This window comes from Ursus arctos, unplaced genomic scaffold (assembly GCF_023065955.2).
Source record: "Ursus arctos isolate Adak ecotype North America unplaced genomic scaffold, UrsArc2.0 scaffold_25, whole genome shotgun sequence".
Taxonomy (NCBI): domain Eukaryota; kingdom Metazoa; phylum Chordata; class Mammalia; order Carnivora; family Ursidae; genus Ursus; species Ursus arctos.
In genome coordinates this window covers 8,830,633-8,901,407 of record NW_026622930.1, presented here as the reverse complement: position 1 = coordinate 8,901,407, position 70,775 = coordinate 8,830,633, and the positions used below count along the sequence as shown (strand labels likewise).

Genomic DNA, 70,775 nt, shown 5'->3' with positions numbered 1-70,775 from the left:
TTCTATAGCCTTCTTGAAATAACGTTATAGAAATGGCAACTAAACAGCTTGTTGGGGGTTAGGAAGGTGGTGGCAGGGGGAAGGTGGCTCTGGCTCTAAGCAGGTGGCACTGGGTATCCCGCAGATGAGCTGTTCTGTACCTGCATTGTCCCCACAATGGGTCACACCAATGGGTACATGTACAAAACCGCATCCAGTGAAATGAACACACAGACAGATGAATGGTGTAAAAATGATGGACTGTGTGGTGGCCTTTCCAGGTTGTGATATTACACTTTTGTTCCACCAGATGTGACCACTGGGCGGAGCGGAGGGGATAAGAGATCTCTCTGTATTATGTCTTCCAACTCCATGCACATCTACAAATATTTCAAAATAAGAAGTTAAAAAAAATGGGGGCGGAACTTTAGTCCAGGAGTTGATATAAATAATGTGTTCTTTTGACCCATTTCAGAACATTCAGAGGAAAATCCAAACCAGCGCAACTGGTTCAAGGACGGCCCATAAAAGATGGATGGATAGTTTTGGAAGCATGGCCTCTTGAATAAAATGCTACTTTCCACCTTTGAGGGGCTGATCACACCCCGTAATCCTCAGGCTTCATGCAGGGGACCAGTGTGTTCAGAGAACAGAAAGCTAGGGAGTGTTAGTGGGGACAGCTCTTCATTCTCCTGGTAGGACCCTCCTGCCTCTCTCCATCTCTTCCTCCCTTTCCCCAGTGGGAGGAGTCTCTTCCTGATCCATGAATATAGAAAGAGACTGGACACATACGGCACAGCCCCTTCCTCTGTGCTGGGCAGAGGTCACACGGTGCAGGGTTGAGGTCACACGGTGCCGGGCAGAGAGCAGGTGCAGGGCTGAGAGCAGGGGCAGGAGCGGCCCTCCCAGGCGATTCCTCCCACGGGGCTGGCTCAAGGGGGCTGCAGTCACTTCCCAGCCTGGCAGAGCACATGTAGTGCTGTCACTCCGAGGACTGAATTCCAAATGACTGCAATAGACCCCTGAGACATGTTCTGCAAGCGCAAAGTCAGAAAGCCAAGACACCAGGAGGCTCTGAAGAATTCTTCTTCCCTGCGGATTCTCGGGGAAACAAGATGGGTAGACAAGATGGCTGGACTGTACGTGGCACTGATGGCATCACACAGACTGGGCTTGGGTCTTTGCTTCAGCTTCTTCAAGCTGGGAAACTTTGGGTTCTAACTCAATCTCCCTGCACCTTCGTTTCTTTTCTGTGTAATGAAGATAATAAGGGCATTATTGACTCCGAAGAGTCGCTTAAGATGATTTGTTTCCTTTCCTCTTTTCTCTTTTGCATGAGTGAATGGTTAATAACAAAGGCCTCTTCCCGGATTATAAATGGGATCACATCACTCTCCCAACTATTTAACGCTCCCCAGTACCATTTGGAAACATCGCAAATTCCCTAGTCGGACATAATGTGCTCCTTTCCTTGTTAAGCCCAGCAGGAACACCGACGGTCCAGCTACATATGGTTCATTCCCCTCCTGCCACCCCAGCGCTGCCCTGATTCGCTTCTTCCCTGACCATTTTTTCTGCTCTCCTTGGCCAGGTTGAGTCTTGCTCGCACTGCAAGACTTTACATAAATATTCTTAAACATGGTGCCCCTCCTTTGTGTTTCAGCAGTCCCCACACCTACCATCCATCTGTCACCTGCTCTGGAATGAGTGTTCATGGGTCTCACCCTGACAAGGTCATGAGCTCCATGGGTAAAGGAGCATTTCTCCCTCCGTGTCTCCAGCGTCTAGCAGCAGGGCACGGAAGCACTCAGCAAAGGGCTCCCGGACGTATGAATGAATAAGTGAAAAAACCTACGGAATGACATTTCTCAAGGAATCTAAGCTCCACTCCTGAGCTTCATAATCCACCAGATAACGCCTGATCTAACTGGATTCCACAACTGGGGTCCATGTTGAATGAAGAAAACCCATCAACCTTGCTATACCTTCTTGAGTTCCCAGGCGTGATTCCTCGCTGGGTTGGCTGGAGAAATTCCTCAAACAGTTCCTCATGTAGCATTAGGTAGGTGGTGTGGCTTCTCAGCCCAAGTGACCCTGAAAATGATGACAGCTCTCACGTACCAACGTCAGCCTGTCCAGGACACAGTCTCTACCACGGGAGCTCCGATCTTCAGCGTAAGCATTCCTTCTGCCCCTGCAGCTTAAACTTCCCTGCATGTCTCTCTAAAATGGTCATCTTTCTTCTCCTCTCACTCAACCTGTTCTCATCTCAGCCGGTTCTCTGCCTGTGATTCCATCGAGATCGCCAGTTTCGCGAGGTTTCCTCTCCGCTCCCGCAGACGAGGATTAGAGGTCCTTCCTTCTCGGAGATTTTTTGGTTGATGTTCCCTCTTCACCTTTCCTGCAGCACTTTTATTAGGACCATTACAATGAAAAGAAACAAATTCTCTGTATTCCATCTCAGGTGGGGCACGTTCTGTCTGGACCACTCATGGATTGCCTCTGCAATGATCCGGATGGGTGTCAGCCCAGGTTTAGAAGCCTTTGCCCTGAGTGATTCTGGTCTACCCCTCGGATGACCAGGGACATCTTCTCCTTCCTCTGTCCCCTGTTTCTCCATTGCTTCGTGCAGAGGGAGCATGTGAGCAGCACCAGTGTCCGCCAGCGTTGCTCGCGTTTCTGGCCTGGGGACGACCCATCACAGATGCGGACTGCTGTGCCCGCCACATCCTGCCCCTTCCTCCCAGCTGTCTTCTGGGGTTGCTGAGTCTGAATGGTGGTAGAATCGTGTCAGGGAGCAGAGGACAGGGAGAAGAGTGTTCCTGATCTCCTGGGAAGGCCATGCTCAGGCAGGAGAGAAGAGGGGGCAGATTTTCTAGCTGGGGCCGACTCTGAGGCGGGGGCGATGCCCATCTTCTCTCCTTTCTCCAGGCAATTCCTGGGTCATGAAGCAGAGCCTGGTCAGAGCATTCTGGACTCAGCCCCTTATGTCTCCAAATTCCTGGAGTTACCCATCCGCTGGCATGAGATCATCTGTCAGCTGTAGTTTGGGATGGGTGGTATTTTGAATTTCCAGTGTTTTCTGTGCTCCAGAGACGCTAGAGGAGGAAGTTAGGAAAGAATGCCCCGGAGCTGTCAGCCAGCTGCCATTTGAAATCTGGACGCTCTGGTTCTTTAAAAATAATTTTAAATATTAAATGTCATTAAATAAAAATGGGAAACTTAAAAATTATAAGGAAGAAAAAGCCATAGTTCTACTACCCAGCGAAAATTGCTGTTGGCGTTTTGCCATATTTCTTTCACTGTATTTTTCCTATTCCTGTTTATACACAGTTATGATCACGTGGCTTTATGTCCTGCTTTTTAAAGCCTAATACATCATCTGCTTTATGCATATTACTAAAATCTTTTTTGTAAAGGGCACATAATATTTCATGGATTGGCTTTCCCATAATTTCCTTAAGCATCCCATAAAGTTTTTTTATTTCAGCTTTTTCTAATTTTTCACTATTATAAATAATGCTGTTGCAATGTCTTTTTACATAAATCTCGGCACTTAGGTCATTTCCCTAGGACGGATTCCCAGAAGCGGAGTTTCAGGATCAAAAAATATAAACATTTTAAGGCCCATAATATATAGTACAAATTGCTTTCCAAGGGATGCATTCTAGGGTTCTCCCCCACTTCACCAGCAGAAGCACCGCTGATTTTTAAACCTGTCTGGAACACTGTTCTGAACAAGACGGCCTCGCAACAGACCAGTCAAAGGACACCCAGAGATACTCTTGCTATCTGCCAACGCCTAGACACAATCCGTGTGAAGACTGGCCTTCCTGTTGCAATCGGTAAGCGGTCTCCTTGGCTGGAGGCCTTCCTCTCCGAGTGCAGGAGGGAAGCGTCCAACATGGAGCGTGTCCATGGCAGTCAAGCCGGGTGGAAACCATCACCTTGCCCTTCTTGGAGAACCCACAGTAAGGAAATTCTCAATTACAGCGAGCAGAAAAATCTTTTTTAGTTGAGACTGTGCAACTTACTATCCAGGGTAGGATCCTCCTGGAATATCAGTCTCTAGAATGCTTAGTTCTACTATGTTCTACAGAAATACCAAGTAATGCCTGTAGCATCGATGCCGTGTGGACCCGGCTATGAGCCACCCTTCTGAACCACAGGTCCTGAGTCACGATGGGTCAGCCCACGAGGGACTCCAGAGCTGAAAGCTCGGGCAGAGGAAAGAGAGGATGCTAACGGGATTCCGCCTGGGGGCTACCAGCTGGGCATCAGAAACAGGTACTATTCGAGCAGGTGCACCACAGATGGCGCCTGGAGACATCGTTCAATCATTTCATTTCAGTCATTTGGGAGGTATTCGCCAGCTGCCAGATGTCTCACTCTGGGCTGGTTTCTGATGGTGCCTAAATGAAAGGCCTTGTCTCTGTCCCCAGGACACTCACAGTCCACTGGGGAGACATACGGAAAATCCTTCCCACTCAGTGCTCTTGTGCGACGCGCACCTGCCTTCACCCATCCACTTCCACCTTCACCACTGGCTTTTCCCCCTGATTCTTACCAGCGTCAGAGTCTCCTCCATGCACGTGAAAGCAAGCATCCTGTCCTGCTGGTTAGGCTCCCTCTCCCGTGAACCCAAGGCTTCTTGTTTTCACTGTGAGTCTGCGTAGAGTGGTGTTCTGTAGGGAGCCCAGCGGACACAGCAACCAGACTGCAAAAACGGCTGAGGAATGGATTTTGCCTACCTCCTCTTGCTTCAGGGCATGGGGGTCAGCTTCTTAAAGGGCCCAAGAGAAAAGCCCAGGAGAGCAGAAGCCAAGAAAGGGGCCCAGGGACTCAGGAACCTGCACTTTATTCAAGATGCAGGTCTCAGCAGGGAGTTCAAGTGACCTGCCCTTGCCTTTTTTTTTTTTTAAGATTTTATTTATTTATTTGAGAGAGAGCACAAGCAGGGGGAGAGGGGCAGAGAGAGAGGGGAGAAGGACAAGCAGACTCAGTGCTGAGCGGGGAGCCTGACACAGGGCTCCATCCCATGACCTTGAGATCATGACCTGAGCCGAAATCAAGAGCCGGACGCTCAACCGACTGAGCCACTCAGGCTCCCCTGGCCTGTCGTAGACTTTAAGAGGCCAGTTCGACAGCAGTCATGTTTAAAATGGACCAGAGCATGGACATATGTGTGGGAGAAGATTCTGGAAGCTCTTGAGACAATCCAGGTGAAAGTCAGTGACTGGGGGACACCTGGGTGGCTCAGTCGGTGGGTGGAACGTCTGCCTCTGGCTCGGGTCATGATCTCAGCGTCCTGGGATCGAGTCCTGCATTGGGCTCCCTGCTCAGCGGGGAGCCTGCTTCTCCTTCTCTTTCTCCCTCTGTGCTTGCTCGCTCTCTCTCTCTCTCTCTCAGATAAAGAAATAAAATCTTTAAAAAAAAGAAAAAGAAAAGAAAAAAGAGGAAACTGGTTTCTTTGGGGTTTTTTCAAAGCAATTTGTAGTTTCATCGGGGTTGTTGACCTACACCGTACTTCCCCCCGCTGAGTTGGGCAGGGCCTGGCTGGGTCTCCCTCCTCCCCTCCCCTCCCCCAGGCTCTGGCGCCTGAGTTTCAGGGTCAGCAAAGCTCTCAGGACAACAGCAGCCGCTGGGCTCCGTTCCGACCCCTGTGGTGGTTTATCGTACCTGTCAGCCCCCCACAGGGTGCCCAGGGTATTTGGTCAAGCAAGTTACTTGCGCCTGTCTTCTCTCTGGAACTCAGTCAAGTCAGGTGTCGGACTGGCTTGATCTTCTCATTCCCTCTTCCCTCTGACTTTCCATCTGTTTGGCTTCCATTCTATCTTCCTCACCTGCCAGTAAGAGGAATTTTTCATTCCGGTTGTCCTATTTTTTTCCCCCTTTGATCTGAGAGTTCGTCCTTGTCCCCTGATTTGCAGCCTCCTGGCTTTTGCTGGGGGGGGGGGGTCTCCCACTTTCTTGTCGTTCTGACGTTATTCATTCTAAGTTTTGAAAATTATTTTTTCTTCCTTGTTTTAATTTTCTCCAGGTTCATCCGTCCTCCTTCCCTCCCTCTCTTCACTCCTTCCTCCCTTCCTTTTTTCCTTCCTTCCTTCCTTCCTTCCTTCCACTTTCTTCAATTAATTTGGCTTTTCTCTTTCCTCTAGCAGGTTTTCCTCAATCTCTCCTCTCCTGGGTTGGCTGTTACTTTTAGGAGCAAACACTCTGTGTGTGGGTAGGGGTGTCACCTCGGAGCTTCAGTGGAAGGACATTGGATGATAAGCGGAACTTCTTGCTGGGGGATCCCCCAGATGTCAGTGGGCTCCCAGCTCCTCCCTGGCAGTCAGCTGCTCCGGAGACGAATGTTCTCCGCTCTCTTCTGGGCAGGGGCTTGTGCACCTGCCTGTAGGGGAAGGGGGCAGAGGTTTCCACACTTCACGGTATAAGTTTCCTTTAATACCTCCCATCCCCCACCACTCCATTTTCCGCTGGGTTCCTCTGGAGTTTGGAGCAAACGCGGAGCGCCTGGGAGTGGTGCTAGGGTTGTTTACCCAGCTGGGGAGAATCCACAGGCAGGGGAGGGCCTCCCGTCCCGCCTGGCAGCGGGTGCTAGAAATCACTGCCGTACCGTTTTCCGGCTTCTCCGAACAGCTCCCGTGGGTGCTCACACGTGTGCGTGCACATATACACACACGTGCACGCACACATATGCACACGTATCCACGTGCGCGTGTATGCATGCCCACACACATACACGCTGCAACCTGGGCCTTTCCTTCAGAGCCGCCCCTGACCGAGACCTCCTTGCCGTGTTCAAACGAGCGTCTCCTTTAGAGTATAGTGTAATAGAACGTGGCATTTCGAGATAAAAATAGAACAGGTCTCCCGATGCCCAGGCACCTGGTGGGCAGGCGCACAGCCTTGTTCTTTTTCAGCTTTCCATGTTATTAATTTTTAGTGCCAAAGACAGTTCCACTGCTCCGGGCCTCCAGCCGCAGCTCTGCTAGATTGGACGGCCTTTCTCGGCCGGATCCCCCGGCCCCACAGTCAGGGGATGGCCCGTCCTCCCCACCCCTTGGCTCTTCCTCACTCTGAGCCTGCCGTGGGTGACGCATCTACTCCTTGCCCATCAGACGAGGCCCACGCCCCTGGTCCAACTGTCCTGGCACCCACATCAGCTGGTCAGCCCAGGATGGACACAGCCGTCCCCAGTGTCCCCAGGCACTGCCCTATCTTCCTGGGGTCCCAGGCTTCTTCACACCAAAACTACATGGAGAAGGAGTGGTTCTTTTGGAGGGAAGTGTCACCCGGGGCCCTGGCATGAAGGGTCCCAGCTCAGGTACAGAGACAGGGAGGAGGTTGGCCGCACCCAGGAGGTCCCAGGAAGCAGCGTGGTACTGGAAAGAAGCACAAGGAACAAGAAATAACCCTTGCTAAAGCAAGCCTGTTGCTTGCCTACGTATGTGTCTTCAAGTCATCCAGAGACCCGAGGGAATGGGAAGGGGGGCCTCGTATTTCCTCCTGCCCTCTGCGAAAGGAGGCCGTTACGGCAGGTGTAAGCTAGCGGGTCCGAGAGCTGCATGGCAGGTAACTGTCCGCCATCCGCCTCCATCCTCTGTGCCCGGGTGTGACCCGAAGGTCCCCCTGCACACCTGGGTGGGGGGGGCTTTGATTTACCCAGGAGCTGCTTATCTGCTCACATTTCAAAATGGCCCCACAAAAGCTTGCTCGTTTGGTAGCTGCTGTGACACGTCTCAGAATCTTCCTGCGCGAGACCCCGGAAAGCAGTGGGGGGCCCCCCCACCCAGAGACAGCCATTCACATTCCGCAACGTGCTGTTTTCTCCCCTTGAAGCTCGACTCCTCCAGGGCTTCTTCAACACAGGAGAGACCCTGCTGTACGTGCTTTGGAAAAGTCTTCTCCTGATTGGATGTCACATCCTGAACATTCCCCTGCATCTTTAAAATGCTTTGTGACGTCCTGTTTAATGCACACACAGGATCCCCTGAGCTGACGTATGACAAGTCACTTAACCGTTCCACGCCTAAAAGCTCACCTTTTGCCAAACGCTTCCCCTGAATTTCCTGAACACAGATAAGCGGGAGGAAGGCAGCTTCTGGATCGGGCCTGCTCACCACCACCGGGGAGGATCCGAACCCTGACCAGCCCGGCCAGTTTCCTACAGCTGCTCTAACTGGTCAGACTGGTGCCTGCAAACGACGCTTGTCCATTTTCTGACCGGTCTGACGTCTGACGTGTGAACGGGGTTTCAACAGGCCTAAACCAGGACGGATCTAATCACACCTGTGACTCATTTTGCCACCTAGGCTGAGGCTCACAGGTCCGAGGGACAAGATCCTGGGTCTCCTTCGGGCAGCATTCGGCTGCCCAGCTGCTGGCAAGCGAGACCCCTGCCGGCTCTCAACCCCTCTCCACTCTGTCCCCTGTATTTGCTTGCCGGGGTGGCTGTGCCTATGCCAGAATGCCCCCGAGACTGCAAGCGGCTCGAGGACAAGGCCGGTGAACTGACCTAGTCCCCCTTCACCTCCGGACCCTGGACCAGGCTAGCTCCTTGGGAGTGGACACTAGATGTTTGGTAAAGAAGTCAACGAATTGATGTTTGGTAAGAGCAATCAATGTACTTACAGTTCCAGAATTTTAAGCCCGAAAGCCAGCTGGACACCAGCCAGTGGCTGAGGGCTGTGTGGGGAAGGACTGACGGATTAGGGGAGCCACGGACAAGCTGCCCCACGCGCACGCCAGGAGCCAGCAAAGCAGCCACTAGTTGGAGCCTCCTTGGCTCCTCCAGCCCCGCGCCGGCCTTCCGAGCGTGAGAGTGGGGCTCTGCTCCAGCTTGCAGATTTCACGCTCGGGGTCTCTTGGGGCCACGCTGACCTGGGATTATGCAGGAAAGGACTTCTGGAGCATGCTTCCAGCTTGGCTAAGTTGCCACAGCACAAACCCACACAAGTCAGCGGTCCCGGGTTTCAGGCTGGGGAAAGGAGCAGTGTCAGGGCTCGGAAACGAGAAGTCCCAGGGGCCACAGCACCTGAACTTGAGAGCTGTTTGCTGCCTCTCTGGGGCTTTACTGCGGTTGAAACAAATCACTATTCTACATTTGTTTAAAGGCCCTTGATTCTTATTTGTAAAATGAATACTTGGAAGAAGTTGCCGTTACCCGCGTTCCTAATTTTACCAGCATCCAGAGGCTCCCTTTTTACAGGGTAAGTTGACGAGAGCTGGAGAGGGGAGGTCGTGGTGAGTTCATGATCGCCAAGAACGTTGAGTGGGATCAGCCACCTTTGACAAATGTGGTTTTCCACTTAAAGGACCTGGTTTCCCTACCACAAACCTCTGACAAATGCAGTTTCTACAACAAACACTCTAATCTCAGGTTATAAGTCAATAGTCCGTGGGGCTATCCCAACAGACCCGGCTACTGGAAAGTGTTTGCCCCTCGTAGCAAGTAGCCTGGGAGATCACTCTGTGATGGCAACACACAGAGGAAGTGTGCATAACTCACATGTTAGGCTCCCGGCGTGCCGGCTCTCTCTGCTGTCTGACAGGAACACAAGGGCTAGCGCTCGGAGGTCAGCCCGGACACCTGCGCCCGTCATCTCCAGCCCTCTCCGAGTTTTTAATGATGCTCCCAACCGAGGTCTGTACAGCTTCCAGCCAAGAGTGAGTTATGGCATATGGGGCACCTAATTTCCTGTTGCCATTCTAGTCGCTATTCTCACGAGCTCGTGGGCTCCACCCGCCCCTCCTCCAGGCAAAAGCCCATCTGCCTTCCATTATAGCCATATAACGAGAGATTGCAACAATAACACTAATAGCACAGAGGAACGTTCGCCATCCGTGGAGCATCTGGTCTGGGCATCTAGCTCCTGGGCACGATCGGTAATGAGCAAAGTAGCATCATTATTCCCCATTTACAAATGATGCATCGGAGATCAGATTGATTGATTGATTTCTCCAAAATTAACTTAACATTGAGGCACCGGAGTTGGAATGATAACTCAGGTCTGCCTGTCTTCCAAAATCCCCAGTACAACCCCCTGACACGTTTGGAGCTGCAGAGGGAGGCTGAACTTGAGAAAGACCCTCACTAGACTCAGGGGAGCAGAGTGGGGAGGGGCTCAGTAAGAAGCCCCTTCACAGAGGAGAAGACTGAAGCCCGGGTGGAGGATTGCCTTGTCCAAGAGAGTGAGAGAGTGAGAGAGCACAAGCAGAGGGAGTGGCAGAGGGAGAGGGAGAAGCAGACCCCCTGCAGAGCAGGGAGCCCGATGCGGGACTCGATCCCAGGATCCCAGGATCATGACTTGAGCCGAAGGCAGACGCTTCACCGACTGAGCCACCCAGGCGCCCCAGGACTTTTTAAGAGTCTTAAGTGGGGAGCGATTTGGAGCTGTACCAGTCCTTACTAGGTTGTGCTATTCTGGGGAGGTGACGTGGGGTAATTGAGAAGACAGAGCAGGCCAAGAACTTTTTATAAAAAAAACCAGTTGAGAAAAAATCAAATGTAATCAGAATGTCTGTTCCACATCTGGGCTGAGCACCAAGAAAGCATTTTACCAAAATCAAAGTGCACCAGCCAGGCCCAGACCTCTGGCGTGGAGACTGGATGTGAGCCTCGTTGTGTCGGGCCCGGCCTCGCAGACACTGGAGAGCTGTGGGGCCCACGTGGCCACCATGCGTCAGCCAGGAGCACTTTCCGCTGCGGGTAGGAGAAAGCCTGGCCGATGTGTCTGAAATAAGGACTTCATAGAAGCTCTGGCATTGGGGTGTTGAGCCAGGGCACCGAGCTGATGTGCTGTGATCCACTTTTCCTTCCCTTCACGTCTGTAAGTTGGCTGTCACAGTTCGGGGTGGCAAATATCTGTGCCATGTGCAAGCCCAGAAAGGGGGCAGGTCGGAAAACGGGGTCTCCACCAGTCCTCTGGTTCCTCCTCCCCCTGTATGTGCTGTGTCCTCAGGCTGGCTTCTCTCGTGGTAACAAAGTGACCCCCACAGCTCCCGGTTCCTGAGCTGTTGGTTCTCCTAATGCTTCTTCTCAATCTGCACTAAAAGTTCCTCCCAAGCGGGGCTCCTCTGTTTCCCAAATACACCAGTCCACCACTGATGGGTGGTATCAGTTAGCTACTGCTGTGTAACAAGCCACTCCACAATGCAGTGGCCTCAGATAGCCACCATTTATTGTTACTTGCACATCTTCGGGTCAGGTGTGTGGTCTGCCAATCTGGGCCCGGCTTGGCAGACGTTCCTGGCCTTGCTTATGTGTCCAGGGTCAGCCGGCAGGTCGCCTGGGGGCTAGCTGGTCTAGGGCAGGCTGGATGGGGTGATTTGGTTCTCCTTTCCATTGCCTCTCACATATCCAGTGGGTTGGCGGGAGCATGTTTCTACGGTGACAGCGGGGATCCAAGAGGGAGCCAGCCCAGTCATGGAAGAGAGCCAAAGGAGCCGTGTACTTGCTTTCAAGCCTCTGCTTCAACACATCACTTTCGCCAAAGCCCGGAATGGGATTGGAAGGGGTCTGCGAGTTAGAGAGAAAGAGTGGATGCAGGGCGGTCATTAATTGAGGTCATGACTGCAGTCTAACATATTGGTGGAGTGACTTTGGACGGGTTGACTTAGCCTCTCTGTGCTTTGGTTCCCTCTTTGGTCAAATGGGAATAAGACAGCACCACCTCACAGGACTGGGAGCAGCAGTGAGTCCCTACCCTGTAGTGTCTCCTCTCTTTCTTCTCTTCTGTCTAGGCGGGAACTGACTCATCCCTCAGGTCTTGGGTGTTGGGTTGATGGATGGAGGATGGTGGGTGATGGAGACGGTCACTGGACCAGGAGTTCAGAACCCTGGCTCTGGAGGCCTCTCTGTCCCCCTCAATACCGGGGCTCTTAATTCCCTAATCTGTACAACAGAATTGCTCCTGTCTCCTCACCTCATTTCTGATCGTCCCTGTTCACTTGATCATTCGTTAGGGCTCCCTGTTGTCCATCTAACACCAGCATGAGCCACGAGCAGAGGGGCAATGGGTGCTCATCAGTCCTTGCAGCCCCCTGGGCCACACCTCAGCCGGCAGCATCCCATCTCTGGATTAATACAAATTGCATTAGTTCCAGCCGTTGCTATAACGAGCTAACGCACCCTTCCCGGTGTAAAACCACAGATGTATTCTCTTACAGTTCTGGAAGTCAGAAGCCTGAAATGAGTCTTACCAGGCTAAAATTAAGGTGTTGGCAGGACTGGATCCCTCTGGAGGCTTCAGGCGAGAACCTTTCTGCTTGCCTTCTCCAGATTCACGAGGCATCCACATTCCTTGGCTTGTGGCTCCTTCCTTCCTTCACTCCAAACTCCTATGTCTGTGGTCACGTCTTCTCTGACTCTGAGTGCACCAGCCAGGTGCACCCTATCTTTCTTCTAGAAGGATCCTTATGGTTACACTGGCCCCCTCCACCTAATGCAGGGTAATTTCTCATCTCAAGATCCTTCACTTAATTATACCTATAAAGTCTCTTTTAATACATGAAATAACATATTCAGGGGTTCCAGGGATTTGGGTACAGATATCTTGGGGGCCATATGCAGACTTCTGTACTAATTAACCCACCCTTCAGGGTGGACTCAGGGGAGAGCGCCTCCCAGCTGGTGTGACCTACTAAACTTAGTTCTAGATGGAAAACAGAAAAGGTAAAAAATGACACCTTACGCATAATAGCATATTTGCCCACTAAGGCACCAGTGTCCATTTCTATCCTCACAAAAATGATGCCAGGGAAGCGGCATCACCCCATTGCACAGAGGAGGAGACTGAGGCCCACAGAGGTCAGGGAATTCGCCCCAGGTCCTGTGGTTTCTAAGTGGCAGAGCCAGGATTAGAAGTCAGGTCCCGTCTGACTCCAAATCCACGGAGAGGGTGGGGCTCAGAGCGACACACAGGAGGAGGCTGGGGCCACGGGGTCCTGGATGGATGCACGGGGAGGGTGAGGTCTGGAGAGGTGAAGTGCCAGAGGTCACAGGGTCTTCTGACCCCTGGTGGGTCTTTTCTCCACTACAACCCCTCCCCTGCAGACACAGGCCGTGACCTCCCCAGATTCAGAGCTCCCTCCACGTGGCTTGACTTGAATCTGGAGGGAAAGAGAACAGATTCTGCCCCAAGCGGCACGCCACTCACCACTGGCTATCTGCTTCATGTGGGCAAAGCACAGTCTTTTCCCTTTGGGTTTTACCCCACCTGCATGGGGGTTCATGTTACAATTGCGCATGGGCTGTTAGCCGGGGCTGATCGATTTCATTCACAGCTTCTTCCTTGGGCCTTGCTTCCCGTGCCCGGGCCCAGCAGAAGGCAGGGAGACAGGCTCAACCCCAGCCTGCCCCTCCCTCACACCATCGTTCATCACACACCAGCGGGCGCCTGGCACCGCGCTCTGGCACTCTGCCTGCACCGTCTCCTTTACCCTCGGAGCAAACCTGTTACGCAGACCAGAAACCTGAGTCGGACTGAGGCTCAGAGAGGTTGAGTGACTCACCCAAGGTCACAAAGCTAGAGCACGGCAGGCCTGGGCTCCAAGTCCTGATCGGCCTTGCACGAGTGCCACGCTCTGCCTCTCCCCCAAATTCCCACTCCTTAAATTTGATCGCCACTCTGAGAATGTGCCGAAGACTTTTATCATCTGTCCTCTCTCGAGCGCCCATGCCCAGACGGGGAGTGACGTGACCGAGGTCCCACCGCGAGGTAGGGGGCAGGCCTTCTGACTTGCGCTGGAACGCTCTGTCAGGCTGCCCACCCTCCACCAGCCATCCCTGACCAGCCAGAAGTACCCGCAGCGTGCCCAGCCCTGTGTGCAAAGGGAGTGGCCACCGGCGCTAATCCCAACCACTTACCGAGAACTTTCCAGACACAGAGTCCCTGAGAGCTGCTGGAAGGCCCCGCTTTGCTGTGTGAGGCCGAATCTACTTGGGCAGATGCTTGCCCTCCTGACACTTGCCCTCCTCCGGCGCTAAGTGGGGCAATACTACCTCCCCTTGGGCTGGGACGATGTAACAAGATCCTGGGTATAAACATGCAGTTCAGGACCTGGTAGAGAGGAAGCCCCTGATAATCCGTGTGGACTTCCTCCTTCATACCATGGATCACCTTGCGTGGCAATTTTTCTGTTTACTTCTCAGTTCTGCCCCCTTCACCCACCCCTGCTCACACCTAACTAGAATCTGCCCAGGGCCTGGCACGCTGTGCATGCGCACTAAATGCTTGCCGAAAGCACTAACGGATAGAGGAAGCGTGGAGCCCTAGCTTGGAACCCCGGGCCTCGGCTCCCAGCCCTGGGCCCCGCCCCCTGCCCGGGCATCTGCAGCGTCACCCCTCCCCGGAGCCCCTGTGTCGCCTCAGTAACTAGGCCGGTGCCGGTGCCGTGTCTGACCTCCCCCGACTTTGAAATAACTCTTCCCCTGCAGTGCTCAGATGCTCTTTCCTGGAAACTCGCTCGCCCTTCTTTGCCTCCCTCCTCCCCCTGATTGGAACTCCGGGGCCCTGCCAAGAACTGGAGGCTCATTATTAAACCGGGCGCTGCCTTATATTAGATAGGCACAGATAGAAAAGATTAGCTTCTATCTCAGCTGAGGGCTGACATAGTGAAGGCTCCTTGAGCTGTTAGCTGTCAAGGAGAGGAATGAAAGGTTTTCATCTGCATGAGTAATTGTTTCCTGTGTTAGCCACGGAGACAAGGGATTTACAGCCCAGGCACATTCACGCTGGGACCGGAGCAGCTGCCACTTCGGAATCCAGTCCTGAGCTTTCCCCCCTGCTGTCCTTCTTGGGGTTGGTCAGAAGAGCAGGTGGGGCGGTGAGGGTGGGGGGCAGAGGGGCAGGGGTTTCTGGAATGTCCAGGCTGGGAGGGTGGAACCACGAAGGGGCCGGAGCAGGCAGGCAGGCCCGGGCCCACCGCTTGGCAGGAGGCCAGGAAGGCTGGCAGAGCGGTTGTTTGGGCAGCTGTCCCTCCTCCCTTCCCCTCACACCCACCTTGGTCTGTCAGCTGGTCCTCTAACCTTGACCTCCAGAACACATCCCCAAGCCAGCCCATCCTCCCTTCCCGTCCAGGCCACCGTGTCTCTCGCGGGGGCTTCTGCACCAGCCTTCGTGCTGTCTCTGGGCTCTCTGGCTTCAGCCCTCAAGTCTTACAGCTCCTTCTCCACACAGCAGGTGGACGGAGCCAGCTCTCCTCCGTCTCTCGCTGCCTGGAATGAAGCCTGGCCTCCGGGGCCCTACACACCTGGGGCCCACCGACCTCCTAATCTCAACTGAGCTCACTCCCCTCTCTTCGCACCGGCCCTTCTGGTCCTCAAACAGCCCCAGCCAGTCCTGCTCCTGGTACCTTCACACCGTCCTTCCGTCCCCTGGGAGCATGCATCCCCAGATCACACAGCCGGCTCCTTCTCCACACGGGCCACTGGCTCAGACGCCCTTCTCCCCATGTCTGCCTTGACCACGTGGTCTGACCTAGTGCCTGCCTAGCCCATTACCATGCTTAATGTCCCCACTGTCCAGAAGTACATCAGCTGTCTCTATGCACCAGAATGGCCACAGATAAGAGCAGGGAGAGACCCATCTGTCTCGTTCTCTACTGGACCCACAGCACCCAGGACCATGCCTTGCACAAAGCAGGGGCCGGATAAACCTTGATTGAAGGAATTAATGAAAGCCAGGCGACAGAAGGCCAAGGGAGGCAGAGCCACCAAGAGGTACATTTGGCACCTAAGCCGGTGCATCTGTATGTGGGGATTTAACAGCAATAATTACAACTGCTCCTCTCGTGTGTTGGGTTGTGTTTGAGGTTCTGAAATTATCCATAGAGGCTGGTGACCCATCCATATGACAGGCAGAATGAGCAGAGGAAGCTGTCCCCCACCCCCCAGACACCTGTAAGCAGAGGGAGTTCCTCCTGCGGCAGGAGAACACAGGACCCACAGCAAGAGGGACAAGAGGAAAGGGATTTAAGAACAATACAAGGCAAAAACAAACCCTGAATGCTCACGTCTTAGTTTAACATACAGACTTGCGGTCCTCCCGCGCACTGGCTGTGCTTACAGGCCAGCTACTATAATGTAAAGCGTGTCTCATGAACCTTGAAGTCTACACAGAACACAGGGTACCGATTTCTATTTTAAAAAGAGATAAAGACAGGGGCGCCTGGGTGGCTCAGTAGTTGGGCGTCTGCCTTCGGCTCAGGGCGTGATCCCGGCTTTCCGGGATCGAGCCCCACATCAGGCTCCTCCACTGGGAGCCTGCTTCTTCCTCTCCCACTCCCCCTGCTTGTGTTCCATCTCTCGCTGGCTGTCTCTCTCTGTGTCAAATAAATAAATAAATAAATAAATAAATAAATAAATCTTTAAAAAAATAAAAAATAAAATAAAAAAATAAAAAGAGATAAAGGCAGACCTGTTTGCAGTCAAGAAATCCTGGCATTCCTGGACCGAGAGTCAGGAAGCTCAGGGAGCAGAAACACCCAGAAGAAAGATGCGAGTGTAGGAAAGGTCTGAATGGAGGCCTTGGAGTTTACTGCCGCATAGTTCAGCTCACAAGCTTTGTAATCCAAAAGGTCCCACCAATATCTCAGAGCAGAGACAACTTTTTTGCACTGGACAGAGGTCCAAGTGATTGCTTCTTAGTTTCTTTTAACCCTAGCTGCTGCTTCTCCTAAAGGAAAATGTCTATTTCTGGCTTATTTCCCTTCTCGAAGCACTTGCGGGTTGGGGAGGTTGCGATATTAGGTTTCACGGCACCATCCATCAAGAATGACCCCGGCCAGGCATTGTTACAGCTCGCATTTCCATATGTCATCTCCAGTTCTTACAAACTGGAGGAAAGAGGTTGAGCGGCGTGCTGTCCGTCCCAAAGCTGGTAAGTTTCAGAGCACGAACTCCAGCCTGGGTGTCTTAGTCCCAAGGTCGTGCTCTTTATGACTTCTTTTGCAGCAGGCAGGAGGCTGTCAGCAGCAAGAGCGTAGTTCTGGGTTTATCCCGCACCTGATATGTGCCAGGCCTGCTGCAAACACCATGCAGGGAGATTGTTATCAGGAAGCGGGGTTCTAGGCGAAGGCCTGGATCAGAGGCGGGCCTCCAGTTTCTGCCAACAATGAGCACGTGTGTGTGCGTGCATGTCGGGGGGTTAGGATTGGGGTTGGAAGGTGCCCCTGCGCTATCAACATTAAGGCAGATCTCCTGGGATGCAGGGACTGCGTGTGGGGCAGGGGTTCAGACCCTCGTCTCTGACCCAGTGTGGCCAGCAGACAAGCCTGGAGATGCTGAACCCTCACAGGCGCGGGGCTAGGCCTCCTCCATATACTCCCTTCTCTAAATCAGGGTGCACCGGGGCTCAGAGCTGCTCCAAGCCTGGGCTGCGCTTGCGGGGCGTGAATGGCTCTCAATACTGAGAAAGGAGGCGTGACAACGGATCTGGACCCAGTGGGTCGTGGCACAGTGGGCTTGGCTGTACACTGCGCATCTGTTCCTCACTGCTTTGCCCCTGTGCCTGCCCATCTCCTGGAGCAGGTCCCTGTGGCGTGATAATGACGGGAACCCTGCGGGGAATCACACTTCTCCTGGTCCCTCGGGAATCCAGTGGGGGGGGGGGGGGGATAAGCCGCTGTTGAGGGCTGACATCTTTTGCCCTGGGTTCAGTGAAGCCTCCATTAGCCAGATACCCCATCGTCAATCAAAACACTCAGATTTCTTCGATGAAACAGGTGAACGGTTAAGGGGCAAATACGCGCTGCTGTCAGAGTTTCGGAGGAACTTCTGGGGGAGGAATGACGGCAGGTTGCATCTCCAGCTAACACTTTAAACCTCCCTATGTCAAAAGGTGAGAATCGCCAGTGTCACGATGTGGAAACCAAAGGGAAAACCAGAGTGTTACAAGGCAGGAGGGGCGGCGGTGTGACACGGGCCAGAGATGCAGGGCAGTGTCTGCCGAATGAAGCCATCGCCCCTGACCTTAGGAGGGTGGCCCCTATGGACCCTCCAGAGAGCATTTTCAATAGAGGACGGGGTGGGGGGCACGGTGGGAGAGGGGGTGGCAGTAACAAGATGACCAGGTGCTCTGTGCGAGGTGCTAACAGAGGTACGGAACGTCCCGCCTTTTCTGAGAAGTCTGCTGCATAAGAGAAGGTGGGGGGCTAGCACAGAGATAGTCAGCAGCCCCTGAAGATCTTCCTGGGGGCCAGGCACTAAGTCCCGAGTACTCAGCCTACACGAACTCATTTAATCCATAACAATAGGAAGTAGGCAGCATTCTCATCACACCTATTGGTCAAAGTGCTTGCTAAAGGTCACATGCCTAGTACGTCCCAGGGCTGGGATTTGAACTCAGGCAACCTGGCTCCAGAGAGTGTTTATGACCCCTTACTCTGCTCTTTTCCAACACAGAGACATGGGGGGAGGTCCTCATGATATCAATATGAACAACAGGGAGGGAGAGCTAGCTTCATCCTCTCCCCTCCTGAAAGCCACGTTATCAGCCAGCATCCCAGGGACCTGAAATCTCCAAGCCACTGTAACCATGACCACAGCCTTGCATATCAGGTGTTCTAGCCATGACATTCGTGCAATGTGCTTTCCACGTCATCCCCAGAACGTCTCCTAGGCAAGCTGGAGCCAACAGGGCCCGAGTTTCAATAAGATGATGCCTTTCATTATGACGGTGTAACTTGATGCTAGGCCCCAGGTGCCCTGCCAGGATTACAGATGTGATTAGCATTTGGCGATGTAATCAGAGAGGTTTGCTGGGTTCTTGGGGTCTGGGGGCCCAGCTTGTCAATTGCTGGTTTCCATCCACTGATGGATCGAGTTTGCAGAGTGTCCCCCACATCCTTTGGACTTCTGAATCGGGCACGCTGGGGTTCAGGTTCTAGCTCCTCCCCTAACCAGCTCTGGGATCTTGGCCAAGCAATGGTCACTTCCCCTGCCTCGGGTCCTCATCTCCAAAACGAGGAGAAGAGCCCACGCAGCACAATTCCCATGGGAGCTCCCTGCCCTCATCTCAGCCTTTGGTGAGATGCTTGCTCTTTGCAAAGACCCGATTTCTTCATCATCAGAAGGCTGCCACCGGGCTTCAGGGGATGACCCACTTACAGCCAATTGCTTCCTTCTGGGTCGTTCTGATGGATTAAATGAAGAACCATTTAAAAGCACAGGCCAAAGAGCCAGAGGGAGAGGCTGCGGAGGGGCGATGCGGGTGGAGCCGCACGCATGCGCGAGGAAGCTTTGTCCTGCAGTCAGGAGGAGCTCTGGGTGCGCTAGGGCGGCCCAACCGCCAATCAGATGGCACGACCTACCTCCAAACTGTGCTCGCCTAACTAGGTCAGTCACAAAGCGAGCCCTCAGTAAGCCGTGGCAATTACAGCGACCCGGGGGCCATGTGTGCCCCGTGCTGCTCTGTGTACCCTGACCCCTCCAACCTTTCCTATTTCACTGCAAACTCCCAATACCCAGGGCCTCTGCTGTGCTGAGAATACTTTTATTTCTGAGTGCACTTGTGACGAGGCATTTGCAGGAAGAGAGTCTCTGAGTCATGTTTCCAACACACCTTTGGGTTCCTGTTGGACTTGGCTGCGGCTGGGTTTTTTGTTTGCTTGTTTTTAAGATTTTATTTATTTGGCAGAGAGAGAGAGAGAGAGCACAAGCAGGGGCAGCGGCAGAGGGAGAGGGAGAAGCAGTTTCCCCCACTGAGCAGGGAGCCCGATGTAGGACTCGATCCAAGACCCTGAGATCATGACCTGAGCGGAAGGCAGACCCTTCACCGACTGAGCCACCCAGGTGCCCCCTGGGGCTGTTCTGAAACAGGCAACGATCTGACCAAAGGACATTTCAGTCCAACAAATGTTTGCTGTGGCCTTCCGATGTCTGGCACTGGCTTCCATGCTGCCACACAGAGATGAATAAGAAATGGGATCTTACCCTCGGTTGGTAAATTACCATTGACTGAAGCCATATCAGGTGCCCGACAGAGGCCTTAAGAATGTTGTGATTCTTCCCCACAACACCCGAAGAAGGTAGCTACCACCTTCGAGTTACAGGTGGGGAGTAGAAGGCTCACAAAGGTTGTCATCGGCTCAAGGTCACACAAGTAGGAAGGGCTGGAACGGAGCTTTGGATTCAGGGATGTATGACAGCAAACCCCACATGCTGTCAAGTATTCTGAGCTACCTTTCTGTCAGAGAGCCGCGGTCGAGTGGAGACAGAGATATAAAGCCGTAAATACTATCCTGACGGTATAAACCCACATGCTGTGAGTCCAGGCCAAGGAAGCCGGATGCCATCACAGAAGTCCGACCAAGAAGGTGTGGGCCATTTGTCCCGACCGAAGAGGAGGCAGGAAGGAGTCCCTGCCCCAGGCTGCACACTGTGTGCCCCTGGTTTTCTGACTCCCTGGCAGATGGAAAATACTGCTGTGGCTGGAGGGATCAGCACCCATGCCTCCCTTTCTCTCCATTTTTATGGGGAGGGACACGGAAGGGTGGGCTCAACAAATTCCAGTCTTGGCCCTCCTCCAACAAAGCCCTGTTAAGAAAGCTGAAAGCCGCTCTCCATCCCATTCTCCTTCCCTTGGAGCAGGGAAGAAATCCAAAGCCCCTCGGACAATAACAGAGACCAAAGTTTGCAAGGGCAAGACAGGCCCCCGGCTAATGAAGAAGATGTTTCTTCGACTTGGCTTCAGACTGTCCTATCCTCCGGGAAACTTGGCTGTCCTTGGGAGAAATGCCAACTTTATAGATTTATTAATGAAATGGCTGGCAGTTCACAGTTCTTGGTGAGAAGGAAGCTTGAATCAGAGAGGCCAGGCCAACCCAGGTCCACAGGCTGGAGTCCATCAGACTAACTGCTCCTCCCCTCCCCCAGGCTTGTAAGACGGGGCAGAGCTCACCTGAGAACACCCACCTGGCGGAAGCCTGCACACCGCTCTAGAGCAAGGACCAGACCAGGTGGACAGTCTGCAGGGGAGGAGGGCCATGGGAAAGGAGGGCTCACCTGTGGGTAGGGGTAGAGTCCATCCAGGGGGAGACTTGAGAAGTGGATGCCTATAAGATGAGAAGCTATCCCATGGGGGTGGGTGGGGGGCGGCAGGAGAAGGGGCTGGAGGGACAGGGCACCGGGGAACCTCTCCTTGGGAAGACCTAAGTTCCTGGCTAATTTTGTGGAAACTGATAGGGGGTTCCATCTCGCCCCTCCTCATGGAGAAAGGGCCCAGCCAAGGAGGCAGACTATGCCACTTGGCAATGCTCTATATTATCGCGTGCGTTTGTGTGTGTGCCGATATGATGCATATTTAAAATGCATAATTAGGGGCACCTGGGTGGCTCAGTCGTTAAGCGTCTGCCTTCGGCTCAGGGCGTGATCCTGGAGTTCTGGGATCAAGCCCCACGTCAGGTTCTCCTGCTGGGAGCCTGCTTCTTCCTCTCCCACTCCCCCTGCTTGTGTTCCCTCTCTCGCTGGCTGTCTCTCTCTGTTAAATAAATAAATAAAATCTTTAAAAAAAATAAAATAAAAATAAAATGCATAATTATACAGGTTTGCATTTTCTCAGTTGTGAGGCTGAGTGTGTTCTCACACGGTGGTTGGCCGTTGGCATTTCCTTTTCTGTGGATTTATTTGCGCCTTTCCCTATTTTTCCAAAGGGCTATTCTTTTCATTTATTCTTTTATTCTTATTGATTTGCAAGAATTCTTTACATAGTCCAGAAACTAACACTTTTCTATATGTTGGTAGTATTTTCGCTCACTTTGGTCAAGGTATGCCACAGAAAGGATATTTTGGGGCACCTCAAAAATAATTTTTGTAGGTGGAGGAGGGGCAGAGGGAGAGGGAACGAGAATCTCAAGCAGACTCCCCGCTCAGCACAGAGCCCGATGTGGGGCTTGATCCCACGACCCTGAGCCCATGACCTGAGCTGAAATCAAGAGTCAGATGCTTAACCGACTGAGCCCCCCAGGGGCCCGTGGCACCTCAAACTTCACAGGTGTTTTCATTGCTTTGCGGATTATCTCTAAGAAGGCTGTCCCTACTCCAATCATAAACAGGTTTTCTGTGATTATTGCTTAATAATTTCATGTATTTCTTTTCCAAAGTTAGGTCTCTCTAAGCTACTTGTGATTTTATCTCATAAAAGGTGGAGGAGGGGAATTTCCTCTTGCCCCTGCTAATCCAAATGTTTACATACGTCTAGCCCCCTTGCCCCTGTTCCCCCCATTGCAATGGAGAGAGAGCCTTCTCCGCTTGTAGGACAAGCCTTCCGCTGGGACTCCCACCTCTGAGCGTTCCTCCTGCAAGACATCCTTTGGTGACTACTTCGCTCGTCATCAGTTTTTCCTTGCTTCCTGGATCATTTCCGTCAGCACAAAGACATGGTTGCATTCCCCCCACCTTCAAAGAGCCCTCCCTCCCTCGGGGTAAGATGGACTAGCTTGCAACAGGCCAATGCTACTGCCAAGCTATAGGAAATCTGCATAATAGTAAAAATCGTATTTTCCAAAGCATCAGGGAGCGATGGAAGCACCAAGCACCAGAGGAACTAAACTTCTGGAGAACGGCCAGCTGCCCAGAGGTGAGTATCTGCAGCTGCTCTTCCCTTTGGGCCATCTCTGGTTCTGGGCACAGGCTAGAGGCTGAAATCGGGGCTGGGTCCATTCAGAGGGCTCTGCGGAGGCTCAAGGGGCCCAAACACCCAGCCAGATTCCACCTCGAGATATGTTTCGAAGTATAAAGCAGCATGGTACGCGAGGCTGAGGACCTCTGAAACGCTGAGTGGAATTTTCTGGTGCTTCTTGAGAAGAAAAACATGCGCAGGAGTTGGGGATTCTGAGCTGATGTGAGAAGAGCTGAAGGCACTGGAGGGAGCAGTGACCTGACACCAGCATCGACCACCAGCCATTGGTCACCTGCAGCCACTCGTTTCCTGGAGCACCTGCTGATTCTGTATGCAGCTGGACAAACGTGGAGGCTTGAGAGACCTCAAACACTAGCTGCTACCCTGTCCCTAAAGGCCTTTAACAAATGGATGTGGCTTGGGAGAGGGTGCTAAAGACCAGAGACACACCCCCTTCCCCAAGACAAGACTGAATCTTCTGAGTCTCTCTGTGCTGAGACAAAGGCCCGCCAGGCCGTTGATTGAATATGTATATATATACATATGTATATATACAAATATACATTTCTATGTAGAATAGAAAGAGATTTATTATAATGAATTAGTTCACATGATTATGGGAGTGGCAAGTCCAAAATCTGGCTCAAGTGTGAAAGTGTGAACCAGCAGGTTTGGGACCCAAGAGAGCCCACAGTGCAGCTCCAGTAGGAAGACTGGCAGGCTGGAGACTCAGGAGAGTTGAAGAAGCAGATGAGGTCCAAAAACAGTCTGTTGGAGAATTCCCTCTCTGGAGGGAATCCGTGTTTGTGTTCTATTCAGGCCTTCAACTGATTAGATGAGGCCCCCCCATATTATGGAGAGCAATCTGCTTCACTCAAAGTTTGCCAACTTAAATATGAATCTCATCTCCAAATACCTTTAAGTTGACACATAAAATTAACCATCACAATAGCCAAGGCACTCTAGAGGAAGAACAAGGCTAAATGACTTATGCTCTAAGATATCAATATCTATTTTAAAGCTATGGGAATTAACAATGTGCTAATGACACAAGGATGAAAAAGCAGAATAATGGACGAGCAAAGGGAGTCCAGAAACAGACCCATGCATATTTGGTCCTGATTTTATGTCAGAAGCGACAATACCATACAGGAGAGGAAGAACAGTCTTTTAGTAGATGATACTAAGTTAGTCGGATATCAGTATGGAAAAAATTAATCTAGATCCCTCCTTACATCATACACAAAAATCGATCTTATCTAACTATGGAAAGTAAAAGACTATAACCTTGGAAGAAAACAGAGTACTTCTTCGATGACTGGGAATTAGCAAAGCTGTCCTAATCGTTCTTCACTTCCATGATTGGATTGAGTTTCTTTTATCGTCCTTCAAATTTATTTTCTGCACCGATTGAGATAAGCAGAGCTGGAATTTAGATGTTCTTGTTTGTGTTGTTAACTATACCATCCCCATCCAGGCCTCTTCTAGAAGTCGCTGATTACCGTGTCGCTAGTTTGTTTTACCATTAGTTCAGACATTTATCAAGTGCGTACGATGCCATTCCCTTTGTCCAGCACCAGCACCGCTCCTGACCAACTTGGTCAAAACCAGTTGGTCGGGCTGGCACTTTAGATCATGGCCAGCCTCCTCTCACTTACACCGCCCCATTTCTTATCCTTCATCTCACGAGCCTGCATCCTCAGCTCTAGCTAATCCTCGTTGTTTCCCGGTCTCCAAATACACCCTGAATTTCCTCTCTTCCAAGTCTGTTCCTGCTGCCTCCCCAGTGGGACAAGCCCTTCTGTGCCATGCTGTTTCCAGGCCATCTGCCTCTGGTGTCCTGCCTATCTTGGCCAGTTTGGGCTCAGCATGTGGGAGAAGCCAAGCAGAGTGTGTGGAGATCTCAGTGACTCTTACAGCTTCTGAGCCCTGCTCTGTGCCCCTTTATTCGGGGTCTGGAATCATCCCCCTAGGTTGGGTGGTCCTAGTGCTGGGACACCAGGGCTTGGGGGACTTGTGAAGGGCTTCTGAGGAGGACAGCAAAGGGTCCAGACAAGGCTACACAGTCATTACCAGGCTCTGCAAGGGAGCAATCCTGGAGAGGTCCGTGTCTCAAAGTCTTAAGACTTTGGTGACACCCACTCTGTATGGTGAATACTTCAAGTTGTGGGTACCAAAGATGGACAACCTGGCAGGAGACATTGCTGTATCTCAGACATGATGTGCGCGAAGGCCAGCTGCACGACAAGGGTCCAAACTTTTGCTCTCATTGCCAGCCCTGGTCTTTCTTCAGGGCAGGTCCAGATGATGAGGGGACACGGCAGGAGAAGGGCGGTCAGTGAACTAGTCTGTTCGTTTGTGGCCCCTACGCTCTCTGCTGATTTGTTCTTGTTGCTCACGGAAGCCTCTACTTACATCTTGTCTCCCGACTGATGGGCAGATGTTCTTCATCTGTACCTCAGGTGGGCGGGTGGGGGGAATCTCTCTACTCCTGGTCCCACCTCTCCCACAGTGAGCCGGACTGGATGCAGGCAGGTGACACAGGACGCGAGCCTTAGAGCCAGGAGCAGGCAGGTTCACACTCTTCCCCTACCGCCCACCGTGCTCAGGCTACGAAACTGCTCAAGCCTCGGTATGAAATGCGGATGACGATCTCAAGCTCACAGAGCTGTTGGGAGGACATAAATGAGATGACATAGGTCAAATGTCTCACTTGGCATGGGTGCTCTGCCCCCAGCCCATCCACAGCCACACACCTGCTCATCAGGGGTAAGGTTGAGAATTGTTACAAGGGCAGGGCTGATGGATTGTCCTTGGGGCAGGGACGAGTGTGTGAACGTAACTCTCGGACATCAGTTTTTGAGGCCCCATCGTGTACCAGGCACTGCTCCTTACACACACTCATCTGATCCGCATAGCAACCTGGTGGGGTGGGGGGCAGGGCTGGTACTTGCAGCAGACAGGCTCTGGGGGGTCCCCATGATTCCTGGCTCCTGGTATCCACACCCTTGTGTGATGGGTCCCCTCTGTTTGGATGTGGGTGGGACCTGCTCCAACCAAAGGAATGCGGTAACAGAGGCATCCCGCATGTGCGGTCACTTTATCGAGACTGCAGTGCCCTGTCTCAGGACCATCCTGATCCCAGGCCAGATGGAAAGACACCGGGGAAGGAGGTGGAATTGCTGTGAAAAAGGTTCCGGCCTCTACAAAAGGTGCTCGCCCTCCCTGTCATTTATACCAGATCGGGAACCCGGCCAGAAATCCTTTTCCAGTCTTCCCGGAGGAATGACATCATCTCCATCATCATGGTAATGTGAACTAGAAGACTCATACTGTGGTTTTCAAAAAGAAAAGGATCATTTCGTGGCGCATTCAGACAAACCCGGGGTGCTTACCAAATGGCCTGCCTCTCGTTTCTGTGGCCTCATGGCAAAGCAGAGCTAGTAAGATGGCCAGGCCAGGGGGACACTCTGGACCCCGTGGCCAAGGATAGGTGGGCAAGAGTGCCACATGCCCTCTCTCCCCGAGGCCTGGTTTCTGTCACCCCATGATTCTGATCTCAAATGTCCCTGGGGCACTGGCTCATTCTCTGATGGGAGGGCTGGATTTGTCCTCTCACCTTGGCCAGACATCCCCAGGGGAAAGAGCCCACTGAGCTTGAGGGGTGCCTCTTAAGCTCAGAGAGGGGTCCTTACAGGGAGTCCTATGGAAGGAATGGTCCCAGGGGTGGAGGAAATTGAGCAGTCCCTGCTAGCTCAGGATCTGGGGCCAGGTTTGCCTGAGGTCTGGGCACAAGCCCCAAGGCAGGGGCGGGGAGGGGTGATCAGTGACATAGCCTGCGGGGAAAACTGGGGAGGGGGTGCTCAGGGAGGGGGCTTCAGAAGGATCATGGGAGGGAAGTGGAGCAGAAGGATCATGGGAGAGAAGTGGAGCGTCGGGTCTTAATGAGACACCCCTGCCCTGGGCCCAGGGCCGAGGGGTGGCCCCGTACCCAGGGAGGGGCCTTCCCACACCCTGCGGTTCAAGGCCCTGTCCCAGCAGTCCAGAACTGGCCCAATTCCTCCTGCCCCTGCCCTTTGGCCCCACTTCTGCCTGCCCCCTGCGGTGGGCTGCCTCCCCCACCGCTGGGTGGGCCTACCCCTTGCTGCCCCCCTGCGGCCCAGGACTGGCTCCCCCCTGTGGCCGCACCCACTGGCCCCGCCCAGCGTGGGTACCGCCCCACTTAAGGCTGCCCCGCACCTGGGAGGCCGCACTTGTGCCTCTAGGCCCGCGGGGGATGCGGTCTTGCCATGGCCTCGGGGGCTTCTCTGTGCCTTGGGGTGCCCCTGCACCGTCTGTGGGCCGTGAGGCCTGGCATCTACGAGGACGAGAAGGGGAGGACCTGGGTGACCGTGGTCGTGCGTCTCAGTCCCTCCCAGAGAGCTCGGGGCAGGGGCTCCCCCCCGGCTGCACAGTGAGTTGTCAGGCATGGGGTGGGGGGGAGTGGGAGGTGGGAGGACTGTGCAAGGACCTCAGCTCCATCTGGACCTGGCACATTCAGCAATAGGGCCCGGGATAGAGATGAGAGGAGGCCGTTCTCACTTGCCCTTGTCCTGAAAAACGCAGCCCGTGCAGGGTCCAAGCACAGTGATGTCTATGCCTGATGCAGACCCCAGGAACCCCTGCCTGGAGGGGCCTGTGGCATGAGCTTATCTGCAGGAGAAGATGCAACCCTTATTGGGAGGTGGAGGGGCTAGGTAGGTCAGGGCCCAGTCCTGCCCCCAGGGCATGCTGGGAAGGTTTCCCAGATGGGGCGGCTCTTCCCTTGGGTCCTGCAGGATGAGTAGGAGTTTTCCAGGGCCCAGGCAGAAGGCATTGCAATCTAAAGACAGCAGGTGAGCCGACAGTGTAAAAGGAACGTTGGCTTCGGATTCCTTATCTGCAAAACAGTAACAACATACCTCTGCGGCAGGCGAGTCAGATGCCACAGCAGAAGAGGCTTGGGGGCGTCTGACAGGTAGCACCTTCCGGAATCCCACCTGGGAAGCTAGGGCGGCGTCTAAGACCCTTTACTCCCAGGTGTTCGATAATCACTCAGGTTGGCAACAGTTGCCCCGGGTGAGGGGCTTAGCTCCGCCTTAGAGGATAAATACTCCGTGTAATACGGGAAATCTTGTCAGGGTATTGAAAATGCCATTTATGCCATTATAAATGATTCGCGGACATTTTAAACAATACAAAACACTTCCACCGCTCTTCAAAGAGGTCATCCAGCACATTTTTGGTGGAGAACACCAGAAGTCTTTTCCACACCTGCACCAAATAAAGCATGCAAAAAATTCTGGACAAAATATTTTGGTCGGTTTTTTAAAAGCATAAAAATGTATTCGGTGGGAAAAGGGGATTCAAATCATGGAGCTGTGGGTACAGTGGGGTACCCGGAGAATGAGCATTTCCGCCTATTTAAAATAATTACTTAGTAGTTGACCTGTATTTTCACATATAATTTCACATATAATCTTAGGACGGGAAGCAGCTTTCTGAGCCTGACCTAAGCCAAGGCCCAGCAAACTTTCTGTAAAGGGTCTGATAGTAAATATTTTCAGCTTTGCAGGCCCGAAGGGCCCTGTGGTGACTACTGGACTCTGCCCTTTGTGCAAAACCAGCCAAAGACAGCAGTAAAGGAAGGAACATCCGTTTCTCCACAATAAAGCTCTATTTACAAAAAGAGCGAGCAGGCCAGACTGGGTCCACACTTCGCTGACACCCTGCCAAAGCCAGAAGCCAAAGGGAAAGAGATTTTGCCATGTAATTAAAAGCCTTTTCTCTGCAAAAAGAGCCCATAACAAAGGGAAGACAACAAACTGAGAAAAATTATTTGCCATATGCAGGATTGATAAAAGCCTAGTATCCTCATCACAAAGACAAATCCTCAGATAAAACCGTTGGAAGGAGCCTTCCATTCTGTTGCATAGCAACGGAGCTTTGGTTATAGTTGGTGGTGGTTTTCCCCACTCACTTTTATACCTTTCTGTATTGGCCAAATTTCACTGTATTTTTTATGTTTATAGTAAGTGTGTGAAGGTCGGGACCAAAACTACAATATATTTTTTGGGGAAACCCATCACTCCCAGGTCCTAAGGTGTACGGATACCTTCCTTTTAAAAAGAAGGTTAAAAAAAAACCTCTAGAAATGGCTGAGATGGAGGCCCACGGCATCATAAGTGCAGACCTGAAGTTGCTGATGGGTGGGAAGAGTGACTAACTTTTCAGGGGTACAATGGGGTAAGGTGGGGTGCAGGTCAGTGGAAGGACCATACCTGGGGGAGCCAGGAGAGACTCTGTCATCCCAGGTCTAGACCAGATCCCTGAGAGATGGTGCCTTGGCTTTAGGTCTGGGATTCTGAAACATTCGCATGTGAAGGGGCAGCTCCCCAGGGGGGCCAGGCATTCAGGACTGAGTGTGTCTGCGCACAGCCCAGCTGTTGGGGAGCCCTGTCCCTGAGTGCTGCCTCCTCTCTGTCCCTTCAGCATGAACCCAGCAACACAGTCCACATGTGGCAGATGCCAGTGCACCCGCGGGAGCCCATGTCCCCCAGCCAGCTGCCCCTCTCCCAGCTGCCCCTCGTGTGGCAGCTCTACCCTGGAAGAAGGTACAGAGCGATGGATTCCAGGCTCTGGAAGTGGTGGACCATGGCCAGGCAAGTGCGTGGTGGCCCCCGGGGAGGGTGAAGAGGGGCAGGTGCTGACTGCCTGCGTGCAAAGCAGGACCAGGGATGGAGGGACCCGGGTTGGAGGGGCCAGGCTGCTGAAATCCACAAAGCTGGGTTCCCATCTGCTTCAAGTGGCCGGACAAGCGTTTCCGGGGGGCTCTGACCGCTCCCCCCTCTCCTGCAGATCGCCTCCACAGAGCAGCTGATCCTGCCGCAACTGTGGCCCGGGGAGTGACTGACGGAGGAGAGGCGCTCACGGGCTGGTACGGCAGGGTCTGTGTCCTGCAGCGTGGAGAGCAGACAACAGCAAGGAGGCCTCTCCTCTTTACAGGAAGACAGTGCTGGTTTCCTTCCCCTCCTGCTGTTCCCTGAGCTATGCTCACACAGCCACCTCACCACCCCCTGGTCTTCGATTTTCACTGCGTGCGGGCCCCCCACCTTCACAAAGTTGAGATCTCACCAAATCAGTCATCATCTCATCTTGGCAAGAATTCTGTCAGGTGCATGTTAACGTCCCACTTTACAGACGAGAAAGCTGAGGCTCTGTGGGTTGGAAGGATTGCCCCATGACCTGGAGCCCGGAAAGAGCAGCGATCAAGCTCACATCCATTGAGCACGGCTCTCTACCTAGGTCTGACCATGGCACTGGGGTACCACAAGTCTAACCACTAGCAGTGGCCTTCAAGGACCTGCCTCTATCCGCAGACGCCTTCTCCCGGAGACTGACCGGAGCAGGACTCCGTGCACTGGAGAGACTGGAGCTGGGGCCTTGCCCTCCCAGCCTTTGGTCCTGCTTGAATTGGGGGCACCGTTCCTCCATGATGCTGTGTCTCCTTTTGTCTTCTCCCAGGTCTTGCTGGCCCTGTGGCTCTTTTGTGAGGATCTCTGCATACCTGCTCTTCTGTTTGCACACCTAGCATGGCCTCCCTGGGAGAAGGAGGCAGTGGGGCCCTTGCCAACTCTGCTTTTCTTGTTTTGCTCAGCAGCCCCGCTCTGCTCAGCTCTGCACTCAGCGTGACGGGACTTGGACGGGCTCCGTCTGAGTGCTGAGCCCAGCTCTCCCGCTGGCTTCGAGCCATGGTTTCTCGTTCCCTTTTGTGCACCAATGCTGATCTTCCAGGTGCCCCTCCGCAGACCCCCTCCAAGGCCCCCAGGCCCGGCTCCAGCCAGACCCCTGGCCTCCAGTGCCGCCCGTGATTAGAACTTGCCCTCAACCCGCTCCCATCGGGCGGGAAGTGGCTCAGTTTAAGACGCGGCCTCCGAGGGAGCCAGGTCTGGACTTGGGACTCAGGTGGGCATCCGTTCTGCTGACTGGCTGGCCCGGAGGAGATGGAGTCCCAGGTGGCCCACCTGCACCAGGGCGTGCGCGGAGGGATGGCCTGGGCCCGCGGTTCTCCTCCTTCAGTCCTCCAGCTTGTGGAACTGCCGCTGGTCCATGAGGGCCCCTCCCAGTACTGGTTAATTAAACTTCAGGGCCTGCGGTCCGCTTCTGTGCTGAATCACAGCTTATCTTCAACTGGTTTCTAGGGCAGAAAAGCTGCGACACTGGAGGTTGAGGTGAATTTTAATTACTGGTTGAGTGTTTTCCACCCTGGGAGGAAGCTGTGATCGGCCCATGTCAGGAGCAGGATGCCGGGGGGCGGGGGGGCGGGCGGGGGGGGGGGGTGAAGGAGGGAGGTGGACCTCCCCTGGGGGTTCTGTGTGAAGCTCAGAGAAGGCAGACGAGACTGTGGCAGAAGCCGGGGGGGAGAATCAGTCCCTACCTTCCTGGGGCTCAGTCTGACCACAGAGCCAGGGACCGAGCTTCAGGGATGAATGCAACTGAGGCCAAAGCTCGGCCAGAGAAGGAGGGGGTGGCTGTCCTGCAGCGGGGTGATCCAGGCAGGCTTCCCGGAGGAAGACTCAGGGTAGCAGAATCCTCACCTTTACCTGACACTCTGCCATCTTCGCAGCAATTTACCTCACAGATTGTAAATGAAATACACGATGTGATGTAAAACTTGACCCTGACCGCAAGCCGTGGAGAAAGGCAGGTCGGGGACTGCTGTCCCTGTCACTCTGGGTAAGGAAGCTGGGCCCCGGCGCTGCCACTTCTGACTACAGACCAGTGCACGTGGCCGGGGCCCAGCTGGTCTGTAGTCAGAAGTGGCAGCACCGGGGCCGGAGCCCGTGTCCCCCCGGGGTCCCCATCCATTCTCCCCTCCTCTGCGTGGCCAGGCGGAGGCTGTGGGGGTGGGAGAAATGAACAGACGCGAGAGTGGCTGAGGAGAGAGAACAGACAGAACTTGGTGAGCAGACGTCGGCAGCAGGGAGAGGGGGAGTGAAGGACGCCTCTCAGGGTCTTGGTGGGGCCAACCGATCCTGAGCTGGGAGCATGCAGGGAGGCAGACAGCTAGGGTCAGTAAAGTGAGGATTCGATGCTGACCGTTGAGTTCCAGATGCACGTGCAACATCCAAGCGAGGCCTCCTGTAAGCAGGTGCTGTGAGGGTCTAGAGAAAGATCTGGGTGAATTCATAGCCTGGGGAGTCAGCAGAGAAGTGGTCATTGCAGCCAGGAGAAGACAGAAGAGAGAACTATCTCGAGCTTCCGTACTTCCGTACAGGGCCACACAGAAGATATTGGCTCTGCAGGCCATATGGTCTTTGCAGCGACTGTGCTCTTGGAGCCTGAAAAAAAGCATTTCAACAGAGGAACCATGACATAGGGAATCGGTCCAGGGCTGCCGGGAGGACTGAAGACAGGTAACTCAGAGAATGAGAACTCCCCCAGCCTGGAGGGCTGAAATAAGGAGTCAGTGTTGGCAGAGCTCAGGGACCAGGACTGTCTGGTAGGAGTTAGACTTAGGAAAGAAAATAATCATCAGTATCTCTAATATCTCGGAAATCTCTCAAACCTAACGCCCTTCTCTCCCAATCCCACCAGCCCCTGCCTGGGGTTCCACATCTTGGCACTTGAAAACACCATCTGTTAAGTTGCCCAAGCCGGAAAGCCCGGTGTCCCTCTGACCGCTCTCCTTCCCTCAGCCCCACGCCACGCCAACCCATAGTGACTGTGAAGAAGCTTGGTCAGACATGCACCTGGAATCCTTCCAGACTCCATGTCTTCTCAGGTCCACCACCACTCCCTAGTCGACACCGCCATCATCTCACCTGGGGTGCACGATTGTCAACTAGCTGGACTCTCAGAGTCCACTCTTGCCTAATCCGCTCGCTTTTCCACACAGTAATCAGGGTGAACTTTTAATGAAATACAGCAGGTCATTCTCCCACTTAAAACTCTGCAACGGCTCTCCTTTGCTCCCAGACTAAACGCCAATGCCTGGCTATAGCCCTTAATATGCTACCTAATCCTTCCTTGCTGACCTTGCAAATCTCAGGGCTCATGATCATGGTGAGGACACAGCATGCCTGAGCGGGGAGGAGCTAGTCTACATGGGGGAACGCATCCCACAGTGATAGCCTGGGGAAGGGCAGTGGGATATGAAACAGAATACAGGAGATTGTTGGTATGGGGACCCTAAACTGTGATTCTGAATTCAGTATTTTGCTAGGGACACCAGGAGTAGGTCCTAATGTTCTCTTAGAGGCTCCCTGAACTTGGATGTGGCAATGGCCTGTGGTCAATGAAACAGAGATGCTGGCACTTCCTTGCCACAGTATAGAGGAAGTGGTCAGAGGCTCCGGGAGGTGGAAATGCTAGAATGGATTTATTAGAAGAGACCAGAGGAACCTGCCCCCATCCACCAGGCCACGTTCTCTGGGGGGGCTAGAGGCCTCCATTCACTAAGGCACAAATGAGGCGCTGATGAGGGGCGCCCATGCCTTTGAAAGCTCCGGGTGGGCTGTCCCTGTAGGCCAGGACTGACAGAGATGCTGCAATGGAAATATCTGTGGGCAGGATGGGATTCTGCAACGGCCGAGGCCTGCTGACAGAACCAAACCAACAAGCCAGACGGACGTGGTGACCACAGTAGGAAAGCCAGGGATTTGCTGGAAGGGGATTTGTGGCTATGGCTAATAGACCAGGCTGCTTCTAGAAATGAGATCAATGAACAGCTGACTAGCGTGTTGTTAGGCTCGGGGAGGAGGAGGAAGAGGAGGAGGGGGGAAGAGGAGGACAGGGATGAAGAGGAGGAGGAGGAGGAAAGGAGGAGGAGAAGGAAGAAAAAAACCCACCATCGAGCTGAAGTCTGACCTCAGTCGTCACAAAGGGAAATCATGACCCCTCACCCAGTTTCCAGACAGTTCAGACTCTGAGGAAGGTCCCTGCAAAGCCACTGCAAGTATATATTCTCCAGTTCCTCCGAAGCGACCTGTACCCATTTCCACGAGACACTCTGCACCAGGGAAAGGGAAATAAATCCCCAGCCTTCTGGAGGACTGCTGGACATGGGGTCCTAGCTGCTATGGATGGCAGGGGACAGGAGATCCCATGATGGCTCTCTGCTTGGAGAGGACACTTAGGGAAGCCAGGTGTCAAACGGAATCCTGGCCAGTCTGTCTAGCTCTAGGAGGAAAACGGATCCCCCCTGTGGCGGTCTCTGTGGTCCCTGAAGGTATAATTGGGGAATTCTTAGCAGCTGGAAGGACCCTTACTCTGGTTCCCTGACCTGTGGGGTAGGAGCCACTCTGGGAGGATGGGCCAAGTGGAACCCCCTGACGCAGCCCCTTCTATGCCTCCTCTCACCCCTACCCCCAGCTTAGATAATGCATCAGAAGCAATACTGTATCTCGGGAGGCATTGATGCATGCCCGGAAACAAGGCTGAGAGGAGTGGTGGTTCCATCCATAACTGGTCCCTAGTCAATCCACCAGTTTAACTTCTTGGCGGGGGGTGTATGGAGAAAGATGAAGAATGGTTGTCTTAACAAGATCCGACAGATGGGGTGGCTGAAACAACATTTATTTCTCATGGTTGTGGAGGCTGGGAAGCCCAAGGTCAATGCACCGGCAGACCCAAGGTCGGCGAGACCCCGCTCCCTGGTTTGCAGATGACCCTCTTCTTGCTGCACGCTCACACGTTAGAGAGAGGAGAGAGGAAGCCAGGTCTCTCAAGTCTGTCCTGGAAGAGCACTAATCCCATCATGAGGGCCCCACCCTCCTGTTCTAAGCAGCTCCCAAAGACCCCGCTTCCAAATGCCATCATGCTGGGGATTAGGGTGTCAACATAGGAATTTGGGGGGGACACAAACATGCAGTCCACGGTGGGGGCAGATGATGGTAGCCCCATCACACCTCTCATACCAGGTATCCTCACCGGCACAAATCAGTTTCTTGTTTTTGGTATATGCCCCCTGATCTGCACCGTGCAGTCTCACTCCCCATCCACCCAGAGGATGGAAACAGTCTGCCTTTAGGCGGAAGGCAAGCCCACACAGTCATGGTCTTGCCCCAGACAACTCTCCTGGACCTTGAGCCTTGGCGTTTCATGGGACGTGAGGCTGGTCGACTATATGGAAGACTTCACGCGACTGGACCCGGTGAAGAGGACGTGGCAGGTACCGCGGCCGCCCTCGTAGGCTACACGGTGTCAGAGAAGGGAGACAACCCCTCCCCGCCGAGGGTTCAGTGCTGCTACTGTAGGCAAGTATTTAGCGTCCCGTGGTCTGCGGCCTGACAGGACATCTCCTCTCAGCTAAAACGCTGCCTGTTTGGAGCGGGGCCCAGAGGCAGTTCGGGCTCTGCAAATATCTGTTCTGCCCTTAGCGCTGAAGGATCGGGCACATCTAACGACAGTCATCACAGGAGCCACACCGGGTCAGAGCAGCACTCCCAAGGGTAGCCTGTGCTGTCTTCAAAAGCCAAGGAAGGGGCGCCTGGGTGGCTCAGTCGGTGAAGCGTCTGCTTTCAGCTCAGGTCATGATCCCAGGGTCCAGGGATCAAGTCCCGCATCGGGCTCCCTGCTCAGTGGGCGCCTGCCTGTCCCTCTGCCTCTCTCCCCCTCCCCCCTTCTGTATGTAGCTGGCTGCCATTTACCGCCCCAAAAAACTCATTAAAGGGTACAACACAGCTCGTCAGGTTTTTATAAACACAGAAAACAAAGCCTGTAATGACACACTCAGAAATAAAAACAGGAGCCAGTCCCCTGTGATGGGCTCCTGGTTTGGGGCGTGGTCAAAGGGATTTTATTTGTAATGTTTTATTTTCTTAGGAGGACCATGTAACTTACATCTCACGAGTGCAGAAGCTGATACTAAGGCATTAAAAAATAATCACCCCCCCCCAAAAGCAACTACTTACAAATGGTTCTGCACCTGCTTACCTAAATCCCTTCACCGCCAGTACCGTATTCCTCAGCACTTACCACCTAGAGCAGGGCCAGGAAACTCCGGCTCCCAGAGCCCCATGTGGCCCGTCACCTGTTTCTACAAACCAGGTTCTCTGAGAACCGAGCCACGCTCGTCATTTCCGTGTTGTACGGGGCTGCCTTCCATAGAACAAGGGCAGAGTGGTGACAACAGAAGCTGTTACGGCCCATAAAGCCAAAATATTTACTGTGTGGCCCTTTACAGAAAAGGTCTGCTGATCTCTGACCAGACTCCTTAACTGGTTTCTCTGGTACCTTCTCCCTGGTCCAGGCTTAGTGTGGGTGTTCCCTCCCGGGAGGGGCCTGCCTGGATCGGCCGTCCACAGCCAGCCCTTCCTGCGTTCCTGATCTCCGCCCTCCATCACCCCATCGCGGTGCTTCCTCTCGGGCTGGAACCCGCACCCCGGAGAGCTCTGCACCTGCGCGCCTAGCCCAGGGCCAAGGACAGAATACTGGAAGCCGGAAACACCGTGTACTAACTTTGGACAGGTAACCGTGTCTCTGAGGCTGCTTCTCCACCAGGGAATGGGGGTAACGAAAGTACTGATTTCCTGGTGAGGCTACAAGGAGATAATCCATATTAATCGCGTATCACGGCAGCTAGCACACTGTCATGACTTGTTAGCCTAACTCCCTTTCTTGACCGAGGAAGTGGCTGAGGTGCAGGGAGGAGCTGGCGTGACTCGTTCCTACCGCACGTTAGTCAGTAGTTGGGACCGCAACGCAGCCTCCACACTCCACTGCGGCCCACACCTTCCTCCTCGCACTGCCAACCAGTGGAGGGCTTCCCTGGAGCCTCCCCTAGGAACCCTAGGAACTGTATACACTTAAAAATAGTAAAAACTGGAACGCCTGGGTGGCTCAGTTGGTTAAGCGTCTGCCCTCGACTCAGGTCGTGATCCCAGGGTCCTGGGATCGAGCCCCACGTCAGGCTCCTTGCTCAGGAAGTAGCCTTCCTCTCCCTCTGCCTGCTGCTCCCCCTGCTCGTTCGTGCTCTCTCTCTCTGACAAATAAATAAATAAAATCTTAAAAAAAAAAAAAAAAAAGTAAAAACCGTGCCTGAAAGAAATTCAGGATATGGTATTTACAAATCTGTCTTTAAGGATCATGCAGAAATAGGACAATAAAAATGCGCAATATACAAGTTTCATTCTTTTCTTTATATATGCAAAAAACCTTTAAGTAGCCACAAAGCTAATACTACAGTGTTATTTCAAGTGTACCTTCTCCTTCTGTGGCATTAACACCTGGATAAATTCACTCTTAGGTAGCCTGGAGCAAACGGGGGCTGGGGGATGCTTGTCACCCTGCTCAACAGTCTCCCAGGAAAGCAGAAATGCTGAAAAAAGGCAGTTGTAACTTGGAGCAAAAATCAACCTAATTATTCGTGATTATATGTCATGTTTTTAAAGGCAAGCCCTTCAATACGCCAATTGTGTGATCCTTTTTTTAACAGAGCAAACTGCATTGTTCTTGCAACATTTCTTCGTCTCTAGCTACAAACCAAGAGTCATTCTTTCCCCCCTGTTTAAATTATATTAATCGAAATAAAAGAACAGGCACTGACATTTGGTTTGTCCCTCAATACTTTTTATGACTCTTTACAAAGTAAAATAATCTTAGAAAGTTTTTGATCTTTTTTTCCTCTTAAGAACACTGTTAATGATCCTTCCCATGAAATACAGAACGTATCATAAAGAAGGAATACTGATTTTTACTACATCTACTATTTGCTAGACTTCCCATCTGCTGGCTCATTTAATCTTCAAAACAACCTCCTGAAATAGGTTTCGATGTGCCCATCTTATTACAGGTAAGGAACCGGAGCCTCTGGGAGGTGAAGCGCTTTACCATGGGTTTGAGTAAGAAAGCGGTCGACTGGGGCGCCTAGGGTGGCTCAGTCGGTAAGCGGTTAAGCGTCTGCCTTTGGCTCAGGGCGTGATCCCAGAAGTCCTGGGATTGAGCCCCACATCAGGCTCCTCCGCTTCTTCCTCTCCCACTCCCCTGCTTGTGTTCCCTCTCTCGCTGGCTGTCTGTCAAAAAAATAAAATCTTTAAAGAAAAGAAAAAAAAAAGCGGTTGAGTGACATTCTGTCTAAGCCTGTTGTCTTCCGAGAGTGCAACAGCAGCACCGTGACCGACAGCGTGGACCAGAGCCAGAAGCCTGCTTTACTCCACACCTGCTACTTACCAGCTCTGTGAACTTAGGGCAAAGTGTGGAATTGAAGATGCTCATTTGTGTAAAAGAACATCATTATAATAATCACCCCCTGACGGGTAGGTTCTCAGAATGGTTCTTCTTTTCTGTCTTTTTAATTTTGTTATTATGTTATGTTAGCCACGCGGGCTGGCTCTCAGTCCTGGGCCTGGCTCAGGCCCCTCTCCTGGCCTTTGCTCACTCCTGGAGAACACAAGGACTTCCCACAGCAGACCCGCATCCCACCTAATTTCCAGTAAGCCTTCCTCCGTGGCTGATGTTCATACCAACTCTCTCGCCCTTCTTCCTTCTCAACTCAAACACTCCGAGTGGGGCTACTAGGAAGAAAGGAGACAAAAAGAGAAAGAAAAGAGAGAACCCGTAATTGGCCACAGCAGCTCTGGCTCCTAGGAGACACACACGGTTCCTTCTTGGAATAGTCTTTTATTTAGCAAAACCCAGGGATGTGGCCTTGAATCACTGAAAAGCTAGCCCCAGGCAAACAGAACCAAGTTGTTCTGCGCAATAAAGTAAGAATGTTAGTTTTTCAAGGATCAGCTACGCGAAGGGTCTGTGGAGGAGGGGGGAGCCCAGAAAGACTGAGGTGATGGGCTTAGTGGGGAGCAGAGGGATGCTGTTGTAACACTAAGAGATTTTTTCAAAGCAAGTATCTAATATCCCACTTCAAGGCGTTAGTCTGAATGGTCACCCACAAACCTCCCCAAACCCTCACACTTCATTCCCAACAGGCCCCCAAAGTCTGTCCCCTGCAGCCCGGTGGTGAAGGCATCTGAGCCGGGCCCGGTGGGAGGTGGAGTGATGGGTGTGGAACAAGAAGGAGAGGCAGGGGAGAGCATCCAGGAACCAAACTAAATCAGATGTTGCAGCTCTGAAGGAAAGGGTGAGGACGCCGAGAAGTGTGAGACCCCACTGAGTCTCCAGAGAGACAGTGAACGGTGATATGGAGGTGGCGGGAGTCAGGCTAAATTAAATCTTGTCTGAAAGGACAGAGTTCCCTGACTGACGTATAGATTACAGCAAATGCAGGGGATTTCACGATGAACCAGACAGAATTATCAAATTACAAGCAGAGTTTATTATTTTTCTACAGGACGCACAAAATGTGCATGAGCCTTAGAAGATGAAGGTTTACTGTGCGTGTCCACGACCCTCAAGGGTTAGAGGGTCAGCAGAAATGAGACATTCAGATATTTAACCCAGTATAATCCAACGTAACAGGTAGCGACATGGACGTGACTTCTTGGTGTCCTCGGCTGGTGGGTGATGAGGCCAGTGCTGGGGGGGAGGCACCATCAGGTCAGAGCAGCACCAGCCAAGTTCCCTAGATTCCAGCATTATTTGGTCCTCCAAGCCCAGAGGCCCAGGCCATCAGCACCTCAACCAATGAACCTGCTGTGTAAGGACCACAGCACCTGGACCAGGTTCCACAGCTGAGTTTGTGCAAAGAGCTCTTCCATATTGAAACGTTCCATTTAATAGTTTCAAGGGCTATTGACTTTGTACCTCAAAGCTATTAATGGGCATTATGGTAAAGTGTTTGTGAGAGCATTTTCTTGGAAGAGACCTCACTTAAATTTGTAAATGGTGTTTGCCATAGGAGGTTCACATGCCAACGCTAGGAGGATTCACTCATGGACAATGACTTCACTGGACCAGTTCACATTAACTCATCTGGTGTAAAAAGATGGGAAAGAATCTCCTAGAATTAATATACCTCTAAAGGTACTTCCCCTTTGTAAATAAAGTTGTTTTGTGAGCAAAATACAATGACACGAACGAAGCAACTTTAAAACACAGTAAGGGGGCGCCTAGGTGGCACAGCAGTTAAGTGTCTGCCTTCGGCTCAGGGCGTGATCCCAGCGATCTGGGATCGAGCCCCACATCAGGCTCTTCTGCTATGAGCCTGCTTCTTCCTCTCCCACTCCCCCTGCTTGTGTTCCCTCTCTCGCTGGCTGTCTCTATCTCTGTCGAATAAATAAATAAAATCTTTAAAAAAATAAAAATAAAAAATTAAAAAAAAAAAAAACACAGTAAGGATCAGGGCAAGATGCAGACAGTGGCATGGCTTTCCAGTCTCCTCCAATTACAAAAACAAACAGAGTAACTGGGATAGAAAAAGGGAAATAGTATATAAAATGGAAACATAAAAAGAAAATTAGTAGAAGAAAAAGATCAAAAGGATTTAAGAGACAGTGATGGATACAGAAGAGAGGCAAAGACGATCCAACATATGTCTAACAGAACCCCCCTCCCCCCTCCCCTGCCCCCGCCGCTGACCCCGACAACAAAAGGAAAGAAAGTCAGAGTAAGGCAGTAGAGAGTAACAAATAAAAGCAACTATTAAAAACTTTCCTGAAAACAAACACACTGACTTGAACCTGTGTGTTTAAAGGGGACATGTTGTGGCTGGACTGGAACAGCCAACTCCAGGACATAGTCTATTAAAATTATTAGACTTCACTTCTGAATAGAAATCCTTTTGGCATAAGGTAAAATGACCAAGTAACTTAACAAGGTATTACACCTTCACAGAATACTTTAACGCTAAAACACAACGGAAGACATGAAGTAACACAGTACAGAGACCCCAAGAAAGAAAATGCGAGCCAATTTTTTTTTTTTTTTAATTTGGCCAAAGTGACCTTCAAGTGTGAAGGCTACAAACTGTGATGAAGTTGAGGGAATCAGGGAATCATGCTCCTGTGTGCCCTTCCTGAGTAATCTACTAACCAGTATGCTTCAGACAATCAAGAAAGGCTTGGAGAAGCTCTTCCTAAGAACTACTGATGAGCACTGAATATATTAACTGTAGAATGAAGAGTAGTGGGCCTAGGGTGAAAAAGACTTTGTATTTATCATACCCTCTGACGATGAAGATGTAATTCAGCTATCGAAAATGGGCAGAGAAGGGGAAAATTATACAGAAAGTAAGCTTGCTGGTTGCCTTAAAGGTTTCATTTAGCACTAAATAGATACCACATTAAATACTTTGGGGAGAAGGAGGAGAGTAAGTTAAGAAGAGGTTACTAATTTCAATATTGTTCATAGTAAGGGATTAAAAAAAGACCTACACCATCCAACCTGGTAGCCACCAGCTATCTGTGGCTATTTGAATATCAGTTAATTAACATTAAATAAAATTTTGAATTCAGTTTCTCAATTATAGTAGCCACAATTCACATTTCATTTCATATGCAGCTAGTAGCTTTCACACTGGAGAACACAAGTAAAGAACATGTTCATCATTATAGAAAGTTCTTTGGACGGTGTTACAACCGATAGCGTTTTGTTTTTTTTTTTAATCTGTAAAGCGTCAGGAATTTGTGTGTCCTCCTTGTGCAGGGGCCACGCTAATCTTCTCTGTATTGTTCCAATTTTAGTATACGTGCTGCCAACGCGAGCACAACCGATAGCATTTTTAAAAGGAGCAAGGATACCACCCTGAGATATTAGTATAAAGGTAACCATGGAAACAAAACATCTGATCCACGGTATTTGGTTACCACAGCCTGAGCAGACTACAGATAGGAATTCTCTACATATTGACCTAGAGACTCAACACAATCGCTTCTCAAATCTTCCCGACTTTGCTGCAGAAATTGACAAGCTGATCTTGAAATTCATATGGAAATTCAAGGCACCCAGATTAATGAAAACGATCTTGGAAAAGAACAAGGTTGGAGGACTCACACTTCTCAATTTCAAAATTTATCACAAAGATATAGTAATCAAGACAGTGTAGTACGGACACAAGGACAGATGTATATATATTAGCAGAAGAGAACTGAGAATCCAAAAACTAACCCATGCTTTTACAGCTGATTGATTTTCAATAAGAGTGCCAAGACAATTCAATTGGGGGGGGGCAGGAAATAGTCTTTCCAAGAAATGACACTGAGGCAACTAACTATACACATGGATCCCTACCTCATACCATACATAAAAATTAACTCAAAATGGACCATAGGCTTAATGTAGGAGTTTAAACCATAGGGGCCCCTGGGTGGCTCAGTTGGTTAAGCGTCTGCCTTTGCCTCAGGTTGTGATTCCAGGATCCTGGGATCAAGCACCACATCAGGCTCCCAGTTCAGTGGAGAGCCTGCTTCTCCCTCTCGTACTCTGCCTGCTTGTGTTCTCTCCCTCTGACAAATAAATAAATAAAATATTTTTTTAAAAAGAGTTTAAAACATAAACTCTTAAAAGAAAATGTAGAGCAAACATTTATGACCTTGGGTTAGGCAAAGCTTTCTTAGATATAATATTAAAAACACAAGTGATGAAAGAAAAAATAAATTAGAATTGATCAAAAGTAAGAAGTTTTATGTTTCAAGGACACCATCAGAGAAGAGAGAAGACAACACACAGATTAGGAGAAAATATTTGTAAATTGCATTTGATAAGGGAGTTGAATCCAAATATATTAAGAATTCTTATAATTCAGTATTAAAAAAAGAAAATAAGCCCATTTCAAAAAATAAGCAATAAATAAATCATGGAGATGTAATGTATAGCATGGTAGCTATAGTTAATCATACCGTACTGCATGTTTGAAGTTGCTAAGAAAGTAATCTTAGAAGTTCTCATCATAAAAAAATTTCATAACTATGTATGGTGATGGATGGTAACCAGCCTTATTGTGGTCATCATTTGGCAACAGATACAAACATTCAATCATTATGTGTCATACACCTGAAATACGCTATATGTCAATTATACGTCAATGAAAGAATAGGCAATTGATCTTAACAGGCATTTCTCCAAAGAAGATACACAAATAGCCAAAAAGTACATGAAAATGTATAGACATCCTTAGCCATCAGGGACGTGCAAATCAACACCACAATGAGGTATCATTTTACACTGACTGGATGGCTAGAATCAAAAAGCCACATAATAATAAGTGTTGACAAGGACGTGGAGAAACTGGAACCCTCACACACTGCTGGTGGGAATGTGCAGCCACTTTGGGAAACAGTCTGGTAATTCCTCAAAAAGTCAAGAACAAGTTACCAGAAGACCCAGTAATTCCACTCCCAGGTACGTAACCAAGAGAAATAAAAACATATGTCCACCCAAAAACTTAGACATCAATGTTCGTAGCAGTATTATTTATAAGAGGCAAAAAGCGGAAATAACCAAATGTCCATGAACTTATAAAATGTGGACCATTCATCTGATGTAGTATTATTCAGTCATAAAACGGAATGAGATACTGATACATGCTAAAACATGTATGAACTTTGAAAATACTACGGTAAAGAATGCAGTCACAGAAGAGTGCATAGTGTCGATTCCATTTCTATGAAACATCCAGAACAGGCACGCCCATGAGGCGGGAAGGAGATTAGTGACTGTCTGGTGCTAAGAAGTCTGGGGGCCTTATGGAGGCATTGCTAGTGCTTCTGGGGTATCTTTTTGAGGTAATGAAAAGGTTCTAAAATTAATCATGGTGATGGTGGCACGAACCTGTGAATATGCAAAAAACAATCGACTTGCACACTTTAAATATGTGAATTGTATGGAATGTCAATTATATTTAAATAAAACTGCTATATATCTACATAGAAATTTTAGAAAGGATGGGGGCGCCTGGATGGCACAGCGGTTAAGCGTCTGCCTTCGGCTCAGGGCGTGATCGCGGTGTTATGGGATCGAGCCCCACATCAGGCTCTTCCGCTATGAGCCTGCTTCTTCCTCTCCCACTCCCCCTGCTTGTGTTCCCTCTCTCGCTGGCTGTCTCTATCTCTGTCAAATAAATAAATAAAATCTTAAAAAAAAAAAAAAAGAAATTTTAGAAAGGATATAAATTAAGTACCCAATTAAAATAGCAAGGAAAATGGGAAAGGAAAACAAAAAAGTACCGAAATAAAGAATGAAAGATAAAAACAGACATCAATGAGATAGAAAACCAAAAAAAATTAAAAAACAGAATAAACAAATGAATCAAAAAGTTGGTTCTTTGGGAAATAAAATAGATGAACTTGAGGTGCCTGGGTGGCTCAGTTGGTTAAGCGTCTGCCTTCGACTCAGGTCATGATCCCAGGGTGCTGGGATCAAGTCCCACACTGGGCTCCCTGCTAAGCAGGGAGTCTGCTTCTCCCTCTGCCCCTCCCCCTGCTCATGTGCACGTGCTCTCTCTCTCTCTCAAAAAAATAAACTTCTTTAAAGTAGATGAACTTATTTTACAAAGTGGGATAAAACACACAAAAAAAGACAAAATAATAAATGACAAGGGGCAATCATCACCCAGACAGAATATGAAAAGCCATGAGACTATTTTAAATAACTCTGAAAATAAAATACAAAACCTAGAGGAAATTTATGCTTTCCTAGGAAAATTGATTTAACTTAAACTGACCCCAGTAGAGAGCGAAAGCTTGAACAGACCAATTTTCATAGAAATAGAAAATCGTAGAACTGCTCTTTCTAAAGAGGGACCAGCTTGAATGGGTTCATAAAAGGAATTCTACCAAGCTTAAAAAAAAATTCCAATGGTACTTACACTATTATAGGATGTAACACAAGGAAAGTCTCCAAGTTATTTTTATAAAGCAGATATAACTTTGATGCCAAAACCTGACAAACACTGAGGGGGGTGGTGGAGAGAAAAAACTCCAGATCACTTCTGTTACAATGCAAAAATGCTAAATAAAATATCAGCAGAGAGATCCACCGTAACACCTTATTTATCATGACCACGTGGGGTTTATTCCAGGAATGCAAGAAAGAGTCAATAACTGAATAGTAATAGGGCATTATTAGAGTGCAAGGAAAGTATCATATGATCATCTCCTTAGATATGGAAAAGGCATGTAACAAAACTCAATAACCATTCAAGTTAAAATTCTGAAAAGGGAATTGAGAGATACTTCTTTGGCATGACACAATACAAATATTTCAGCTCCAAAGCCAGGATCATGCTTAATGGGGAAACTCTAGAGGCTCTCCTGATAAAATTCTGAAAATAAAAGAATGCCCAGCACCTCCACTACTTACCCATAGCCCTGGAGTATTCGACAAGAGAAAGGAGTTCAAACCAAGAATTAGGAAGGAAGAGGTCAGCATCTCTCTCTTTGTAGCTATTATCATTATACATCTGGAATACCCAAAGACTAAATTAAAACCACTATAAATAATGAGATAATTTAGGAATATAGCAGGCTATAAAACTGACATACGGGAAATAAGAACAGGCATTTTATACACGCATGGGTACAGGTGCAACCCTTCAAGCAACATCCCGTTCAAGATGACAAAAGGAAAGACACCCTTACGATACTAAAAATAAATAAAAAGCCCGAGAAGAGCTTCAACAAGAATGTGCCAAACCTTTATGAGTAAAACTATAAAGCATTCCTGAGAGACACAGTGGAGACTTAAATGAAAAGCGAGATACTATTCTCGGACAGGATGACTTCGCATCATCAACATGCCCAAGGCTCAGAGAGGACAGGCTGACGCGGGGCCTCCAGGACGGATGGCAGGCTGACAACACCAGAGCCCACCGATCACTCTCACTGCCACCCAGAGTGCGGTAACCCGACGTGGGCGCTTCCTGACCCGACTCCAGGAGCCGTATACACGGCCCCACCTATGCGGGATTCGCGCCCAAAGAATTAAAGCACAGTCTAATCAAGTCTGTCAATTTAACTGCAGTTTCCAGGAAACAGGAAGAGGAGAAGCATAGGAAGGATATTCTGGGAGGCCATGAACCAAACCCAGAAGGTCTACAGGGCCATTTACCTGCATAGATGACGAGAGACCTGAGACACGGCAACCACATGCTGTCTGTGCCTTGGTTTAAATCAACTGAGGAAAGACACTGGCCATCAGTGAGGACATCTGAAAACAGACTGGGTATGAGAGGGTATTAAAGAATTAGTTAATTTTGTCAGGTGTGATAATGGCCTGGTGGCTATCAGGGATAAAGTCTCGTCTGTAAAGATACTTAAGAAAATGCTTGCGGCTAACGTACTTCAGCCAAACAAGCAAACAAAATAAAACGGATCCCATTTTGTGTGTGTGTGTGGGGGGGGAGGAAGCAGGATGGGCCCATTATTAAAAACTGCAGGGGTGGCTGTGAGCGACACTGACACACGTGTGCGCCCCGGGTTCATCTCTGTTCGCTTCAGGAATGTTGTTCCTTTGACTGTACCCCCCTCCGCCCCTAGTTCTACCTCATTGGTTTGTCCCCTTCTGCGCGCATACCCAGGCTCATTACCCCCAACTCAACCCGCCCTGGAAGCCAGGCTTCTCCGAGCCCCCCTAACAAAGCTCAGAGGTGGGTCAACCCTCCTGACTTCCTTTCCTCTCTGCTCCCACCCCTGTCACAGCACCGGAACTTTCCTTCAGAACGTCACCACCCGTCTCCAGGTGACCAGATCCCACGGTCGGTCACTCCCTCTTTACCCAGCCCCCAACACCGTGCGTTCTGAGGTCCCCTTCTAAAAACACGTTCTTCTCCAGCTTCCAAAGACACCACCCCCTCTGCCTAAGTGACCTCCGTCAGGGCCCGGCTTTAACGATCATGTGTCTTTTAATGTCTCCTACATTTGTCATTTCAGTCCCGACCTGCCTTCTGGAGCCCTGCTCAGTCAACAGCCCATCGGCAAGCCTCCGCGACTCAACCCCACGCTAAACCCCAACTCTGCCACTTGCCCCTTTGCCCAAGTCTCATCCCTGCCTCCGGTGGCAGCATCTCCGTCCCCGCTGCTTTGCCGGCCAAAGCCCTGTCCCTCTTGCCATGGAACACGGAGGTTCTGTGCTGTATTTACAGTTCATTCGTTAGGGCCACTTACTCCGATAAAACAGCCTCTCTTTTAATGAGTAGAAATCCTTTTGCCTTTTCTAATTTCCACAGCAAATTAAACGGGCACCGCGCACACCACTTCCTCTCCCTGGGACTCCCTCCCCTGCTTTAAGAATCTAGCTTTCTCTCATTTCTGAGGTCCAATCTTAGAGGCTGCCTCCAGAGACGGGAATCTCTTCCCCATCCACCCTAACTCACCATCAGATTACCCTGTTCTCTTTCCTCCATAGGACAGTGCATGTCCCAAGCTTCTCGCTGGTTTTTTTCCCAGAATGAGGCTGCGTGAGAGCGGGGCCTGGGTTCGGGTCACCTAGCTGAGTCCACAGGGCCGGTCAGCCGTTTCCCAGACGAGCATCTGGAACAAGGATGGTCCATCTCCTTGGGCTGATGTAACAAAATACCGGACGCCGGTGGCTTAAACAACACACATTTATTTCACAAGGTTCTGGAGGCTGGAAAGTCCAACATCAAGGTGCTGGCGGACCGGGTGTCTGGTGAGGACCTTCTTCCCTGGCCTGAAGACAGCTGTCGTCTCTCTGGGTCCTCACTGGGCCTCGCCTTGGGGGCATGTGTGTGGAGAGCGGCTCTTTCTACTCTTCTGCTTCTTATCAGGGCACTAATCCTATCACGGGGTCCCACCCTCATGACCCCAGGGAACCCTAACCACTTCCCAAAGGCCCCACCTGGAGCCTGGAGGTTAGGGCGTCAACGTATGAATGTGGGCGGAGGGGCGGGGAACACAGCCCCAAACAAGAACTTTCCTCTTCCCAGGCCAGTTCCTAAAATGAGGCAACTGGCTGATCTCTGACATTCTTCCTGCTCTGACGTCCTGATGCTCGGTAAGGCTCTGTCTAGGAACAGCTCCCACACACCAAACTCTCACAGTGGCAAGCCCTGTGTAAGGCAATGGGGTGAAAATCACAAGAGACACAGACCGTGTCCCATGTGGGGTCCCACGTCTAGCTGTCCAGGTAAGACTGGGATCAGAGAACATAAAATAGGAGAAGTGGTACTTTTCTTAGAGGATTCTTATTAGATACTTAGCAATATACATATCATTACCCCCACGGCTCTCTGTGACGAGGGAGCTTCGGACTGCAGTCACACACAAGTGGGGAGGACCAGCACGCCACAGGGGACGGATTCCTTCTCCTGGAGGGCAGCCCTTGGTCGTACCTGAGGCCCTGCTTACCTCCTCAGGTAGAGGGGGGCAGCTCATCTTGCGAAGGAAGCAGGGGGGACGGGGCACCGGGTGGGCTGGGCTGTGACTGCGGGTCAGGGGCAGACAGGAAAGGACTCTGGCTGAGGCTTGGGGAGCTGGGGACAGTTTCACGTGGGGAGAAGGACTCCTGCTGGCACTGGAACTAGACATGTAAGGACAGTGCCTGGTGAGTGCGCCTGCAGGGAGGAGGGACCACACAGAGGGACCTTGACCATGAGGAGTTGCTGACGAAGACTTTCTGAGGTCCCTGTCTCCAAGGGTTCTCAAATCATGCCTCCAAGAACACTGGGGTTCTGAGTATTTGAATTATATACAAGCAAAGAAAAAGAGAAAAGAGAAAAGAAAAAAAGATTTCCGGTCTTATCACCAAAGTAAAAGAAATACACTACATTCACGAGTATTCTTCCCCTTTCCGAATTTCTGATTCGGTGACTGCCTGTTCTTGCTTCTCTCCACTGGAATCCAGGTCACGGACAGAAGCTGGTTCGAGCACAAAGGTAAATGAACTGTTTTACATTTAATCAATCAACATCACAAAGTGTTCACACTACATACAACTTCATAACACCAAGGTGTGTGGGCACCGTTAAAAAGAAGGGGCGCCTTCCACCTCTGTCTCTCTGTACACATGGGCTGCCTGAGGGCGTCCGCAGTGCTCGCTTGCTCGGCCTCCCTCTATCTAGGTCGTGAGCTGTGGACTGGGGACCAGCGGGCTTCTCGGTCCTGCGCACAGATCTGGGCTCCTCTCGGGCCTTCCTGTAACTGGACCAGAGCCTGCCGGGAGGGGGGGGGGGGGCTTTTATAGGCACGGTCAAGCGCAGGCACGCACCACGTGCGACAGCTGGTCCAGAGGCTCTAAGGCCTGGCCCCGGCTCAAGTGAGTGCACCCCATGCCCTTGCAGCCAGAGGCACTCGGAGCTGAGGGGACAGCACGAGAAGCAGCCGCGGGATACGGCGCACGAGGGGCAGAATGGAGAGAGAGGCCGAACACCATCGGGGCCGGAGACAAGAGAGCAGCGGCTACAGCTGGGGCAGCTGGAGGAAGCCGTACCACCCTGCCTCCTCTGCAGTGCCAATCTGTCGGGGGAGGCCGAGGGGGCTGCAGGCAAGCCCCGAAGCCCCGGGGAGGGCTCATCCTCTGCCCCTCGTTCCCTCCCAGCCTGGGGGTGGCGGAGCGGAACATGCAGGGCCAGGAAACGAAGGTGAACGCAAGCGTGAACATTCCCACGCAGGCCAGCAGCGCTTGGACTCCGGCGGCAGGAGGAGACGGGAGCTGGGGGACCTGGGCCCCGAGGCCAAGAGAAGGACAAGAGAAGACAGTCAAAGGCCAAGGGAAGGACGTGGCAGAGGCGTGGGGCAGGGTGGAGGGTGGGCAGGAGCAGAGCTGCTGGGGCGAGTCTGCACGGGGAGCACGGTGGTCACTTCTGGGGGCTGGGGGGGGGGGGGGCCGAGCTGAAGCCTTGTGTCTGAGCCGGGACAGATTACGAATAGAGTGAGCAGCCGGGGGTCGGAACACCGGGGTTTGGAACCCGGCTCTGTGACCTGCACGTCACTGTGCTTCCTCAAAGCTCCTTTCTGTGATCTACGAAATGACGTAATTCCTAGCTCAGCGCCCACAAACCTGTGAGGCACTGTACAGATATGCGCCCCTACCAGGAAGGGGGCTCCCCTCAAAATTATTAGCCCCCAAGGTGCTAAAGGGGAGAGCCTGGACCCCCAGAGCCTGAGACCCTCAGAAGGCAGTGCAGTCGGGGTGGGAGTCAGCACGGCCCTCACGGGGGAAGGGTGTTCCCTCTTTCTGACCTGGTCACTCTGGACTAACGGGTGCTGGGCCCCGAAGCTACTCACCTGGTCACTCGTCCTCCAGGTCTGGCAGCTGCTCGAGGAGCATGTCCTCCTTGCCGCTGAACTGCATGAGAGAAGGGGGTGAGAGGCCGGGGCCCGAGGCGGGGTTGGGGGGGGGTCTCTTTCCGTCCTTCTGTCCCTGGCTCAGGGCCTTCCAGGAGCTTGGAGCAACAGGCAGGAAGCTGCCCGGGGGCGGGGGATTCCAGGAGCCCCTCCTCCCGCCAGCCTTCACCCCCTGACTGCCCAGCGGAGAGGCCCCCCTGTGGCCCAGGAAGCTTCCGTTACACCTGAGAGCGTGGCCTAGGCTGTCACTTCCAACCCTCTCTCTCTCACCCAGCCCTTTAAGAACCTGCGGTGTGAACTCCTTCCCTTGTTTAGCTTTTGGGGCAGAGATGGGGGAACGGATACAGCTCCGAGGCCAGACGTGGGGGCGGAGGGGCAGGGCCACCCAAGATGACCTGACGGCCCCTGGGAGAAGGACACACTTGCCTCGATGTGGTACACTATGCGCCAGAAACTCGAGTCTGAGCCTCGGTATCTTCTTCCAGGGTAGAGCTGCCACATGGAAGGCAATGGGCACGGGGCTAGCAGGCTGGGGCACACGGCCTCCCCCAGGGACACATCCTCCTGACGCATGAGCACCTGAAGGCTACTCTCCGTCTGAAGGGAAGGGAAGACCAGGGCACGCCTTCAGGGCCCAGGGTCCCCAGCGCACAAATCCCCAGAGTCCTTCCCGCCCCCTCAAAGCCCAGCCGGCATCTGAAATGCTGGTGATCACCGTCCCCAGCATCATCCCCGCTTAAGCCATGCACGCCCCTCTCAGGGACGCTGGCGAGGCCAGGATGACTGGCACCCGCAGGTGTCTGGACACCCAGATGGGGCCACACCGGGCCCGTTGCTTCCTGACAGTCCTAAAGCCTGTCCTTGATTCCTCAGCTGCTGTGAGGTTTTCTTTCTTTATTTTGTCCTACAGCCCCTTTTATTTTAACTTTTTTTTTTAAGTAATCTCTATACCCAATGTGGGGCTTGAACCCACAACCCCAAGATCAAGAGTCGCACGCGGAGCCAGCCAGGTGCCCCCACAGAGCCCCACTGAAACACATATCCCCCGCCCCCACAGTCAGCTGAGAGACCACGTTCCCCAGCTCCACCACCGCCCCTCCCCTTCAAAGAGCTAACTTGCTGCCTTGCTGGGCACGTGCCCCCCAATCAGCTCTCGGCACAGCAGCCAGGGTGTGCGTCTAAAAATCGTGTCACTCCCCTGCCTGACACCCTCCGGTGGCTTCTCATGGCAGGCAGAAGGAACTGAAATCTTCCCACTGTCCCCTGCCTCCCTCATTTGCCATCTGTCCTTCACCCACCATCCTGTGCCAGCCACAAAGACCTCCTCGCTATTTCGGGGACATGCCACGTTCCCAGCAATCTCTTGCATCCATGGTCCTCTGCCTGGAACTTCCTCCCCTCGATCTACACAAGGCTCATACCCTTCTTTTAGACAGGTCTCTGCACAAATATATGTCTATAGGGACACATTTCAGCAAAATCCAACTCTGAAATACACATGAAGCACGCATGTCTAAAAGGGAGATTCACAAGGTTTTAAATAAAATGAAGGACAAAAGCACGACAGGCAAGTGCAAATGAATACTCGAGGGGTCTTGCCTGTAGACCCCTCCCCACTCGTGACTGCCTCTCATCCTGCACAACTTACCAGGGGCCTCATCATTTTGCTGTCCTGCACCCCCTGCAGTGCCAGCTTTACGAGTGGCTGGATTTTATCACATTCACTGCAAACCCTCACAGCCCCAAATCGTGCCTGGCATATAAATTAGGCCCTCATGTTGGTTCAATAACTACTTTTCCAAAGTAGAGATCGTTTTTTAAATTTTCTATCTATAAAATAAACTAGAATTGTTAAGAAATAATTCAGATCATCCTGCAAGATCTAAGTGGAAATCACCATTCTTGCTGTGTTCCTATATGCTTTTCTACATCCTTCAACCACTTTGGACTGCTTGTTCATCTTTTTTCTTATTGATTTAAATCAGTCTTTACATATTAGGGATATCGGTCCTTCCAATTACATGGGGGCAAACCGTGCCCCCCAGTCGGCTAGGGGGTTATATTCGTGCATAATTTTATAATGATTACGGTAAATACACGGCTTTGTGGTTTTGGTGGCATGTTTGACAAGATACTCCCTAACCAGAGATTTTAAAAAAGATATTCACATACATTCTTTTCCAACACCTGACTTAAAAAAAAGTAAATATTAAACTCGATTTTTAAAAGAACATATATGTGTACTTAAAAAAGAAATACCAATAAAGATGGTGGTTATGGGCCTGGAATTTCAAGCCTATCACCTACTAGCAGTACTACTTTGGACAGGTTTATAGGTTGTGACTCAGTTTTCTCATCTGTAAAACAGGGACACAGTCACTACCGGTGACTTTTTGCTGTTTGCTGTTCTCTGACATAAACGTCCTACTAGGACATACTTTTATTTTGCTTCCTACTCCGGCTCTTACACCACTGCGTTTCTGGTGAAGTGTGCTCCCCAGACGCCCAGGGGAGGCCCCACATCCCCGAAGCCCGGGGCAGGTCCCCCTGCGTGGCGACCGCGGACGCCCACGCCGCCCGCCCGGCCCGCCCCAGGGCCGCTGTACCTCGATGGTTATGGGCAGCCAGGTGCGCTGGTTCTCGTCCACGTACACGGACCTCTCCCAGATCCACAGGTGGTCCGGGTGCAAGGCTGTGTGCGCCCTGAAGAACGGGAGCTCGCCCATGGCGCCCCGGGCGACTCCGGAGCCGGAGCCGGAGCCGGAGCGGGAGCCTCTGGAACCCACTCGCTGGTGCGCCGGACGTAGGAACCTGACTCTTTATAGCGGGACGCGCGGGCGCCCCCCAGCGGCAGGGCGGGAGGAGGGCTGGGCGCGAGGCCGGGTCTGATCGCAGGTGGTCTTGTGCCCTGGGACCCTGGCCGCGTCTAGGAGAGCAGCCCCCGCCCCATAGACTCGTGGCTTTCTGCAAGCCCCCAGCCACCCAGGTCCCACTCCCCACTGCTGGGGAGGCACCGCTGGCTGTGGTCTTTGGCCTTTCCTCTGTCAGGAGGTGCCGGCGTCCTCCACTCCCTGGGATGCCCACACCCCACTGCCCTGTCCGAGTCAGCCACTGCGTGTGGCTGGTCAAGTCACACCCCAGGCCGGAACATCAGGCGTCTGCTGGGAACTCACAGTCGACGCTGGGCAACCCAGAGCCAGGACCCCCCTCCACGTCTTCTGGGATCAGAAGAGAACCATGCGGAGCCTGAACCAAGCCTGGACTTTCCCAGGTTCACAGCATCACCTTCAGCCTGGGCATGGGGTGTGAGAATCAATTTCCTTGGCCAAGGGCAACTCTTGAAGCTCCAGTCCCCCACCCACACACATTTTCCACGGCTTTGATGATGGTGTGGTCATCTAATGGCTATTGTGAAACACGGTGGTGAAGAAACATGGGTTTTTCCTTTTATAGGCTTTGAATTCATTGGTGAACACATCGTTCAAAATGAATGCTTGAAAAGAATCCCTTCTCTCCACCCCAAGATCAATGGAATTGAAAAGTCCCTGGGTTATATGATCAAACCCACTCTCTGTAAATTACAGCAAATAAGGAAAACAATTTCACTTCATTTTGCAGTATACCACATGCCCATTAAGGCAATTAAGAAAATAAAGTACAATGAGAAACATGTAAACCGAGCTCCGGCCTCATTGCTCAAACATCACCATGGGCAGCAATTCACCTTCCAGCTCTTTCCTGTCTCGCCGACCAGGCACTAAGAGAATACTTGGTGATCTTTTGCAATATCACAAAAGTGAAAATGAGCTTAACCCAGATCCCCTGACAGCAAAGGTATGTATTTGTTTCTCTGCCTATCCGGACAACCTAATTCCCAAGAAAGTGCAGAGGTGGCCTACGGTAATAGAGATATAATTGGATTTACCAGGAACACAAAATAGAAGACAAAAGCCAAGCCAAGTGGGGAGTGAAGGAGGCAGACATGAGCCTAGCAAACCTCCTTCCCAGGGCAGCCCCTGGTGGTGCTAGTATTTAATATTCAGACTTGGGGCATTCAGGCTGATTTCCCTGTAGATCGTTCTTAAGTCCAGACCCAGATAGCCACTGGGAGCAAGATAATATGGTATTATGTCTGCTGGGGAAGTCTCAGCCCAGTCTTGAGCTTTGGGTCAAAAATGGTGACAAATCCAGCTTCAACAGTGTGGCAAGGGAAGGGGGCACCTAGGAGCCAGTGTGGCCACTGACCCAGCCATGTCTATGGCTCCAGGACACAGAATGCCACTGAGATGCCAATTGCATTACTTCTCCTGCTTTTGGAAGAGGCCACAGAAGGAACAAATGATGGAGCAAGAATCAGACTCCCTTGGCTGGATATGCTTTTGAATGTTCTGGGAATATATATGATCCTTTCACCCTCGACCCCCTTTCAAAGAGCAATATATGCGTTCAGCATCCCGTGAGGGCGCCTTCATATTAAGCAAGAGCGTATGTCATTCTTGTGTAGATGTAGAAAATCATTTGAGAAGGGGTTCCAAAGCATGAAAGTGGCGTAAGATGACTGAGGAGTGCATAGGGCAGCTTCTTGGGGCCCTCGAGCCCTCTTTATGGGAATCCCACGACAAAGGAATAGCTCCTGTGCGGTCGCAGGGACAGGCAAGCCCGCAAGCCTCTCCAGCATGTTACCTGCCACATCTTAGGGCTTGAAGGTCAGTGGGCCTAGCTTTAGAGTCATATATACTCCTTTCTGACTCTCCTTTATTTGTCTACAAGCTCCCCGGGGATAATCAAGTGGCGTTTTGTTGTTGTTTTGTTTTGTTTTTTAAACATAGAATCCTTAACTGATGCTTTCGTGTTCTGGCTCTGGATCCCGTTTCGACTCTGCCTCTATCACCCGTGAACATGGCAAATCCTTTGCCATCGTGGCCTCATTGCCACACTTGCGTGATGAATGGGCCCCGGTAGGTGCCCTCGAAGCCCATTCTAACGCAACAGTCCGTGATCCTTTGATAAAGTTGTCTAGTGGGAGGTTAAGAATGGTTTAAAGCAGAGTGGTTCTGGATGTGAAGGACCACAGTGGAATTCGTTTTTCAGGAGTGAGGAGGCCATCTTCTTGGTTGGGTCCCAAGGAAGAGCCTTGGGGGTGAGTCACGACCATCGGTAGGGTCTAGAGCCTTGCCATGTAAGTGCGGTCCCCGGTTCAGCTATAGCTCAAGCCTTTCCCAGCTCAGCTGGGTGAGAATCTGCATTTCAGCCAGATCCCCAGAGGGCTGGTGGGCACGTTAACATTGGTTTACAGGGGGAGGAACAAGAGGGAGAGACGGTGGGTGTCTCATTCACCACTTCCCTCTAGAGGTCTCTGTGACACAAACCTTGGATGTATGTCTCTGCATCATTTAGTCGTAGGCTCTCTTATTTTCTGTCAAAAATCACTTCTAATATAAAAAACCGTTCTCCTTTTAAAATCCTGGTCATCAGGGGTGCCTGGGTGGCACAGCAGTTGGGCGTCTGCCTTCGGCTCAGGGCGTGATCCCGGCGTTACGGGATCAAGCCCCACATCAGGCTCCTCCGCTGGGAGCCTGCTTCTTCCTCTCCCACTCCCCCTGCTTGTGTTCCCTCTCTCGCTGGCTGTCTCTCTCTGTCTAATAAATAAATAAATCTTAAAAAAAAAAAAAAATCCTGGTCATCAGTGTCATCCCAACCATTGGGCAATGACCAGCACATTGTAAAGAAACTACTTACTGCTACTTACGTGTAGGCCAACAATGAACGGCCCCAAACCACTAAGCCAGTGGATGCAACCCTCACGGCTTATTAGAATCACCTGTGATGCTTTTGTAACATACCTGTGTCTGGACATCACCCCTGACCATTTAGACTAGAATCTCTGAGACTGAGGCTTTAAGTGTTCCTCCTTCCTTCCTTCCTTCCTTCCTTCCTTCCTTCCTTCCTTCCTTCCTTCCTTCCTTCCTTCCTTCCTTCCTTCCTTTCCCAAAGGATTTTTCAGGCGATTCCAATGTGCAGTGAGGATTAAGAACTGCTTCTCTGAGATTGAGCGACTGTTTTTGAGGTGTGAACAAGATTTATAAAACTAAATAACCATGAGAATGTTAAAGCTATTCTTTCTGCCATCAATTCTCACTGTAAACCTCTCCAAAGCACGCACGTGACTTGATACGTAGATGTTAAGACATTCGTGTTAGACGCCTAGAGTGGGTTTTGTTTGTTCCAACAGCTGGGCCATGTTTTAGGTAGTTAAGCCTGATGATCAAGTGAGCCCAGGAGAAAAGGGATGGCATGGCCTTTCTCCGAAGGGATGAAATTTTATCTGTAGATTAATGGAGAGTGTGGGTCAAGGATTTTTCAAGTGGAACTCTGGAAGGGATCATAGCCTTATCCACTGCATGGCTACTATCTCTCTCTTCAAACTTCACGGAATTTTCTTTATGTTTTAAACATTTTTCAAACTTTAAGGTGTGTATGGGGATCTTGTTAAAATGATTCTAATTCAGTAGGATTGGGTTGAGACTCGGCATTTTTAACAAGGTCCAAGGTGAGCCTGAGGCTGGTGGTCTGTGAACCACCTCTGAGCAGCAAGGCCCTGTACTAACCCAATGCACACACCACACAGATGAAAAGACACCCATAGCCCTGACTCAGAATGCACCGAAGATTTGACCCTGACAAGCTGGGGGAGTGGGCAGCCTGTAGTGGAATTTCAGTGGACACTTTGAGCTAGAAATGAGGCATCCATTTGCCCTGATGAGTTAAAGTTTACCTAAGTTTGTATCAGAAAAATTTCTGATTATTCCATACTTTGGGTATTATGCCCACAGTATAGCTGGTCCTACATATCAGCTTGTTTCTGGTTCTTCTACCTTCAATTATTCTTTAATTTAATTTGATCGTATTAATTGGACCTCAGAAAAATATTTCACCGATCTCTTCATTCCTTCTAGAAAACTGGCTCACAATCCTCATGCTTCTAACATATATAAGCTGAGATAAATAGATTTACTAGGTACTGCTTTCAGCTTCCACACTGAAAATTTCCTCTATACCATTTATCTGATAGCTCTTGAGCTGGATTTTCAATTTCAGTATATTTTATTTTTTTTCCAAGAAAGTATTCTTATATTCTTCAGATGAATACCTACAAGTAGGATTGCTGGATTATATGCTGGTTGTATTTTCAATATTTATTTTTTATTATTAATACATTTCTTTTTTTTAGATTTATATATATTAAATTTCTCTATAATTAACATACAATGTTATATTAGTTTCAGATGTACAATATAGTGATTTAACAATTCCATACGTTACGCAGTGCCCATCACAATAAGTGGACTCTTCAGCTCCTTCACCTGTTTCACCTATCCCCCTGCCCAGCCCTCCTCTAGTAACCATCAGTTTGTTCTCTATAGTTAAGATTCTGCTTTTTTGTCTCTTTGTTTCTTTGTTTTGTTTCTTAAATTCCACATATGCATGTAATTATATGGTATTTGTCTTTCTCTGTGTATTTCACTTAGCATTATACCCTCTAGTTCCTTCCATGTTGTTGCAAATGGCAAGATTTTATTCTTTTTTATGGCTGAGTAATATTCCATTGCACATATAGACCACATATTCTTTATCCATTCATCTATCGATGGACAGTTGGGTGCTTCCAAAATTTGGCTGTTGTAAGTAATGCTGCAATAAACATTGGAGTACATATATCTTTTCAAATTAGTGTTTTCTTATTCTCTGGGTAAATACCCAGCAGTGTGATTCCTGGATCATATAGTAATTCTTTGATTTTTTGAGGAAACTCCTTACTGTTTTCTACAATGGATGCACCAGGTTGCCTTCCCACCAATGGTGCATGAGGGTTCTTTTTTCTCCACATGCTTGCCAACACTTGTTATGCCTTGTCTTCTTGATAACAGCCGTTCTATTAGGTGTGATGTGGTAGCTCATTACGGTTTTGATTTGTATTTCCCTGATGATGAGGGATGTTGAGCATCATTTCATGTGTCTGTTAGCCATTGGGGTGTCTTTGGAGAAACGTCTGTCCATGTCTTCTGCCCATATTTTAATTGGATTAGTTGTGGGGTTTTTTGTTGTTGTTGTTGTTGTTGTTGTTTTAAAGATTTTATTTATTTATTCGACAGAGATAGAGACAGCCAGCGAGAGAGGGAACACAAGCACGGGGAGTGGGAGAGAAAGAAGCAGGCTCATAGCGGAGGAGCCTGATGTGGGGCTCAATCCCATAACGCTGGGAGCCGAAGGCAGACGCTTAACGCCCTGAGCCGAAGGCAGACGCTTAACGATGGAGCCACCCAGGTGCCCCTATTTGTGTTTTTTTAAATGTATGTTGAGTTCTATCAGTTCTTTATATATTTTGGATACCAATCCTTTATCAGATATGTCACTTGCAAATGTCTTCTCCCATCAGTAGGTTGTCTTTTGGTTTTGTTGATTGTTTCCTATGCTGTGCTGACTTTTTGTTTTGATGTAGTCCCAATAGTTTATTTTTACTTTTGTTTCCTTTGCCTCAGGAGGCATATCCAGAAAATGTTGCTATGGCCAATGTCAGAGAGATTACCACCTATGCTCTCTTCCAGGATTTTTATGGTTTCAGGTCTTACATTTTGGTCTTTAATCCTTTTTGAGTTTATTTTTGTGTATGGTGTAAGAAAGTGGTCCAGTTTCATTCTTTTTCATATAGCTGTTCAGGTTTCCCGACATCTTTTGTTGAAGAGACTTTTCCCCATAGGATAATCTTGCCTCCTTTAGAGAAGATTAATTGAACATGTGATCATGAGCTTATTTCTGGGGTTTCTATTCTGTTCTGTTGATCTATGTGTCTATTTTTGTGCCCATACCATACCGTTTTGATTACTACAGTTTTGTAGTATATCTTGAAATCTGGGATTGTGATACCTCTAGTTTTGTTTTTCCTTTTCAGGATTGCTTTGGCTATTTGGGGTCTGTTGTGGTTCCATACAAATTTTAGGATTGTTTGTTCTACTTCTGTGAAAAATACTGTTGGTATTTTGATAGGGATTGCATTAAATGTATAGATTGCTTTGGGTAGTGTGGATATTTTAACAATATTTGTTCTCCTAGTACATGAGTGTGGAATATATTTCCATTTGTTTGTGTCCTCTTCAATTTCTTTCATCAATCTTTTATAGTTTTCGGAGTAGAGATCTTTCATCTCCTTAGTTCAGTTTGTTTCTACGTATTTTATTATTTTTGGTATAATAATAAATGAGACTGTTTCTTAATCTCTCTTTTTCTTATTTCATTAGTAGTGTATAAAAATGCAATGGATTTCTATATATTGATTTTGTATCCTGTGACCTTACTGAATTTATTTATCAGTTCTAGTAGTTTTTTCAGTGGACTCTTTAGGGTTTTCTGTAGATTGTCTCACACCATCTGCAAATAGTGAGAGTTTTACATCTTCCTTACTAATGTGGATACATTTTATTTCATTTTATTGTCTGATTGCTGTGGCTAGGATTGCTAGTGGTGAAGTGATGAGAGTGGACATCCTTGTCTTATTCCTGACGTTAGGGGAAAAGCTCTATTTTTCACCATTGAATGTTAGCTGTGGGTTTTTCATATAAGGCCTTTATTATGTTGAGGTATGTTCCCTCTAAACCTTCTTCGTTGAGGGTTTTTATCATGAATGGAGGTTGTACTTTATCAAATGCTTTTTCTGTGTCTATTGAAATGATCATATAGTTCTTATCCTTTCTCTTGTTGATGTGATGTATCACATTAATTGATTTGCAAATATTGAACCACCCTTGCATCCCAGGAATAAATCCCCTTTGATCATGGTAAATGAGTTTTTTTAACCTATTGTTGGATTTAGTTTGCTAATATCAATTTTAGGGTCTTTTAAAAAGGATTCTGTCAATATCATGTGGAACTTATTTTTATATACGAGGTATACGAGTATTATTATACTATATTCTAATACGTATATTTTGTATCCTAGGTCATAATCCAGTTGTATGTTAACTTTTCCAAATATTTAGCCAATTTCCCTGCATAATTTTTCCTTTGACACAAGATTTCTGACACTACCAATATTGAATACCAAGTTCCCATGTAGACATGAGTCTGTTTCTGGGCTCTGTCTGTTACTATGGTAAAACCACACTTAACAAAGTTATGAATTTGAACTTGAAATACTTGGTGGGATATGTCCTCCCTCTTTGTTCTTTTTCAAAATTGAACTTTCACATCTCTGAATTTTTCTTACTACTTTTGGGATTTGTATTGGTATTTCATTGAATTTGTAAGGCTGAGGAAAACCTCTTCTGTTATTTAATAACATTTTTTAATATCCTCCATAAGGTATTACATATTTTATTCACCTTACTTTGAGATATTTTATATCTTTGTTGCTTTTGTGAATGGTATGTTTTAATGCTACTTTCTGGCATAAAATTTGAGTGTTGACTTTGCCTGTAACATCCTTGCTAAACTCTCATATTAGTTTTGATGGTTGGTTTACCGGCAAATGATAGTTTTTTTTTTTTTTTCACCCTTCCTTTCCAATCCTATGCCTCCCTAGGTCAGTCTATCCCCCTCTCTCTCTTTCTTTCTCTGTCTCCAATTCTTTTTGTCTCGTTAACGTTTAGTGTTTGTCAAAATATGTGAAACAACAGGAATGGGTGATGGCAGGCATTCCTTTCTTGTTCCTGTCTTTAATAAAATTCTTCTGAAGTTTAACCCGTAAGCAGGATGTTTCGTGAAAGTTTTGGTAGATAAGCTTTATTGGTTAAAAAAAGGTCCTACCATTCATTCTTCGTTCTTAAGCTCTTTACTGTATGTGTTGAATGCTGTTGGGTGCCTTTTCTATTGAAAAGCTCGACAGCTGTGGTGAAGCACATCCTGCAGGTCCCCTACCCAGCACTCGCCTCCCTCTTCCTCCTTGCTGCAGAACCCCCACTTTTGCAGGGCTCTACCTCTAACCTCTTTATGTAACTGAGAATAAGCACGACCCAGCTGATGAAGAAGGCCTGATTTCTCTAAGACAGTGCTTGTTTTGGGGTGGCCACATGCCTCTGTTCTGGCACATGAGACCTCCATTGGTTTTTCTTTAGAGCTCAAAAGTCCTTGGCTATTGTTTCTTCAAATATTATCTTTCATTCTCTTTATTTTCTTTGATTTTTCTTTTGTTTTCTTTTTTTTTTTCCAACCAAAGGAGAAAAAGCAGTGCAGCATGCTTGCAAGGCAGTACTGTCTAAGTGATGTGGGAGTAACGTGATGGGCATTCCCAAGCCCAGAGATGGTTATGCCTAGTGGGAGGGGAGAGTGGGAATGGGTTGGTGGCCATTCATGAAAGGATTAGCCAGAATTTTACAGCACAAGCATTTGTTCTAGCTGACATGAAGAGCTCCCCACCATCCCCTATACTGACCACCCCTGGTTAAGGGAAAAATGACATCTAACCTCTGGGAGATTGGTAATCAGGATAGGAGTTGGGGCAGTAGAGGGAGGAAGAGGGAGTCCATAAATAAGCAGAAGACTCCTACCCACTGGACACCCAGCCAAACTTCTTATCTCTGGAAAGGAGGAGAAATATGCCCCATAGAAGTTCTTCCCATCCCCCAGATAGATTCCAAAGCCAGGACAGCTGGAACTCCTACAGAGGAGCACCACATCCTAGATGAACTCACAGAAAGGAATCACAGGAGGATGGAAGAACACACACAGCACAAAAGAGAGGCAATAGACAGAAGAACTTACACCCGAGGGAATAGAGCTATTAGGGCAGTCAGAGCAGGTATTTCAAACAAGCATAATTGATATGCCCACAGAAAGTAAGATAATGTCTTATGGCAATGTCACAAGCGTAAGTGGTTATTTTTAAAAAATCATCTCCTGGAGATGCAGTCCTGTAGGGACACATGCACAGCCTCTGGAATCAGGTTGCCTGGATCTACATTCCGTCAGCCATTTATCAGGTCTGTTACCTTGGGCAAGTCACTCGCCTTCTCTGTGCTGTGAGTTTGTAAGATGGGGATAATAATATCCCATCTATTCCATAGGGTTTTCTTGAGGATTAAATAGCCAATATTTGTGAAGTGTTTAGAATAGCACCTGACATACAGTTAAGTACTCAATTCATGTTTGTTCTTATTATCTTGGAAACAAAAATAATGCAATTTTGAAACAAAAGACAGAAGATATGTTGAATAGCCCAGAAACCTGGAAGTTATCTGGGACTCTTCCTTGATGTGCCAGCACTGGATAGAAAGGTGGAAGGTGTGAAGTTAAGAGATGTGGAGGATAAATCCATACCTATCAGGGTCATATTAGAAGAATTCCAGCAGCAGAGAAAAGAGAATAAAAGGGAGGAAATATTTGAATGAATAACTGAGAAATTCCCAGAACTAAAGAAGATTGATGTTATCAGAATAGAAAAAATAAGGGGAAAGATAGATAAACACACCGTAATAAAATGTCAAGGAGAAAAGTTTTAAAAATTCTGTCAACGAGAAAAAAGATCAGAGATTTCAATGCACATAGATTTCTCATCGACTGCAATACAAATGTCTCCATACTGCATTTGAACTAGAATTATATATCCAGCTAAACTATCATTCAACTGTGAGGATGAAATGTGAGCAACCTTCACTCCCCAGACCCTATCTGGCACATAGAGGCAGCTCTTTAGGACAAGGGGAAAACTCCAGAAGAAATAAATGAGATACAAGCCACAATGAAAGATTATCAACAGCAATAGCAACAACAATATTGTCTAAAGTAGTTTTACTTTTTTTTTTTAATTTGGAAATAAAATTCTAGATGTCAACATGGAATGGAAATGGGGTCAAAAGAATGAAGAAATGTAAGTAAATTCCAAAGTTCTTTTCTTTTTTTTTCTTAATTTTTTTTTTACCTTTTTTTAAAATTAAGTAATCTCTACCCCCAACATGGGGTTCGAGCTCATGACCCTGAGATCAAGAGTTGCCTGCTCCATGGACTGAGCCAGCCAGGCACCCCCACAACAAGGTTCATTTCTTTAAGGGGAGAATAAATAAACTGATTAACTTTAGATGTTATGGTATGGAAAAAAAATGCCTTTAAATGTAAGTTTAGGGAACCAATAGAAGGTTAAAAACAGGATGGAAAGAGCTATCTGTTTTTGGATGGATAAGATGTAGATAGTCTGAACAATATTTCAGCTGAAAACAATGAAAATTCTAGATAAAACACGTCTCAAAGATCTTTTAAAGGCATCACTGAACTGACAAGAAAGTAATAAATCAGAGGCTAAAGCGAGTGAGAGCAGAAACCCAAAGAGGTAATGGACCAGCCGAGCAGTTTACACCCTTGGGACCTGTGCTAAAGCCTAGTGACCTTGAGCTTCCAATTTACTTTTGGACATTTCTTAGACAGCAGTACACTTCATAAATGTTTATTTACTATTAGATCTTATATGTTTTTCTCCTTCCTGGTTTCCCTTCTTGATGGCGTGCTTCCTCTAAGAACACATTTATGGAGGCATCTGTATGGTAAATTTCCACGGATGTGCTGTCTGATACGTAGCCACTATTCCCACGTGGTTACTGAGCACTTGGAAATGTGGCTAGTCTATACTGAGGTGTGCTGTGATATAAAGTACACACTGGATTTGAAAGTCGCAATACACACAGGTGCACGCACACGCACACACATAATGCAGTGTTACCCTGGCCCCCAAATGTGCCAGCTTCCTTCATTGCACTTTGCAAATGCTTGCTCTTAATCTTTGTCAACAAAGAGTCATGAATTTCTTGGGACTCTGTGGGTGTGATATGCAAGCAGATGGGCTCTGAGTAGGGCCTGAGAGGCTTTTCTAAGAACAGAAACATGAGCTGTCACCTGTAGGTGTTGTGTTATCCAGAAACTGCACAGAATGCTTTTCACTAACTCTCTAGTTCTGGGAAATCTTCTGGATAATTGAGGCTGCTCAAGGGAGCTCTGGGCAGGGGGGATGTCACAGACCCTCTCCATAGAAAAGGACACGACTTTTACATTTAACAAAGAAGTTGCGATCAGGATAAGTAGAGGGGAACTTGGGTACTCACCACAGCTGGACTGCCTTATGAGTAGTACCGATTTTATTTTGCATCTACCTTCTTATTTTTGTTTTTATTCTATTTTTCCATTCACTTGTGCTTCCACTCAATCAAACATTTCACCCATTGCAAATAAAGAAAAAACAAACTAAAAAGATCCTTCAGTGAATCAAAACACCATTTGGTCACATTAGGAAAACATCTTTCCTAATCAGAAGAGAGCATTCCATCAGGTCAGCTCTTTCTTTGATTAATTCGGAGAAAGTAGCCCAGTCACCTAGATGGAACATCAGGGACCGCTGGGGCTTGTTTGACTCCACTCAGGATCTGGGATGAATGCTGGAAGGAGTAGGTGTGGGGCTGGGTTGGTGTGTTAGTTAATTTTGTGTGCCAGCATGACTGGGACAAGGGATGTCCAGAGAGTTATTTAGATATTATTTCTGAGTGTGTCTTGAGGATGTTTCCTGAAGAGATTAGCATCTGAGTTGGTGAGATGCATAAAGCAGTTGTTCCTGCCCAATGTGGGTGGGCATCATTTAATCTGTTGAGGACGTGAGTAGACCAAAATGATAGACGAATGTTGAATGTGCTCTCTGCCTGACAGCTTGAGCTGAGACACCGGTCTCCTGCCCTCAGGTCTTCAGATCTGGACTAGAGTCAACACCATTGGCTTTCTGGCTCTCAAGACTTCAAACTATGTCACTATCTTTCCTGGGTCTCCAGCTTGCAAACTGCAACTCATGGGACTTCTTAGTGCCATAATTGTGTGAGCCAGTTCCTCAAAATAAATCTCTTTATCTATCTCTGTTTATGTCTCTATGTCTCTATGTCTCTATGTCTCTATGTCTCTATCTATCTATCTATCTATCTATCTATCTATCATCTATCTATCTATCATCTATCTATCATCTATCTATCATCTCCTATTGGTTCTGCCTTTCTGAGAACCTTGGCTAACACCAATGTAACGTTGTGGGGTGGGAGTGGGATGCAGGGGTTCAACACTCAGGTGCACTTGGGCAGGAGGCATGCTGGGATCTGGAAACGTAGACCTGCAAGGATGGAAGCTGAGACCAAGCCAGATGTTTCCCGTTGCTGAGGCCACCAGGTGGTACACTGAATAGATGCAATGAAATGGAGCTGGGACGATCAGCCAAGATTACACTAGAGTCATAAACATGGGTTTTAAGCACGTTATTATTAAAGGGTGTAACTGCAGAGACGACTTCCTGGAAGGTTCCTTAACTTTGGGAAAGTGGAACAAAAATAGCAACATTATTTATTTGCGTTGCTGGGAAATGAGCCGGAGATTGTTTGCAACCTGAAATTCGAGATTAGGCGTTAGGGTCCTGGAAATGTCTGCAAAGGTGTGTTCATATGGAAATACATGACTTTCTTTTGGAAAGAATGTCCAAAGCTCTAAAAATTACCGATTATGTGATCTATTTTTTTTGATAGCTAATGTTTTTCCCTCTCCTTTTTGACAACATAGAAATATCATTTTGCGGGGAGGGAAATTATCTCCCTCCAGAGTATGACATCTGTCCTTGAGTTTGTAAAGAAAGTAAATATAAGCAAACCTCCTCTTACGGACTCTATGAGGGGAAGTGACTGACCTTAGTATGATTTGGAAATGTTCACAAGGAATCTGCACCCAGGCTAATCTCCCCTACTAGTTAAAGTTTGTACTCCCCCCATCCCTGTGCCTTTTTAGTTTTGTTTCCTTTCCAAGCATTTATTTGCTTTTCCTTTTCTTCCTGTGAGCCGCTACTCCTGCCAGCTTCCATGTATCTTAATTTTTCTAATCGTTTGTCTAATTTCGCATGTCGTTATTTGGATGACAAAGGCTGTGTAACAGCCGTTTGTCTTTCCCTCACTGAGATCTTTTTCTTTTTCTTTTTCTTTTTAAAGATTTTATTTATTTATTTGACAGAGACAGCCAGCAAGAGAGGGAACACAAGCAAGGGGATTGGGAGAGGAAGAAGCAGGCTTCCAGCGGAGGAGCCTGACGTGGGGCTTGATCCCAGAACGCTGGGATCACGCCCTGAGCCCAAGGCAGACGCTTAACGACTGCACCACCCAGGCGCCCCAACTGAGATCTTTTTCATTTCCTGGTTGCTGTTTGTGCCAAACATTTGACCACCGGGTTACCTGGGCCTTGCTATATTTTGTTAAAGCCAGGCAAATCAGTTGTGGCAATAATCTTTGGAGACTGGAATATATTTCTGGAATATTAAGTCAAAGAGTTACTGTTTTTCTCTCATTCTAATTTACAACGCTCTGCCGTTGGTTTTATCTCTTCTAGTGCTGCTAGAGAAAGTCATAGCATCTTTCTGATTTAATACATTTATCATGTATGCCCAACTCTTAGCCGTCTTGCTGGTTTATTGTATTACTTACACTGAAGATTTCAGACTTTCTCTTTTTTTAACTCCCCACTTGAATATAAGCTCCATACGGGCAGAGACTTTATCTTGTTTCCTTGTATTCTGAACACTTAGAATGGAAATCTGCAAAATATTACAGAAAGAAATAAAAGAAAACCTAAATAAATGGAATGATAGTATATGTCGTGGGTCAGAAGACTCAGTATCATGAAGATGTCATTCAGAGCAATTCCAATCAAGATCCCAACCAGTCTTGTGGGTTTTTGGCAAAAATTGATAAGGTGATTTGAAAATTCATGTGTTATCAGGAGAACCAAGAGCAGCCAAGGCCATCTTGAAGAAGAACAAAGCTAGAGGACTACCCGGTGGAAAGCTATAATAATTAAGACAGTGTGGTAGATTCAAAGATAGAAAAATTCAAGAATGGGATCGCAGAGAGAGTCCAGAAGCCGATCTACAAAAGGGTACTGCAACCAATAGGGGTAGAATGCTTTTCTCAACCAATGGTGCTGGGTGAAACAGATGTAGACATGAGCCAATATGAACCTCAATTGTTACTTCATACAATATACAAAAGTACTTCCAGATGGATTGCAGATTTGAATGAGAAAGGTAGGGGCGCCTGGCTGGTTTAGTCGGTAGAGTATTTGGCTCTTGATCTCAGGGCCATGAGTTTGAGCCCCACACTGGGTGCAGAAATTACAAAATAAATGAATAAGTAAGTAAGTAAATAAATAAATAAACTTTAAAAAAATGAGAAAAGGTAAAACAATTACAGCTTTTAAAGGAAAATGTAACAGCATCTTTGAGATCCTGAAGTAGGTAGGTTTCTTAAGTAGAACATAAAATCACTAATCATAAAGGAAACAGTGATAAATCTGGGCTATATTAAAATTAAGGAAGTCTATTCATCATCATGCACTATTAAAAGAAGGAAAAGGCAACTCACAGAGTATCTAAATAGATAGTATCCAAAGAGATACTTTCAGTACAAGTATCTGAAAAAGGACCCTCATCCAGCATATATAAAGAATTTCTACAAATCAATATGAAAAAGAGGCAGCCCAATAGATAAAGGGGTAAAATATTTCAATGGGGACTTCACTGAAGAGCAGTAATCCACACTGGTCTATAGACATATGAAAATAAGCTCACCTTCATGAGTCATCAAGGAAATGCAAATCAAAACCAATAGGAGACATCACTCTATGCTTACCAGAATGGATAAAAGGATAAAAAGACAGAAAACACCACATGCTGGTAAGGTTGTGAACAACTGGATCTTCCTACCCTGTTGGGAGAATAGTAAATTCGTTCGCTTTGAAAAGCTGTTTGGTGATTCTACTAACACTGAAAACATGTAACCCCATCAGCCAACAATTCCGTTCCTGGGTACAGACCCAACAGATACGTGGACAGATGTCCACCAGAAGACATGTACTAGAATGTTCACTGCAGCACTGTTCCAAACAGGCTCAAGCTGGAAACTACTGAAACGCCCACCAGTGGTTGAATGGTTTTCATTCCGTTGTGGTGTATTCGCACTATGGAACACAACTTAGCAAGGAGAATGAACATACTGCGGTTACACACAACAGAACGGATGAATCTCATGTGTGCAAAAGAAGTCAGACTCAAAGGAGTACGTACTCCACGACTCCATCTATAATCGCATTTGTGAAAGGTACAAAGCGAGGCAAACCTCATCTACAGCGTTAGAAGTCAGGAGAGTGGTTCCCCCGGGGAGGAGGGGGCGTGGCTGCAAGGGAGTACTTGGGGAGATCCTGGGGGTGTAGTCACGTTCTCCTTTTTGAGGTGGGTGCTCTTTGCATAGCTCCATTCACTTTGTGCATGGTCAGCACGCTGCCTACTCCCGACACTTGCATTTGGCTCTATGTATATTTGAGTGAAAAGGTTCATGTTACAATCAAGTGACCATCAAGTGTTCAATCATACGACAGAGAAGTTAATGAAATGCTGACCATGAAGAACCAAAGGATTGGCACAGGCTTAGCTGCTGGAGGAGCTTGGAGGTAGGAGTAGTCCCTGGGGTCTTCCTGGAGGAAGGGGTGCTGGAGGGGCCTCAAACAGCAGACAGGCTTTGGATGAAAAAGAATAGGTTCTTTGGCTCCAGACCAAAAAAAAAAAAATAATAGCCTTTGAAAAGTAGGTCAATGGTGATAGTCTATTCTTTCTACCCAGAGAAGTCTTTCTGACCAGGCTTGCATAATTCTTTTTTAAAAATTTTATTTATTTATTTGAGAGAGAGCAGGAGCGAGAGAGACAATGAGCAGGGGTTGAGTGGGGATGGCAGGGAGAGGGAGAGGCAGACTCCCTGCTGAGCAGGGAGCCCATCCCAGGATCCCAGGATCCCAACCTGAGCCGAAGGCAGACGCTTAACCGACTGAGCCACCCAGGTGCCCCCAGCCTTGCATCATTCTTGAAGGAAAAGACTAAAAGGGAATTTTGGCATGGAGTAGTGGGTATGGAGAAAGGCAGACACAACTATAAGACCCGAGCAAAATTACTTTCTCTGAGTCTCAGTTTCTTTATCTGTAAAATGGGAAAAATAGTGCCCCTCAGAGGATTGTGGGAGTTCAATATGATGGTTGGCAAAAGAAAGAAAGAAAAAGTTAGTTAAAAAAAAAAAAAGATGAGCCCTACTTGGCCTTTATTAGTCCCTAAATAGTGTTTTAGATTTTGGGTTTCTGGACCTCGTCCCCGGGATGATCCCCCAGCATCTGTGGGTGACAATGATTAATATATAAATAGCAGACTGCAGCCTTCCTGTCCCCCAGGTTGGAACTGCTGTCCCTCCACACAGAGGCTGAGGGCACCGGTGCCGGGATGATTCACAGAGAGGGCTGGAGTGGGTCTGGCCTCGTTATGCAGTTTCTGAATCTAATTCCCTTTGGCTGCTCCATGCCCTGCCTGGAGATGAAGCAGCACTTTTATTTGAGGACAAGAAGCCAGCTCACAGTGGGTTCTCAAGTCCCCCGGTGGCAAATGTGCTTGGTTCGTCAGCCTCTTCGCGGTTGCTCCCTCCCACGGGACTCCTGGGGGTACAATGTCATGAGGTACAGGGCTCCCGGGAAAGGAGAGATGGGGGATGAACTTGAACATCTCTTGCCAAGTGTGCTGCAGACTTGGGGGATTTTACCACCTCTTGCCTGGGTCTCTGGGGACAGCCTCCTAAATTGCCCCCCTTCCTCCAGACTCTCGTCATCACGCCCGTTGTCAGAGAGAGGGAAGGCTCAAGCTGCAGAGCAGGCTGGACATGCTCCTCGGCTCTGGTCCCCTCAGGGAGACCACCGAGATGACTACTGTGTGCTGGCCAGGGATGACGATGGCACAGCCCAGGTGGCTGGATGGGGACAGATGAGCTGTTGGAAAAGCTATCAAGGAAGTCGAGTCAACAGGAAATAAGGTGGAAGCGACAGGAAGTCGGATCAACAGGAAGTCAAGTTAAACCAACAGAAAGTACAGCAGAGTCAACAGGAAGTGAGGTAGGACTTAGGGATCAACAGAAGGAAAACCATCCAGGTGGGTGTGTGTGTGGAGGCAGGGAGAGTAAAGACAGGGAGGGAGGAGGGCAGAGTGTGTCTCCCCGGGCTCTTTCCTGGCACCGGTGTGGATGGGGTTGCCACTCGCAGTGACGGGGCGCACAGGTTGTCTTAGCCTGCTGCCCCCCCGCCCCCGGAAAGAGGACCTGAGAGAAAGGCTGGTAGTGGGGTTGTTCACTTGAGAATGTAATGCCAGAGAGCAGGAATGAGGGCCTGGGGAGGAGAAAGGCGGAGCACAGAACCCAATGCCAGGAGGCGTTATGGCGTTGGCCACCTCCACGAGTGACTGCTTGCTCAATCCCGTGGCTGTTCTGAGTCACTTTATGAAACACTTCCCAGGACTGTCCCTCCGGGTGAAGGAAATGGGTGGCTCAGCTCCGATCCCATTGGTCAAGAGCTGCCCAGAGCTGCCCAGAGCTGCCCTATATTCCCAGTGACGGAGCCAGACTGTCTAGGAGGGTGACGCCCATGAGAGAAGCCCAGGGACAGGGGCAAGAGTATCGTGGCCTGAGGCTGAGACAAAGCACCTGGACGAAGCTGGTTGAGCTCAGCTGAATGGCCAGCCCAGCAGCTGGAAGAGAGGTGAGGCCACGGAGAGCTGGGCAGGAGGAATCCATTCCCAGGTCAAGGTGAATGTATGAAAATAGGAAAGGCTTGGCCCCGGTCCTCAGGGGCCACCACTGTCGTGGGAAAGACAAACAGCCAAATTACACAGCCAGCTGGCGTGTGCGCCACGGCCAATCTCTAGCAGAACCCCATGGCTTTGAGTCAGACGCTGTCCCGTGAACTTGCTCACTTAATTCTCACAGCGATCTTGCAGGGAGGTACTCTTATGGTCCCCACTTCACAGATAAGAAAACCGTGCGTTGTCCAAAGTGATAAGCTAGTAAGTGGCAGAGCTAAGACACGAGCCTTGGAACCCCTTGCGGATTTATCAAAGAAAGTAGATGCTGAGTCTGATGGCGGCGGGGCGGGGGGCGATCGGCCATCACCC

The 70,775-nt window shown here is 49.4% G+C and overlaps 2 protein-coding genes and 1 non-coding gene across 3 annotated transcripts; 1 reads left to right on the top strand and 2 right to left on the bottom strand.

Moving 5' to 3' along the window:
• The first annotated feature begins 26,893 nt into the window (after positions 1–26,893).
• TCL1B (TCL1 family AKT coactivator B) lies at positions 26,894–29,531 on the top strand. The gene is made up of 4 exons (XM_057318745.1): positions 26,894–27,038; positions 29,014–29,030; positions 29,115–29,288; positions 29,481–29,531. Exons 1-4 carry the CDS (start codon positions 26,894–26,896, stop codon positions 29,529–29,531), a joined length of 387 nt encoding a protein of 128 aa, XP_057174728.1.
• An 11,586-nt stretch (positions 29,532–41,117) lies between these two features.
• On the bottom strand, positions 41,118–41,224 carry LOC113267476 (U6 spliceosomal RNA). The gene has a single exon (XR_003320819.2). It is a non-coding gene; the product is annotated as a U6 spliceosomal RNA (small nuclear RNA).
• An 8,479-nt stretch (positions 41,225–49,703) lies between these two features.
• Positions 49,704–52,485, bottom strand: TCL1A (TCL1 family AKT coactivator A). The gene is made up of 3 exons (XM_026515123.2): positions 52,366–52,485; positions 50,186–50,356; positions 49,704–49,760 (listed from the first exon to the last, which is right to left on the bottom strand). The coding sequence occupies exons 1-3, from the start codon at positions 52,483–52,485 to the stop codon at positions 49,704–49,706; spliced, it is 348 nt and encodes a 115-aa protein (XP_026370908.1).
• Between the last annotated feature and the right edge of the window lie 18,290 nt (positions 52,486–70,775).

What these genes read in the sequence shown, in the direction of transcription:
- TCL1A (XM_026515123.2), bottom strand. Translation starts at nt 52,485, where the DNA reads ATGGGCGAGCTCCCGTTCTTCAGGGCGCACACAGCCTTGCACCCGGAC. An exon ending in GGCTGCCCATAACCATCGAG is followed by an intron (nt 50,357 to 52,365) that starts GTACAGCGGCCC and finishes CCTTCCCTTCAG; the next exon opens with ACGGAGAGTAGCCTTCAGGT. An exon ending in GCATAGTGTACCACATCGAG is followed by an intron (nt 49,761 to 50,185) that starts GCAAGTGTGTCC and finishes TCTCTCATGCAG; the next exon opens with TTCAGCGGCAAGGAGGACAT.
- TCL1B (XM_057318745.1), top strand. Translation starts at nt 26,894, where the DNA reads ATGGCCTCGGGGGCTTCTCTGTGCCTTGGGGTGCCCCTGCACCGTCTG. An exon ending in GGTGGACCATGGCCAGGCAA is followed by an intron (nt 29,289 to 29,480) that starts GTGCGTGGTGGC and finishes CCTCTCCTGCAG; the next exon opens with ATCGCCTCCACAGAGCAGCT.